This window comes from Eumetopias jubatus, unplaced genomic scaffold (assembly GCF_037043125.1).
Source record: "Eumetopias jubatus isolate StellerSeaLion01/CBP00866 unplaced genomic scaffold, mEumJub1_p1.0 scaffold_3, whole genome shotgun sequence".
In the NCBI taxonomy this organism is placed as follows: domain Eukaryota; kingdom Metazoa; phylum Chordata; class Mammalia; order Carnivora; family Otariidae; genus Eumetopias; species Eumetopias jubatus.
Genome location: NW_028274809.1, coordinates 125,801,270 through 125,873,358, shown reverse-complemented (window position 1 = coordinate 125,873,358; position 72,089 = coordinate 125,801,270). Strand labels below are relative to the sequence as shown.

Here is a 72,089-nt window from a genome sequence, read left to right as displayed (position 1 = left end):
CCTTGTTTAAATCTCCTATTGCTGTTGGTTTCATGTCTTAGGTGAGAACAGCCTCCACAAATCCTAAATTGTATGTAGCGGCTCCTAGATTTTCTCCCGTAATATAGATAATTCATTTATCTACTCATTGATTTATCTTTATATCTAATTCTTGATGCTGAATTTATCTGAATTTCCAGATAATTCTTCAGTTATCTGGAATTTATGTATATAAATGCTGAGAGAAAATGTACATTTCTATTTTCTTCCAGATGGATAGCCAATAAAGCCTGCACCTTCCTTCTCACACTGAATTGAAATGTCAACTTCACGATAGATTAAAATAGCGTGTATTTTGGAATCTAGATTTTCCTTTCAATGCCTCTACCATATTTATTTATTTCAAAAACCAATGCCCTATTTATTTGACTACAGTGGCTACATACTGTGTTGTAAGATTTGTACTCACTAGTTCTTTTTTAAATACATTTTATTTTGGGCTTTTAGTTTTTTCCAAATAAGTTTTAAGAACATTTTGTATTATTTTGAAGTGTTAAAATTCTAATTGGAATTATAGTATATATCATAATTGATGTATGTATAAATATTATAGATACATGTATATAGTGAATTTAGGGAGCGCTAACATTTTAATTACCTTCAGTCTATAACCTAAGAACTCAGTATATATCTAAGAACTTAGTATGATTTTCCATTTGTTTGAGACTGGTTGTTAGGATTTTATACTTTTCTTCACACAGTATTGCTTTGCATTTTATTGCAATCACAAATTAAATTTTCGCATTTAGGTAATTTCTGCTATTCATTATTATATGTATTTTTCTATCTCTCTATCTTACCAATTCAAGTGCTTCTTTCTTAAGTCTCTTGGGTTTTCCAAGAATGTAATATTATCAACAAAAAGAGAAAGTTTTATCTTTTCTTTTCTAATGTTGATGCCAATTATTTTACTGTCTTTTCTTACTACATTTGCTAGAACCTCTAAGACAATGTTGAATAATAATGAAAAGAGCAAGCAATTTTACCTAGTCCCTGATCATGATTAAAGTGATTTTAGTGTTTTACCAGTTAGGAGAATGTTTACTGATGTTTTGTAGTCTTTATCATACTTAAAAAGTTTCCTCATGTACATATATTCTTAAACTTATTATTAAGAATAGCTGCTGAATGTTTATCAAAATGGCTTTTCAGCATCTATCAGCATGTTCATTTATTTTTCAGCTTTAATATGTTGATGTAATGAATTATATTGCTTGATTTCCTGATACCTATGCAACCTTGCATTCTTGTAATACACTCTACTTGGCCATAGTTTCTTAGTCTGTTAACACATTGCTGGATTATTGTAGCTACTATCACATTTAAAATGTTTTGAATTTAATATGACCTCAATCTTTTTTGCAGTATCTTTATCAGGTTATAGTAACAGGATCACTTTCATAAAGACAATGACAATTTGTTTTCTGCTATAGTCTTAAATTACATCAGAACTGTTTGCCCTTTATACTTAATAGTGTTCAGCTATGAAATCATCAAATCCTGTTAACTTTTTCAGTAATACATTTTTAATCACTTTTATCATCTCTGCTATGGTGCTCAATCTATTCAAGTTTTCTACTTCTTCATTCAATTTTAACAATTTATATTTTCCTAGGAGATCATCAGTGGTTTTTAGGTTTCTGAATTACCTTCTTGAGATTAAGGTTTTCTGTGTGGTCAAGTACATGATCAACTATTTTTGTAAATATTGCTTGGATGTTAAGAAACTGCATGCTCTTTAGGAGTCAGTGAATAAATATATTTGCATTTAAAGGACAGAGAAATTTTGAATGCACCTCGTAGTAGACCCTAGCAACAGGCTTAGAATAAATAGGTCCACTTTCCACCTCTCTCCCTTTGCCCATCTCCAGACTTTTCTGTTCACCACACCTGTCCCCAGTGGCTAGGAAACTCCTATCTACACTTAGGTCTCAGCCTCATGTCACTTCCCCCAGGAAGTCCTCCTTCATACCCTAAACTAAGTTGGAGAAACAGTTTCACAATACACAGAATTTTTTCTCCTTTGCATTTGCCTCATTTGTAATTACAGAAGTGAGTTGTATAAATAATAGAGTAACGTCTTTCTCTCCTACTATCTACTAACCTCCATGAGGATGAAATAACATCTGCTTTATCTAATCCTCAAAGCATAGTTGAACATGGTAGAGCGCCTGGCACATAGTAGGCAGGCACTATTTCTTAGATGAATGAATGAATGAATGAATGAATGAATGATCTGTTCCTCAGAGAAGATATGAATTCAGGAAGTGTCATGGACACTTCCAGCAGGTGGTTGGAAACCCAGGCTGCCGTGTCAAAGGATGATGAAACAGAATGCAAGAAAAACAGCAGAGTTGAAAGACTGAGGGAAAGAGATGTCCTGGCTCCCAAGAGCGCATGAGTCTCTGTGTAAAGTTACAGTCAGACACCCAACTGCAATCCCAGTCCACAGCTTTGTCAGATGCCCAGTGTCCTGGAATTCCTCTTTCTCCTGAGGCTAAAAGCCAAAACAGATTTTCTTTGTTTTTACTGAACGTCTGTTTTCTGTTCAGGATACAACGTTTCATGCAGTCATACTGTCCCTCAGGCTTCTCCTGCTCTGAGGGTTTCTCAGACGGCTCTTGTTTTGTATGACCTCATGGTGCTTTCTGTGCTTTATTTTATTTCTTCCATTTTATGCTTACTTTGTATTCGGTTTGGTTTACTTTGTTGTCTCCTTTTCCTTTTGCTATGTTTTTGCTGGTTTGCATAAGTTTCTTCTCATTGTCTTTTTCATTTTGTTAATACTGTTGTCCTACTGTAACTTCCTATTTCATAAGTGTTTGCTTCCCCTCTCTAGGGGCTCATAGCAAAACATACATTTCTGTCATTTTCTTTATAAAAAAACACAAGCTATAATTTGTCCCTTCACCAAGATAGTCTATTAAATAGGATCAGTCTTCTCCAATGTTTTCACTACTGTTCTCAATTCTACCCTCATGCAGACCAAGATAAAATCTTCCTAATGCTTTGCCTCATTACTTTTCTCTTCCTTCATGCTTAACTGCTAGATTTCCTTTAAATAGTTCAGCACTTTTAGTTCCAGATTATTCTTAGAATTACCCTTACAAAGTTCCTTTCTATTTTAAGACTTATTATCTGGGGTTGCTAGTATACAACCCTGGTCTCTTGCTGTCCATTTGGATCGTGTTATGTGTGCATTGCTGATGGCGGCTTCTCTTCCTCCCCACGCTCTCGTACCTTCGGTGATGGTACGGGTAGTGGGTGGAGGTTTACCTGCTATATCCTCCCCTAGTAGTTTCTTCTAGAGTCCCTGGTGCACAAGTGATACTTTCTCTGGATCACAGGACACCCACCTTTACCTTCATCCTGAGAGGTGACTGACACGCTCAGTGAGGAAGGTGGCAGTTCTCTCTCACTGGGCAGAGACGGCCCGCCATCTTCTAGTTAAGGTGTTGCAGATGAAACATTGAATGGCATTGATTCTTTAAGCAACCAGTTATTTCTGTCTGGAAGTTTGTAATGGTTTCTCTCCATTCTTGGAGTTTAAGAATTTTCCAGACTTCTTTTTTCTCATCCCTTCTGCTTAGAACTCTGTGAATAGTTTCAGTCTGCACATTCAGGTCTTTCTTAATCTTGAGGACATTTTCTTCTTTCATTAGTTTAATTATTGCCTCTTCTCCATCTGTTTATTTTCTCCTTTCTAAATCTTCTTTTACTCACATGTTAGTTCTTCCAGATACATCTGCCAAAAATCTATTTTTTTTCTTCTTGTGATTATCTCATCCTTGTTCTTTTGCTCTGTGTTTTAAATATTACTTCCAGTTGAATTTCCAGGTCACTAAGAGTCTCAACAGTGACCACTACTCTCCTCAATTCATTTGCTAGCATTTTTAGTTTAGTTTAGTTTTGCATAGTCATGCAAAAACCCTTTACAAAGTATAATTGCCTATTCTGACATATTTCTGTATTTTGGTTCAAGGTTTAATCTTTCATTTTGGGGCTTGTCTTGTGTGTTCTGCTTGTTTTTCCTCTCTGAGGCTCCTGGGTCCTCTCTGAACCCTGGAGCGTAGGTCCAACTAATTAGTGTTTTCAAATGATGCCACAGAACGGTGGTTCTCCAAGTGTGGTCCACAGAGCTCTGCAGGTCCTCAAGACTCGTTCAGGGCATCTACGTGATCAAACACTTTTGTAATAATCCTACCACGTTATTTTCCTTTTTCCCTGTGTTGACATTTGCTCCGATGACACAAAAGCAATAATCAAACCCGTGTCACTAAAATGCATCAGCTGTCATTGTATCTTTCACCACCATGTACAAGAAAATGAAGAATTAAAGACTTGAGTCATTTCTAAAGGTCTCACTGCAACAAAAGGCAAAGCTGGGCCCACATCCAGCTCTCCGGCTCCGCATCACAGACACCAGACTGCTCTGCAATCTCCCTCTCTCCTTGGAATCAGCTCTGATTGTGAGGAGAGGAAAAGTAAGATGAGAATAAAAATAGACACACAGTACTTTTTACAAGAGTAGTGACTAAGGAAAGAAAACAACCCATTCTCCTCAGGTTGTCTTTATCTGTAATGCTGTCCAACACCTGATGTGCTGATTTGGCAACCAGGGAAAGCCTCACAGCTCATAAGCAAGGCGTGCCCTGGCCAGACGCCAGGGACGGCGGAGGCGGAGGCGATGGCGGGGCGGGGCGGGGCGGGGCGGGGGGGGGCGTGTTCTGATTCAAAGCTCACTCAACCTCAACCTCAAACTGACCGCTTCCTCTGCGTCAGGGCTGTATTTTTCATCAGGATAAGAGGGAAATTTGGACTCTTGGTTAAAGCAGCTTATCCTCCTTGTTTCTGCTATAGTATCATTTCCTTCTTCTGGGAGCAGGGCTGGATACCTAACTTAAAGGACCCGATGCAAACTGAAAATGAAAGCCCCTGTCGAAAGAGTAGGGAAAAGTGCTATTAAAGGTGCTAAAATATAAATATTTTTCCTTTAAAAACTTTTTGTTACTTACAAAAGAGCAAGAGGAGTAATAGCTATACACGAGTAACAACATAAACTTACAAATTCGCAAAATAGTATTATTTTGGTCTCATCCTTTTATTATAATGTGGTAATGATTGTACTTTATTAGTGTGATATCTTGATTGACCCTGTGATTTTTCTGGCTTTTCTGCAAATTTATTAGATCATCAAAATCCATACTTCTAGCAACTTTATTTTTAATAGCTATTGATTTAAAGGAATGTTGGTCGCTCTTGCAAGATTACAAAAAATTTTTTATCATTTTTAATTTTGAGAAGGATCTTTCTGCATATGCATCTGTTACTGGAGCTATCGAGAGGATAGGCTGTGACAACATTGTTGGGATTATTTGGGGATATTATATTGAGATAAATTCCTAATAAGTAATATCGAAATGTAAATTTTGTTACATCTGGAACTAATGATTGTCACAGAATAATTTTTTTCTAAAAGATTTAGCTCTCTGCACATACGGTTTCATGTAAGTCTGATGTTAACTGTCACATGCAAATGTATACAATGTTACTTCAATTTTCCTCTGACATTTCCTTGAACTTGCAGAGCTGGGCTTGCCACCACAGCACTTGGGCCCAGGTACTGTCCTGGCCACCCCCTCGGAAAGGCCGAACTGCCCTGAGGCAGGCACGGGAGGTCTGGGCCAACTGCTGGGTGCCCGTGGGCTGTGCTGGACCACAACCCTCCTGTGCTGAGCTGCTGCATGGCGCAGCTCCACTCACCAATGTGCGGACTGCACTGACCCATCAGCATCATTACAAAATGCAGATTCAGAGATAAACGTAGATTAAGAATCTCAAGACGATCACAGAAGAATATTAAACCAAGCACAGGGTCCTTCTCGACCTGGGTCCTGTGTAACTACAGCTCTTCCTGGGAGCCCAGGCACTTAGCGAACTTAATTTCTGGTTTTCCACCCACTAGTGGTTTGGACTGGGGTGTTTAATGCACTTTTTATTGCCAATCTGGTAAGTAATTTGTCTTATAAATCTGCCGTTTACAATCTCTCCTTCTAGAGGCTTTCTGTAGCTCCCCCAGCCAGCAATTGTCTCCCTTCTCCTTGTAAATCAGTTGGTTACCTTTTCGAGGAAACCAATGTGAACCTAACTTCAAATAGTCACTAATGATTTAAATTAGTTGCTGGGTCTTTCTGAGCCTCTAATTTTCCCAGGACTGATTAGCTCGGGCACAGAGAAGCTCTGCATTCATCCAGCCACTTAAAACATGATGGACATAAATTCAGAGCGCAAGTTCTGGAGCAGCCCTGCCTGCTCCGATCCCACTCTTAACCTCCACCTTCCTGCTCTGAACCATTAGCATGTTACTCACCTCTGTAAGCCTCCATTTTCTCATCTGTAAAATGGGGATACTAGCACACCTTTAAAGATGGGGCTTGACAAATGTTTATTATTAATATTCACTTCTCAGTCAATGGGATTCAGTCTCTTAGGTTATAGCAACGATGTCCCTAGGAAAACAAAAATGCTAGCTTTGACTAACAATTATTTAGTGTAAAATGTAGTTGGTCATTACTTACAGTTTTCTCAAGGAGTCTATAAAAGAGCAGGAAAAATGTTCAATTCAGTAAGGCCATTCTGAAAACACAGTTGGGTGAAGGCTGTTGCAGGATCAGCTGGGGCTGTGGGGGTTATGTGTGAGTGTGTGCGAGTGTGTGTGTGTGTGTGTGAGTGTGTGCAAGTGTGTGTGTGTGTGTGTGTGCAAGTTTGTGTGTGAAGACAAGCCTCTGGGTCTACATGTGATCAGCCTTGAACTTCCTTGAAAGTAAGCCTTGAATGTCCATGTTTACAACCAAACGACACAAGTGGCTTTCATTTGATCCCTGGGATTGCTTCCCCTTGTTTCCATGGCCACCATCCGCAGAGCTCCAATGGGATGTGATGGTTAAGTAAGACGGAACAGAGCACCTCCTCCTACTTACATAAGACAAAGAACAGGCATTTTTGTGAGGTTAAGTTTTTTGTTTTTGTTTTTGTTTTTTTTTAACTGGGATGAGGCTTCCAAACCTACCATGTGGTTGGTCATGAATTTGAAGCATAAGCCAACCCCAGGGTTTGGTAAAATGGTATTGCAAATTTAAAAAGAAATTCACATTTAGATTTCTTCAGCTTTACTAGTATGGACTTAAAGGATAGAGTTAATCAACCGTATATACCAATAGCTATGCATCATGTAAAAAATTTATTTCTTCCCTATAGACTTCACAAATAAAAGTGTGACCTATGACAAGGACACTAAATCATCAAAAATGATGATTTTAGAACATTTCATGAAATTCTCCCATGGGACTTGTGTTACAGAATATCTGCAAGGTGTCTGTGCTGCTAAATGAATGGCCTCTGGAAATGGCCACCAAACTTGTGTCCTTCCCACCCCCCATCTCCACTTGCCTGGGCACCTGCTGCCCCCTAGGCAGGACTAGAGATGGCTGCCCATGGTTGTTTCAGTCTATGCTTAATTAGGTTTTCATTGTCTTTACTACCAGCTGCCTTAGTCAAGTTCCAATGAGAACCAAAACAAGGAAAAGACCTACTTTGAGATTTTACAACAGAGAGAATGTTATGCAGAGAGTTGGTTACAGGCATGATGAAAGAGCTGGGAAGCCAACATGGATGGAAAGGAACTCAGGGAGTAACAACAGCAGGAAGCCGCTACCTCACCTGAGCTACACGATAAAGGAAGAAGCGGCCCCGGGCGCCAGGGCTGGGGTCACCTTAGAGAGTTGACAAGCCTGTCCAATGGGTGCTGGAGCCATTAAAGAGACACAGAGCCGTGTCCCAGACTAATTAAGCTAGAATCCCTGCAACTGAAACCAGGCATCAGTGGTTTTTAAAACTCCCTAGGTGATTCCAGTGTGCAACCAGGCTTGAGAACCACTGCTTAAAGCACCCCATCACAACCTGCATCCCTAGTATTGCATCTACTCCAGACAAGGCACACATGGCAAGAGGAGCTACTGACATAGCATGGCTCAAAGTCCAGAATCAGAGACCAAAGTGACCAGTTAGATAAGCAACCAACCGGCTCTAATGTACCTTTGAAGACCTATCAAAGAACTGGATTTGATTTATAGAATTTTGCTTCATAGGTAACTTTTTAGTAGTTGCTCTACAAAATACACTATTTTAAAGAGCCATATTTTGCTTAATGTCTATTGAAAAAAATCGATTAAATATAGTACTGTATGCCAATTACAGTAAAGCATTGACTGGCGCAATTGATGCACGAGGCATTTCAAATATACATAAACTGAGGAGAGTAGAATAATCCTGCATAATAGCTCTATTAACTTGTATATATTGTGTGCTAATTATTCGTTGAATGAACATCAAAGGAAAATTAATGTCCAGTGAGATGTTATCAAAATTTTTATTGTATTTTAATTCTTTTAAAATGGGTAAAATCCATGATGATATATATAATGAATCTGTTAACTAGAAACAAACATCTTAATATCATCTTCTCTTAAATGACTGAGAAGACAGTTCAAGATTTTGTACAGTCCCGGGGTAATCACTATGAGCACCAATTATCATGATAAATATTGTTGACTAGCAGTCTGACTGGCAAAACTCCAGGTAATAAAGGTCAACTGAGCCTCAGTAACTGGAAAAAACAGTTCACTCCTTTTAAAGAACCACCTGTAATAAGTTTCTACCCCTACCCCTTTTCATTAAGCACTTACTCATATAAGAAATGTTTATTAAGCAATTAATATTCATTCCAGAGAATAACAAGACAAATAAGATAAGGTAACTGCCCCAGAGCACTTTATAATCTAATGGCAGAGATTAGACAACCACGAAAGTCCCGGTAGGAGGCAGTCAGTGCTGATCCTGATGTTCAGTCAGGTTGAGGATGACGTCTAGAGGACATGCCCAGGAAGACTGATTGATTGATTGATTGATTGATTTTTAAAGATTTTATTTATTTATTTGACAGAGAGAGAGAGCACAAGCAGGGGGAGCAGCAGGCAGAGAGAGAGAGAGGGAGAAGCAAGCTCCCCGCTGAGCAGGAACCCGATGCCTGGCTCGATCCCAGGACCCTGAGATCATGAGCTGAGCCAAAGGCAGACGCTTAACTGATTGAGCCATCCAGGCGCCCCCAGAGGGAGATTTAGCGCAAATGTCAGCTGATGGTGGGGAGCAAGGACACGCATGGTAAGCAGTTGAAGAGAGAAGTGAACCGAGTCAAAATGGCATTTGATGTGCAGAAGGGACACAGAAAACCATTTAGGGAGTATGGGAAACGTCTAAGGAAGGAGTTCAAAGGAGACACCCTCAGCAAGCATCCAAATGCGGGGTGGATGCTACAAACATCAGAATGAAAACAATCCATAGAATTTCCTGCTGAATGTCTCCCAGGGATAACTGGGGAGAGAAAATCTAGTTTGAAGGGAAAGAAAATGAATATTCATTCCTCTTCAGACATATCTAGTTGAAGGCTCCAGAGACATCCAAGAAGAGACATCCACCGTGACTGCACTGAAAACACCCATGGTTTGCCAAATTGTATTCTTTATGAGATTGTCCCTGTGCAACTGTAGTCAGAAGAGAAAACACTCATCATTTGTTTTCCAAAATATTGTGGAAAAAATATATATAAATTCCTGTGTTAGCACAATATTCTTAAAGGCGTTCAAAAGTAGCCGTGCCAGTCAACTTCCCACGTATCACACCTGTCGAGCCTCCACTTTCTTCCATTAAGGCATGGTGGTGATGACCATGTCATCCAGGCTTTTGGGCTGACGTTGGAAAAGACTAGATCCAACACTTCCCAGGCCCATCATATGACCAGTGATAATCCTTGGTGCCTTTGCATATTTGTACCTTACCGGCCAAGGCAGGAGAGACCATTGAGAGGATAGAGACTGTATTTTGCAATCGCATCACAATTGGTTTGACAATAACCACCCCCACCCCCGGTTTGCTTTATAAACATGGCAGCCTTTCCTTGACCCTTCCCTTTTTTTTTTCTCTCTCTATCTCTTTAGAGGTGATGGGAGGGAAATCACCACTCCATCTTAGCAAGTGAAAGTCTATAAAGAGACTGAAAAATTAGCAACTCTTCATGGATCTGTCACAGAAGGGAAGATACACGGCAAACTCCTGCCCCACAAATCGGAGAGACAGTCAAATACAGGGAGACTGTGGTGGACCCAAGCAGAGTCTTACAAGTAGAAACCACCTCAGGAACCAGGTCTGGAGTAGGAAAACCTGAACTGTAATTCGGGAATTGCCAGAGACTCAGCATGGCCAACTCCAAGAGTTACAAGCTCTAAGATGATCCAGTCACTGCAGAGGAGGGGCCGGGGGCAAAATTTGTGGGATTTATTGCAGGAGCTCTACCAGGTTCTCACAGTATGTTGGAGATTGTATTTTGCAATTGTGTAATATCACAGAAAAATCTCCTGTGTTTCTGATGGAGGCCCCAGAGGAGAAGGGGCCATCTTAGAATATGCCAGAGCGCTCTGTTTGGTTTAAATAAATTCAACATGGGGCTGGAACTCACAACCCAGAGATCAGGAGACACATGCTCTACCAGCTGAGCCAGCTGGCACCTCAGAGCACTTTGTTCTTAACAAGGCCTGCCCTCAGGAGAAACCAGCTAACCAGGGCTTAGCCTACTGGGGTCTTGTCAGAGTCTTACTGACCTGGGAGAAGGGAAATACCCAACCCTAGCCCACTCTAGTCTTCCATGTGGAAAAATTCTGTCATTGTTGTAAATACTTCTTTCATGGGCTCTCCCCAATCCTGCAAGCCCTCCTGGCATTTTCTGGCTTCCCTTTTCTCCTTCCTGCCTGCCTAGATGAGAGCTGGTGGAATCTTGCAGCTCTGCTATTGTCAGGCTGATGGATGAGTAACTCCCATTTTGTTTGTTTTGGTGCGTTATTAGGTCCATGACAGGCTCAAATAGAATAAGGACATTTTAGAAGGGTACCAGTTTGGAATAAAATCATGTTCATTTTTCATCTGTCATCTTTCACTAATGGAATATTTTCACCTGACCCGTCAATCTTTTTCTAATTATATCTGTTTTGTTACTCTGTGGCTTACCACTCCTGCCCCTGAGGATTGAAATGTTTTATTTTGAAGCCTTTGGGCTACTTACTGGAGACTCACAATACCCATAGTTTAAGGTGAAAAAAACAGTTATAAAACCTTCACGTCTTAACTGCAACAGCATGGCCTTGAAACACTGTTGAAAACTCGAAACACTTGCAGTCTGATATCCTGGAACTAAATTAGCCAAAGCTTTGATTCACATGATCAAAATTGGCCAAAAAGTCTTAGGCAACATTTATGCTTAAGTCCATAATTAGGGCACCTGGGTGGCTCAGTTGGTTAAGCGCCTGCCTTCAGCTCAGGTCATGATCCCAGAGTCCTGCTTCTCCCTCTGACCCTCTCCCCTCTCATGCTGTTTCTCTCTCTCTCTCTCTCAAATAAATAAATAAATAAATAAAATCTTTAAAAAAAGGCCATAATTAGACCGTAACTGCTACAATATTGAAAGAAAACCAAATTTTATAAACTAATCGATTAAAATTTTAAACAGAAGAAAAAATAACCATTCAGCCCAATTCTAGCAATTTATTAAGGAGCAATGTTTCAGTTGCAAAGGATTTATAAAAAATAAAAAAGCTCATTAAAAGTTCATTCGTTTTTACCATAAAATAAGCATATGGAAAGATTACAACCAAAATTAGAAACTCTACTCAGGATTTTTGAATCACACAAAAATTTAGTTAATGGGTTTTCAATTATTTACTGATTCAATAACAAAAATACAAATTTCAGTGTTTTGTCTGTGTCATTAGATTGTTTCAAAAGAGCAGATGGTGCAACATACTGCTATAGAAACATCTTCTGCCAAAGGATCTTCAGGATTCTATCAATTCAACATTCACAAAATTCGGATCCAAGAAAATAATCTGGTATTATTAAATAACTGTGGGGATTGATTTTTTTAGTTTGGTTTTACCAAGGGCATTCTATGATGATGTATATTCAAAGTCACAAATGAAATAACTGAAGCACTTCTGGATGAATCGTATTGACTGCTACAGTCCCTGGTTTTATGTTACTGAGCTCTGAATATCTGATTAACAATAAATCATATACATATTGAGAAAAAGTGGAAGTAGTCCAGAAAAAAACATGTCTAGGGGAGGTGCTTTATTTTTCTGATACTTAGTATGTTCAGCACAGTAATGTCTGATAGACATTACTCCCATTTCAAAGATAAGGAAGCTGAGACTCAGTGACATTTAGAAGATGGATCCACTGATTCTTGTCCCTCTGCCTTTCTGACTAAACGAATAGGCAGGGTGAAATTGTTTTTTTCTCTAATCTACTGGGTTAAAACAAAGGCTTGATTATCAGTCACTAAGCCTTTTCTTGTGTGTAACAATTATGTCGCAAAACAGATTTCACCTTATTTTAGGTGCCCTATCACAGACATTATGGTACTTCCACCCTTTACTCAAGGTTTCTTGTGGTTTTTCTTGACCCCTTTCTCCTTGATATCAAACAATGGGTATTTACCACAAAGGTATGAAACAAAGATGTCCCAGGAAATGTACTGGAACAAACAAAACTCTAACAATATTTAATGGTTATAAAAATGAAAAAGCATAATAGATCTGAGAAAAAAGCTACGTGTTCTCGGAAACTGTAAGCATTTCAATAAGGGAATTCCTTCTAGAAGATGAGTTCCCTGGTTTTTATTTGCAGATAAAGAACTTAACCCAATATATAACAATTCTTGCAAATAGTAAGAATACTGACTGGTTGAGGGACAGTGTGAATAAGGAAGAAAAAAGTTACAGTCCTCTCACTGTGTGATTGGTCTAGGGGTGATGATTTAGGACAGCAGTGTTATTGCCTTGTTACCCAGAAAGACAGGTTATCAGAGGTGATCACATGGAAGCTCGCATTCCTTCCTCTGAATACACAGAATTGAGCCATTGTAGCATCTAACCCATGGCAGTTTCTGATTCTTGACAGTTGGTCTTTGTTAAATGAATCTCTGGACAAAGGTGATGTCTGGGAGTTAATTCTGTTAATTCATGTATTCCATCTTTCATCCATAATTTATTCAACTAGTCAACATTTATTGAAGAATATTTTGTATAAGACATGGGGCTAAATACTGAAAATCGAAACAAAACACAAAGACATGGCCTCTGCTTTCCTTCTAGAACCAAGGCTCTCTGTCAGGGTTGGTCCATATCATCTAACATTCTCCTTCCCAGATAGAAATTTTGAGCAGCATTGTTCAATATTAAATATTAAATGGAGATGGTATAGGACAATATAACTTCTCCATTCATTCAGAAAAAGGCAATATGAGAGGAAAAAATGGAATAGATTATGTAAAAACAAAAGCAGTTTAATTCCACCACTTGAATTACTACAATATTCAAAACTAGTTACAGAATTCTCCCTTCCACATAGATTTATTTTTTTCATTTAAATTCAAGTTAATTAACATACAGTTTATTATTAATTTTGGGGTAGAATTTGTGATTCATCAGTTGCATATAACACCCAGTGCTCATTACTTCAAGTGCCCTCCTTAATGCCCATCACCCAGTTACCCCACCCCCTAACCTGCCTCCCCTCCAGCAACCCTCAGTTTGTTTTCTAGAGTTAAGAGTCTCTTATGGTTTGCTTCTTTCTCTGTTTTTATCTTATTTGGTTTTTCCTTCCCTTTTCCTATGTTCTTTGTTTTCTTTCTTCAATTCCACATATGTGTGAAATCATCTGGCTGATTTATTTCACTTTAGCATAATACACTCTAGTTCCACCCATGTCATTGCAAATGGCAAGATTTCATTCTTTCTGATGGCTGAGTAGTATTCCATTGTATATATATACACACACCACCTTTTCTTTATCCATTCGTCTGTCGATGGACATCTGGGCTCTTTCCATAGTTTGGCAATTGTGGACATTGCTGCTATAAACCCTGGAGTGCGGGTGCCCCTTTGAATCATTACTTTTGTGTCCTTTGGATAAACACCTAGTAGTGCAATTGCTGGGTCATAGTGTAGTTCTATTTTAAGCTTCTTGAGGAACCTCCATACTGTTTTCCAGAGTGGCTGCGCCACCTTGCATTCCCACCAAGTATAAGAGGGTTCCCCTTTCTCCTCATCTTCACCAACATCTGTTGTTTCCTGAGTTGTTAATTTTAGCCATTCTGACCAGTGTGATGTAGTATCTCATTGTGGTTTTGATTTGTGTTTCCCTGATGATGAGTGATGTTGAGAATTTTTCCATGTGTCTGTTAGCCATCTGTATGTCTTCTTTGGAGAAATGTCTTTTCATGTCTTCTGCCCATTTCTTGACTGCATTTTTTGTTTTTTGGGTGTTGAGTTTGAGAAGTTCTTTATAGATTTTGGATACTAGCCCTTTATCTGATGTCATTTGCAAATATCTTCTCCCATTCCATAGGCTGCTTTTTAATTTTATTTAAATAAAGTTGTTTCCTTTGCTATGCAAAAGCTTTTTACCCTGATGAAGTCCCAATAGTTCATTTTTGCTTTTGTTTCCCTTGCCTCTGGAGACATGTCTAGCAAGAAGTTGCTACAGCCAAGGTCCAAGAGGTTGCTGCCTATGTTCTTCTCTAGGATATTCACCCATTTTGAATTTATTTTTGTTTTCCTACATAGATGTTTTAAATATTTGTTTTAATCAATAGTTTAGCTTGATTGTAAATTTACTTGTCAATTATTTCCATGGGCTATAGAGCTTGGAAGATTGTTATAAAAAAGTTTATTCCTCTAACTTATTAAATATTTTGGGTATCTTATTATGCTATTAATTGACTTAGCAGAGCTAGGCTTTCTTTATAGACCTGCACTGTCCAATGGAGCAGCCATTAAGCCACATGTGGCCATTGAGCACTGACAGTCTGGCTAATCCAAATTGAGCACAAGATGTACAGACATGTAAAACACACACCAGACTTCTAAGACTTAGTATTTAAAAAAAAGTATGTAAAAATCTCAATCATTTTTGTATTGATTACACATTGAAGTTATGATATTTTGATTATGTTGGAAAAATAATATATAGCATTAAGCTTTATTTCTTCTGCACTTTTTAATTTTTTTAATGGGACTACAAAAAAAATTTTTTTAAATACGCAGCTTGCACTCTTTCTGTTGGGCAGCATTGTTATAAATAGTATAAAGGAAAAGCTTCCAAGGCATTAATAGATTCTAATTACTGTCTGTGGAAGACCAAAAATAAAATGAAAAATGTCCTTAATGAATCTGAAAAACCATCCTTGAAAACCCAGGCAAAAAGAACGAGGCATAAGCACAAGGGATACACCTGGGTCCAAGGCAGGGATTGTGAAAGCAGGGCAAATACAAGTGTGGCAGAAATTTGCCAAGAGGACTCGGACACCACAGGACACTCAAAGGGTTTATAATCAAATTAATCAGTTTACCACCTAATGCCCTGCAGAGTTCCAGGGGAATGGGCCCTATATTTCAAAAAAAATATGTAAAGTGGTGAAATACCCAGGATACGTGAGTGAAATACTCTAAGGACTGACGTGAAAGGAGGGCGGTGCTTTGACAGGAAGTCCCACCTCCTGGCCCCGCTCCTGGCCCCGCCTCCCTCTTCCACCCGGTCCCACCGCCCTCCTAAGATCTGTTCAGACCCAAGGGATGCCCTACCTCCTTTGAGGACGGGAGCCACCTACCTCCTCCTAAGGTCGAGGGGGGCTCAACATTAGCGTGTTGCTCTCACTATAGCTGAGTTGGATGGTTTTGAGATGTCATTTCTGTTCTAGGCTTTGGCGTCTGTATTGTCTCTTTCAGCTCTTCCTCTGTTTTGCTTTCTCAGTATCTGAAAGTCTCAGCTCAACCACAGGGATGAGCCTGGGGCATCCTCCATCCCCTCCCATCTTCCAGCCTCGCTGTCAGACCCATTTCTTCACCACTCATATTCTATGTAGCTAAGTCAACTCAAAAAAAATTTTTAAAGAAAAGTATCTAGCAGCCAGTTATATGATCATAAAAAAAGCAAAGTTGCAGGCCGATTTATTACAATACTTCATCAAGGGACAGAATTACTTCTGTCTACATTCAAGGAAATGAAAATTAATATTGTAACAAGAAAATTTTTAAACATTATTTAACAGTAATTAACAATAGGAAACTAGTCCAACCAATAGGAATGGTTAAATAAGTTGTGATAAGCTCATATAGTGGAATCACTCTACAACTATTAGAAATCATGCTTTTGAAGACTAATGACAAAAGAAACACACACAATAAAAATTAATAAAGACATAATTATTTACAATATGATCTGACTCCATGTAAAATAAAACACATAGGCTATGTTAATAGTGGCCACTGTGGTGGTGAGATTACAGGTCATTTTTTTCTCTTTACGTATAGTTTCTATGCTTTTTAATTTTTTACAATGAACATATATTACTCTTAGAACCAGAAAAAAAATATATACATAGAAGAACTATTATTCTCTAGTTTCTATTTTTAAAAATAAGTCCAATTTTTAAAAGAATACCCACAAAAGCTTATCTTTCATGGAAAAAAATCATACCACCCCTGAAGATGATACATAATACAGTTCAGCATTTTATTATACACTATAACCCTGTGTCAGCAAGATCAGTTATGCTTGATATCATAGTGGTTTACCTTGCCTGATATGATATTGACTTACCCATAAAACAAACATTAGGATCATCCACAATGCCAGTGCAACAGAAAGACCCTTGTCTGAAAATCAGCAAAACTTGTTTGAGGGGCATTAAAGGATAAGACCTCATTAGCCCTTTCTAGAAATCAGTAGATGTTTCAGTGTGAAAGTTCAAAGCAAAACCAGCTCAAAGCTAGTTCCACAGAAGTTGCAGCAAAAATATAAAATAAACCTCAGGAATCACAGAAACAAATCTTCCAGTGTTATCAGACCAAATGCTTTGGAGCCTATTAAGAATTTTTTTAAAAATTCAATTCAAAGAAATCATGGCACATTCTAAAGAACAGCAGGTGAAGTCACTCTTCACAGGATGAGTTATTATTTCATTCTTATTCGCTCAGGAAAGGTCACATCATTCATTGCAAGGAGCGCTCTAAAATCAAAGGGTTTATAATCAAATTAATCATCATGTTGCTCATAATAAGTACTTTTTTCTCCTTTCCTCCTCCTAGAGCCACACAGTATAATGCATTTCACGATTGGTTTATGCTTCCTGAAGAGCCCAACATCTCATGATTCATGTTTATTTTTCTGCAAACATTCAAAGTCCTATGTGCAGGCACTTGACAAGGCCCCAGTAATGCAAAGCCCTCAGGGACCCCAGGGCCTGGAGAGAGCCCCAAAAGTCACATAAAATAAAGTTCTATCATTTGCTCTGCCAAGTATATCATTAACCAGATATGTAAACTAATATTACCAGCATTTGCTAGAAACACTGCTTTTAAAAGAAACGTGGCAGCCTAGGGCTCTTTGTCATCTCTCTTATATGCTGCCATTTCTTTTTCAAGGGAAACTTGGTTCAACAGAGACCATTAAGCACATCATGGCAGTTGGTTACTTGGGTATGGTTACTTGGGATTTAACTTTTTATTCCAACATTTGCAATTATTCAAGATAAACACTACACTTAGGAATGGGCACTGATAAGGCCATTCAATTTCTGTCAAAGAAATTATGGAATGGTTCCCATACATTTGTTACAGAGTGTGTTGCAGAAATGATGGCCCCTGACAGTCTCTGATCACCCTCCAAAAAAGAACAAATCCAGGCACTATTCACATTATTCAATATCTTACAATCACCTATGCTCATTTCCAAATGTCTGTCATATGCCACAAAAATTTTTTCTAGAAGTTGGATAAATGAAATCTATAGTTTTACAACACTGAGAAGTGCAAATGGTTAACAGCTGATGTGTGCACATAATTATTTCAAAATAAATGAACAGGAAAATGTTCGGGACTATTTATAACTTCTTCTACCTTTCTTAGAGTAGTAGAAAATCAGAGAAAGAGAAATAATAAAAGCAAAAAGTAGGAAAGCGATGAAAGCCAGTAAAGACTTCCGGGTATGAAAAAAGCTGCATTCGGTACACAGGGTGAATTCCTCTGGACACAATCTTCCCAGAGTCTCGGGACCGGGGAAGCCATTATTGTCAATAATTTTCCTGTAATGTTTCATGGACGGTTTGGGCTCAAACTGATTTGCAGCATAATGATAGAGGCCAAACTTCGGAGCTGTGCGATCATTAAATGAATAAGCAAAGTATCCGCAAACATTGATACCATCCAGTATGTAAGCTAGAAAAACAAAAGGACAGAATGGCTATTAAAATTTTTTGTACACAACAATTCACTTTTACACAGCATTAGGGAGTGCATCAGGGAAAATTTCAATACCATTTAATAAAACTAAATTAGGTTTAACCATAAACGGCTTCCTTCATGAGAGGACAAATATTGAGCTACATTTAACATAGTAGGTTTTACATAATTAAACCTCCTATGATGTACTTGGGTTAAATCTTTATGCACATGAAGGAAGCAAGAGTGCTGTGAACCCATCTGAGATGGGGGACAAGAGAGTCCATGCTTTTATAGACCCTGAGCAGGTGCTAGGGAATTTTCCACTCTTTTGCTAGAGTCTCCCACTTTTAGCTAAACTCCATTATCCCTGGGGTAAAATACTAGGTCTCTCTTGGACTTGTTCAGCGTGGCAAGGAATCGAGGAACTTTCCTCCGAGAGTGACAGCGGATGTATATGTTTGAGTGCCTCTCAGGTATCATGCCTTAGGGGGCCAGAGGCTTCAAGAGACTGCTTGTTTCCAGGGCTCCTTACCTTTCAGAGCTTCATTGACATAATTCTGCATGTAATATACCCTCAACCTGTCTTGGGCTGCGAGCGGATCATCGTCTATGCCGTTGGATATTATATACATGGGCAGGTCTCCGTACTTCAACTTCAGCCAGTTGAGAACTTTGCGCAAGCCCCATGGCACCACTGCCACCTGTCCCGGAGAGTTGAGCCAGGTGATGTCGGTCATTTCCTGCACTTCCAGGTAATCATTGTATTTCATTGGATCTTCTTTTTCCCAGTCGACAAGGATGGTGGTGTAATGGCTTAAAGCCAGAAAGTCAAAGGAGCCCCGGATTAGCTTTTTTTCTTCCTCCGTGAAATACGGTAGAAGGAAATTGTTTCTTTGGTTGAGCCAGTCCCTCATCACACGTGGATAATCCCCAGAGCCGAAAATGGGCTCCGCCAGCCAGCCAATGTCAAATTCCAAAACTCTCTCAGCCACTTCTTTGTCCTTTGGGGAGAAAGGGCAGGCGGGTTCTATCCAATCGGCCTGCAGGGCTATGGATATTTTGCCTTTCTGAGAGCCCCTGAACTTCTCATCGTACACGCGCCAAGCCAACGCGTGGGCCTTCAGCAGATTGTGCCCGGCGCTGTAGGTCATGTTCCGCGTGTACGGTTCGCCCATCGTGATCCAGAACTTGACGTCTTGGCCGAGATCCTGAAAGCAGAGCCGGGCGTACTCGGCAAAAGCCAGGGCGGTGCGGGGGTTCTCCCAGGCGCCGTGCTTGGCCAGGGGCGGCGGCAGGCCGTGGTGCGGGGTGGCGGGGCGCCAGAGCACCACCACGGGGGTGATGTTGGCGCGCACCAGCTCGCTGACCACGCAGCGGTAGTAGCGCAGGACCGTGTGATTTACCTGGGACTGGTTGCCCAGCGGCAGGATCTGGGCCCAGTCCAGCGAGAAGTGAAAATGTGAAACGTGCATCTCCTGGAGTAAGGCTATCTGGGGCCGGATGGCGGCAAAGTCCACGCAATAGGACTTCCTCTTCTTGGTCACCACCCCGTCCACCTTAATCAGCCTCTTACTGTGGTGGACATCCCACAGGTAAACGTTCGGGTCAGTGAACTGAGACAGGGTGGTGTCCACCTGCCAGGAGAGGAGGAGGCGTTAGTCTCACCTGACCGCCCTGGAAAAGGAATTCCGTGCAATCCCTTCCGCTAAACTAGCAAGCAAGAGGAGCAAAAAGAGAGCCTTTCTAGCAGGAAATTTAAACCATTTTTCGTCAATCGTTAAGCTCATGAAGAAAAAAATTCCGCTTTTTAATGCATATTTGCTTTACCCATAGTCCTAACTCGAACTGTTGCTTTAATGTTAAAAAAAAAAAAAAATCTCCTGGGTGATGGGTAAGAAGGGCACCGGTGGTGATGAGCACTGGGTGTTATATGCAACTAATAAATCGTTGAACACTACATCAAAAACTAATGATGTACTATATGCTGGCTAATTGAACATAATAATAATTAAAAAAAGAAAAGAAAAAAGATAAAACAAACAAAAATCTGATTTTTTTATCATTTCAGATGACAAACATTAATGATTCTCACACATCTCTGGTCTGTGTTAAGCAAGCAAAGTACTTTTAAACATTTGTATTTTAATATAAGAAATCACTAATAAGGAGGGCACGTACTGCATGGAACACTGGGCGTTATACGCAAACAATGAATCATGCATCACTACATCAAAAACTAATGATGTACTGTATGGGGACTAACATAAAATAATAAAAAAAAAGAAATCACTAATAGTATGAGACTCCGAAATTTAAAAAAAAAAACATAGACAAAAAGATAAAGCATAAAACCTGAGAGTCAGAAAATGCAATGATATTTAAAATTAAATCATGCTTCTTAAAAATCACATTCTAACTTGAAGTTTGCTGTGAGTAGAGAATATGCTAGATGCGTGTAACTGTTGCCTTTTATTGGCATTAATGTCAAAGACAGAACTTAAATTCAGTCTGACGGTAAAAGTGTTAGAGAATGTGGAAATGAGGAACAATATTGTCATTTACACAGACTGGGCTATTTGAACATAGTTATAAAATGTTCCTGAGTTATTTTTCTGTGATGAGCACGACACCAATGGTTTTCAATCATCTGATGTATTAGCCTCCAATATGAAAATGAGTATTTAGGAAAAGCAGTAAAATTGAAACCACAATATGCTCCCTCCATGTGTTAACCATGGAGGAAAAGGCACACTGAAAGTTCATCGTAAGGACCCACTGAGTAAACCAGTTTTCTCATCAGAAACAATCCTGTTAGAACAGGTCCCTGGGTTTGACCCTCGGAATACAAGCAGGGGTCAAACTCTGGTTTGGAGTCTTGAGCGGAGGTTTCTTTGCACTTTGCCGGCCTGAGGGGCTGCTCCTCTGGAGGCGTCAGTGTGTTTATAAAGGAAAGTAATAAAAAAACCAGCATGTCAGAGGGAAATTGCTTTCTCTGGAGACTTGTCCCTTGTAGATCACCCACAGATGCATTTCCCCTAGTACTGTGGGAATGCTGTGAGAAGTATTTTTCCACCATGATGCACCCACAAATCTTGTTTCCTCAGCTTTGCAAGAGAAAATATTTGCATGCTCTTTTGAAGTGAAAGTGTTCATAGCATGAAGGAATTCTTTGGATTATTTTCATAGAGCTCTGAGTTGACTAAATTTGTAACTTTTCTACCACAGTTTTTTCCAAAACAGCAACTTTTATTCAGTCCGTCTGCAAACAAATACAAGAGACTAAGGTACAATTTCTGGGGGGAATATCTATTTCTTGAAAATACAGGACACTTAGAAATGAGTACTTGGCCATAATTCTATCTAATCTCCATTAATTGGTTGACTTTTCTTAATAAAAAAATGAAAAATCAAGTGGAGTATTTCAGAAGCAATGGGTATAAAGTATGTATTTAGTATATTATGGAAAAAACCTTCTCCTGATAGTGGCCAAGGTTAAAGAAGCTCTGTGTCCCCAGCCTGTAGAAGGTTCTGACCTATGTTTACTATGAGCATTAGTGGTTATGGGAAAACCACCTGTCGTCTGGGAAATTAGGTCCAGTGACAGTGACAGTGACAGTCCATGTGAACAAGCTGGAGATCAGACTTCAGACAGGGGATGTCCTTACTGGGATATTCTTTTTAAAGTTTTTTTAAGATTAGTATTAGGAATTTATTTGTATTAGGAGTTTGAAATGCTAGCCAGGAGGGAAGAAATGAATTTCAATGGTTTAAAAATTACTTTTCAGGGCTTTAACATAATGTATTAAAAGTATAGAGAACAGCTTGTAAATTAAAACATACGCACACCCTCCTCAGAACCACCCTACAACATACTTGTTTTTACTTTGCCAGGGAGGAAGTTAGCTTCGGAAGGGCACTGCCAAAATAATGCAAGGCTCAAGGGGAAAAGCAGAAAGAAGAAAACAGCAGTTGCAGACTTTTTCCACTAGAGAGCTTCTGGAGAAGTTCACCCACTATGGGTTTGAGAGGGAATTCGTTTGTGTGTCGCTGGTTGTGTGTAGGAGAGACTGGGGGGCGGCCGGCTCCGCTGGGTGAAGGAGTGGGGACTCCCCCCACCCAACTGATGAGGTAATAGGGCAGTGCAGCCTCAGAGGAAGGATCCAGAGCTGATGCATGGCTAGAATCAGATCAAATTCTAACACAACTGCCCCTAAGGAGAAGAAAAAGCAATCCTCTCCCTGTCTCCCTTCCTCGTCATTGCCAGACTTGTTACGTCTGACCAGAGTTTCTCTTCACTCTCTCTCTCTCTCTCAGAAATAGGTTGCACTCTTAAAACTTCCTCACTACTTACCAGTTCTCAAACACAGTCCAAGGACGGGGACCACAGCAGGAGTGAAGGGGCTCCCCACAATGTCCCACAACTCCCCGAGTTCACACTGTTTACACAGAGATGCTCGCAGAAACTTCTCTTCACGTAAAACTGAACTGGGAATTTACCTGCCCCCCAGGCTCGGGCTGCTGTGAGACATCAGGGCAGAGATGAGTCCTCAGGGACAAGGGGCACAGAGCCCGGCTGGGAGTGGCACCCGGCAGAAGGTCAGGAGGGAGAACAAAGACCAGGGACCAACCCGCCCCAGCAGGGGAGGAAGGAGGGATGGGGAGCCCATCTCCCTCCCTTCGTCCCTTTCCCCCTCACCAGCACCCTATTTGAACCCCACTGTGAATCCCACTCGCAAGAGAGAAATTAGAGAAGGGAGATTCTGGGAACAGAGGCTGAGGGAGAAGAGAGAGGAAGAGGGAGGAAAACCCCAAGCCCAACAGGGCAGAGCTAGACATCTTCCTCCTGTGCTCGGACATCTTTGCTAACGGTGTCCCGAAGTTGCCTTTTAAATGTAAGAAGAGATTTAAGTATGAGACTGCCCTTTAAACCAAGTGAGGTCTGCAAAAGACCTAAGAATAATATAAGCCAGCAGAAAACGTATTAAGGATAGTGTTGATTTATTTCCTTATAAATAAAGGATTTCCATTTGATACTTACAAGAAAACAGCAACCCATTTCAACTAAAAGAAATTTCCTCAGATCTAAGCATTCTTCTAAATACTTTCTTTTGAACTGAAGGGTAACAGAATATGCCACCCCAAAATGTGACTGTAGGAGTTCAAGTCCTGTCACCCCAAAGTATGCTCTGCTGGTATAAAACTGATTATTTTGACCTGCAGGCACTCAAAAAATAGCAAGTGCAGGGAAAGGCTTTCTCTGAACTCCCCTTACCTGCCTAAAGACAGATCCTCCAAAAGGAACTCAGTTGTCACCAGTCCCCTCCTGGGGGGTTTCATTCCCCAGGAAAGATGGAGTCTTGTCACAGGAGACCAGAGTCCAACACAATACCCAGACAGACTTTGTCACAAACTATTGTGGTTCCTATTTACTCTTCTAAGGTCCCATTCATCTTTCTGAAAAATTATTTATTCTTTCCTAAGAGACCTATATCCCACCCCTGCTTCTGGCTTTTTCTATTAAGATGGTATGTATTTAAGCCTGAATTCTAAGTCATCTCAAGGAGTTACTCATTTTTCTCTGAGTATCTCCCATGTATATGTAAGCTGCACATGTTAATAAACTTCTATTTGTTTTTCTCTTGTTAATCTGTCTTTAATTATAGGGGATCTCAGCTCAGAAGGGTAGAGGGAAAGTTATTTTTCCTTTACTACGGGACCAATGAATTGGCTAGAAGCACCCAGCATGCTCAATGCCATTGCTTGTCTATGAATACCAACATTTGTCTCTGTGTTGATCTCTATTTTCACAGTTCAGCAGCACCCTACCACCACCCTGCTCACTTAGCACCCTACTCTGTGCACTCCATTATATGATTTGGGTATCCTGCATTTTCTCTCAACAGACCTCTTTGAAAGCGGGGGTCAACCTTACTCATCTCAGTGTGCACTCCCCTCAACCAAGCATACCTGGTGATTAACCTAGGGCTTTGTATGCTAAGCATCCAAGTGCCTACTAAAATATTCCGTCAAACTCTAGAAAACAAATTCCCTTAAGATTGGGAAGTTAAAAATAATATTGAGGATTACCTAAATAGTAAGTGTTCAATAAATATTCGTTGACCATTCTGAAGAACTCCCTTACCATTTCAGTGACTAGTTCTAGAAATGAAATTTTGAGCTGTGAATCATTGGAGCAAGGGTTTTCATTGCCGAGGTACTTCTGCAACAGGGTGCAGCTATGCCTCGGGAGGGCTCTGCCTGATGTTCTTGCCTCAGGCTCAGCAGCTCCGCTGAGATCTCAGAAAATTTGCAGTTCTGTGTTACTTCTTGTTTATGGAAGAACGCAACTGCTTTAAAAGGCATTGAAAACTACTATATTAAAAGGGAGTATTTTATCTTTTTACTATCTTTTCAGATCTTAAATATTCATATATTTTTAATTTGTTACTCCTTTGGGGCTGATTTAAAGTGTAGGATGAAGTTAGGAAGATTTTTGGAGAGAAGGAAGCCATGTTCCAAACTGTGCCCTTAACGTGCTCATTCAGGAACCACGTTTGGCCTGAAGAATGGACAATGTGCCATGACAACCTAATAAGGAAGCACTACTTACTAGTGATAGGGCTTGGTGACACTGCTGATTGGTTTTGTCAGCTGACTTACTTGAATGTAGTTGTCAACAATTCCCCAAGCAAAGTCACAAGGAAATGTTCCTTCTAGGGGTTGATTTTCAGGTAAAGGAGGGAAGCCATTTTTCTCTATCAGCTTTTGGTAGAACAAGGCTGAAGATTTTGGCAACAGTTTCTTCTCCTGGCTTAGAAAGTCAACATAGAAAAGTCCACGTCTGATGCTGTAGCCTCTGTGCCACTCAAAGCCATCCATAAGGGACCACGCCGTGTACCCAATGACGTCCACCCCATCCATCCTAATGGCTGCAAAGAGAAGAAAGGACAAGAACAACATGACTGACCCTTAGCTGGGCACTGGCCTCATGACTCAAGAACATTTGAGGGGCTTACTACTTATGGAAATAAGTTATGTATAATGCACATTGTTTGGTAAACCAATGACCTTTCTTACTAATAAAAGGCTATCACACCAGGAAAATTCTAGAAATAAATGTCTTCACAAATAGGATGATCTCCAATATGTTTTTACTTGGACTATTTTCATTTCCAATAGGTGGTCATTGGGCCTGAGAAGATGTCTTCCTCCATTTTCTATCTTAGCATTGTGGCCGTGGCAATAAATGGATTAAAATCTTTAAAAGCATGAACTACACAATATTTTCTTCAGAAAGTGTTGGTATTCTTTTTTCTTTAAAAATTGTTTTATTCAGTGCAAATAATAAGAACCAAAAAACATGTACAGAGATCTAGATACCCTGGAATTTGCTTAATCCTTAATATAATCTAAAAATCTAGAGTAGCAACTCTAAGGGATTTTATTTATTTATTTGACAGAGAGACAGAGAGAGAGGGAACACAGGCAGGGGGAGTGGGAGAGGGAGAAGCAGGCTTCCTGCTGAGCAGGGAGCCGGATGTGGGGCTCGATCCCAGAAACCTGGGATCATGACCTGAGCCGAAGGCAGACGCTTAACAACTGAGCCACCTAGGCGCCCCACAAAACGAGTTTTAAAAATTAATTTAAGTTCCTCAAGACCCAGTGAGAAAGGTGTTACATAATGCATTCCTGCTATTGCCAAAATGATTTTCTGCATTACAATAAAAACTATAAATTCATAGTTTATTACAGATCATCTGAAAGATTGTTTTTCCTGTGGATTTTGGCAGGAAATTAGAATTTTATCCCCAATCCTACCTTTTAAGGTTTCCATTATGAATTTTTTGAGGTAATACATATATTTGGCGTCATCTCTCTTGGTGGTCCCTGAGACAAACCAGCCATTTTCCACAATAAATATTTGAGGGTGGTTATATTCAAGGTCAATCCAAGAAAGGAGTTGCCTCAGGCTGGGAGATTCCAATTGGCGGAACTTCATGTGAGGGTCCAATAGTTGAAAACTCAAGGTTGGTCCAAAAGAAAGAGCAAAAAAGTCAGCTGTTCCCTTGATGAACTTTTTCTCAGATTCAGTAAAATCAGGCAGAAGAGATGAAAGATTATTCTTCATGCTCTCAGGATAGTCACCATCAATGAATATGGGTTTGGCAAACCAGCCTAGTACAAACTCAAGAGATTTTTGACATTCTTTGATGCTATGGTCGGTCATTCTTCGAGGATTGATCCAGTGGGAGCTTAAGGCAATGGATACTTGGCCTCCCTGAGCTGGACGGAAAGAAGTATTGTAGAGATGCCAGATTTTGGCATGAGCCTATAAAGAGAAAAGCCATGGTGAATTTATCTTTGTGAGAAGAAATACAATACATTTTTGAATCCCCAACTCTATTGGTATCTGTTTCTCATCAAGCCTAACCTAATGAATAACCCCACAATGTAAAAGTCACCTGGAAACAATAAATTATTTTCAGAGGTGGGTCAGCCCACAGAGAGCTGCTACCATGACTGGAATTGTTTCCATTGTTTTTCAGTAGCCAGTGGAAAATGTGAATTTTTTGTCTTGAATGCTAAGTGATCATTCGTACTTTGAAAAATTAATGAAATAAGAATTTGTTATAATATCTTACTACTTAATTGACTTTGGATTATGTAATTTTTCATTAATAGGCTTCATGAGAAGAACCAATCCTGCATTATGATCACACCAGGAATTTCTAAATAGGATTATATATATTTTTTTATCCTAAGAGACTGGGAGTTTTCCAGTTGACTCAAGTTGTTGGAGTCAATTTAATATTTTGTGTTCATGCCTCACAGCTAAAATTCTAACACATGTTCCCACAATCTTTATTCTTCCCTAAGAAGAATCAGCACAGTAAATTAAGGACCAACTCCAATATCTAACCTTGGCTCACCCTTTGGAACTCTGGGACAGCGCTGGTTTCCCACAAGACCCAGGGTGCAAGGCACAAGCCAAGAGCAAGAATCACCCAAATACAGCTTCAAGGAGATCAGATGTCCATTGTTAGTCAGCGCTCAGCTGGGAGTTTTCTACAGCAATGAAATGGGCTTTGTTTCCTTAAGATTAACTTCACACTCCCATAAAATCTTACTGACTTCTGATAGCTTACTTTCACTTGTTTTCCTTTTACTTACAAAGACTAGTGAGGTTTACAGGGTTTTTCCTCCCTTACTTGAATTAAGTTTCCCTTCACTTTTGAATTCCTTGATTTACTCCCCTTATTTTTCTACAAATACAAGTGCTGTTTATCAGCCTTTTACTCCCCTAATATATCTTCCCTGAAAAACCCCATTCCAATTCTCGGTTTGACTCATGTTCTCCAAAATGATCATGCCAATTTCATCCCACTCCCTGGGCCTGAAGAAGCTCGTTCACTCAGTATGCCAAATAGCCTCTTCATCTTTCCTAAATATTCTTCTTGTGGTTCATTTTGGTGCAGGTGTCCAAGAATGATCTCATCACTGTTCTTATGAGTTCAGCCAAATAGTTCAATGGAATAAAACAGTTTATGTCTAACTTTCATTTTTAGTTTCTTGGTAAATATCTACTGTTTCATTCCACTGAATATATTTTTTCATGACCTGAAGCAGCTGCCCATATGCTAAAAAGGAAATGGAGAATAAAAAGGGAAGCAGAAGAATAGTGGCATTTGCCCATGTGGTTCAAGAAACTGGGGCTCAGTCATGCTGGGCTGCTGGCTTTGTGACATCTCCCACCTTTATCTTCTTCACCTCTACCACCTGACCTCTCTCTCCCCCATTGTCAGGCAGACCAGGGCACTTCCCTAACTTGGCCCAATAAAGGCCCACAGACATGTCCTAAATCTAACAGACACACTTCTATAGAACAAGTGCTGTGATAGACAGTGTAAGGGGTCAGGCAGGAGAAAAAACAACCCCAGAACTTCCTAATCTGGGTCAGTTTTGCAGGTAGCTGAAGGAGGAGTCATACAACAGAAAGGCCTATGCTAACGGGCCATTCCTGTAACCTTGGATTCTGTGACAGAGTGCAGAGGAGGTTTGGTGAGGCAATGAATGCCCCGGGCCACATGGTAGTATACACATGGTCTTCAAAGTCAGACAAAATTCCTGCTCCATTACTTTTTTGTGTGTGTCTTTAACCACATTACCTAAACTGGGCAGGTGAGACTAATTTCCTTGTGTCTCTCACAGGGATGTTATGAGGATTAAATAGTTTACATGGAACACCTAACACAGTGTTTGCATATGGTAAGGTCTCCATGAATGCTTATTCCTTCTCTACCTGAAGGATGAGCAGGCCTAAAAAAGAAAGCATAACCCATAAAGTATAGAATACCACCTGCTAAGGAATTCAGTTGAAGAACAGTCAAGTGATGTAGTGATACCACCTGGCGCTTGGATTAGAAGAGACTTAGGTTTGGATCCCAACTCCCCCATCCATTACCAGGGTGAGCCTGTTACTTCTGTACAAATAGGAATAGAAGGTGTTCTGCAGGGACACAATGAGGATGAAAGGATAGGAGGCAAGGAAAAGTGTCTAGTAAGTAGCTGATTATTTTAGAGAAGTATAAATTTGCAGCATTGGGAAATTGATGATTAATTTTATGTGTCCACTTGCCTGGCCTAAGCCCCCCCACCCCCACCCCAGGTAGCTGGTAAAACATTTATCAAGGGTCTAGCTAAGCTGCGCCACGGTATTGCTGCCTCAGCATCCATTTTGTTTGGCCAAGTGGCTTGCAGGGACCTGCAGCTGACACCAGCCTCTCCAGCAAGGGCACGCTCCAGTCAGCAGCCTGCAGGGTCACAAGCAAATTTAAGTTCCTGACATGACCTCCGGATCGGCCCTTGTGATCAACAAGCTCCCCTCCCTTCCAGCACCTGGATGCCTTATGGGCCCTTTAGATAGACTACCCACCCCCCACCAGGGCTTACCAAGATCCGTTTTTTTGGTTTGAATTGACCAGCCTGGCCCTAGCCCAGGAACCTGAATAAAGGCCTGTATTTAGGCCCTGCCTCTCTCTTTGCACTCTGCCTTGATCTCCCCAAGTGGCCCCTTAAGGCCGTGTACTTCCTCCAGGACCTGTGAGTCCCAGACTTCCCTATTTCAAGTTCTCTTGTGGTCAGTTGTGGCACTGAGGCTCACCATCCTGCACTGTGCTCCGCTTAACAAATGTTAATTTAACAAACCATAACAACAGTATTTCCGGGTGTGTCTACGAGTGTACTCCTGGAAGAGACTAGCATTTGAATTGGTGGGCTGAGTGAAGATCAGCCTCACCACTGTGGGTTGGCATCATCCAATGCATTGAGGGGCTGAAGAGAAAAGGGAAGGACAGGTAAACTCTTTCTCTGGAGAATGCAAACTAATATAGAGAGCGTCTTGGATATCGCTTGTCTTAACTGGTCACCCAACCTCCAAACCCCTACCTGCTCTGTCCTTTGACTGCTCTCCACAGCAGCCCAACATGGTGGTCATCCCAGGTGTGGCATCTTCTCCAGAAAGTCCCCCACCCCCACCCAATCTGCCACACCAGGCTGCACGTCCTTCTCGCGGCGCCCTCCGAGTCTTAGGCATACCTCTCTTGCAGGTGATGATGCCTTCCTGCCCAGACTAAGCTGCCTGGGTGCTCCCTCATCCCCTCCCTGGCCCTTGGAGGCCCCAGTGTCTGTCGAACTGAACTGAAGCCTGCTTCATTCACCTTCATTCCATGTTCACATGGTAGATTTGAGTGATCAACTACTATAAGGCAAGGTGTAGGAAGGTCACCACCTTAGGTGTGGCAACAGCTAAGGATGATTAAGAGGGATGTGGTTATGTTTGTTTCTGCATTGCTTTCTAATTATTCTGGGTATGTTCGTCTTACAAATTTGTCATTTCAAGATTGAGATTTAATAAAGCTATTGACAAGGACTCAGGGAAGTAATTAAGGTTATGCATAAGAATGTTCACCTACACACTATTTCTAATAGCGAAATATTGAAAACAATTGAAATGTCCAATATTCAAATATATTCACACCCATATATGCATGTTTTAACACATTATGGTATGACTAAAGATATACTACTATTCAGACATCATAAATAAGACAGAAGAACGTCCATTAACATGGCAAAACTGTTTCTAAAATACTAACTGAACAGAACAGTTTACAAAGCAGTAAGGAGAGTTTAACAGTATTTTTTATTAAAGAAAAACATGTACGTAAAAACCTGGAACGATTTATAAGTTGTTAAAAAAAGGTTTTGTAGCAGGGTTGCAGGTGGTATAATTCTCTTCAACTTGTTTATCTATATTTTTTCATTTTCTACCATATGCATGTATCTTTAGAGGTAAGAAAAAAACCTTAAAATTTAAGAAAGGAAAATAGCTCATAGGAGCCAAATAGCTGGCTCTACTGAACTGTCCGTGATGGTTATTTGAAAGCCATGATCTAAATAACCCCTGCCTAATTGTTCTCTGTTGTGCCCTATGGTCTCTGCCTCAGCTCCCGAGTGCCAGACACATTGAACTCTCTGCGAAGGTCTGAAGTCCTCTAGGTTTTCATGCCTTCAAACGGGCAGCTCTCCCAAGTTTTCCAATCCCCGGTCCCTCCAGCTCACCCCACTTCAAAACCCAGCTCAGGCATCACCCCTCCGGGAAGTCTTCCCTGACATCTTCCATCTCTCTGCCCCTAAGTGTCCATTCCAGGTGTCTCCATGGCTGGCCTCGATCAAAACCTTCACCATATTGTGTTGCATTCATTTAAGTGTCTAGATTATAGGGGTTTCCAAGACATTGAGTGGATCCTTCATCTCTCTCTTCTCAGATTCTAGCAAAATGTCTGGGGCAGAATAAGTACAATGAACAGATATGGAGGAATGAAGGCTGGCAGAAAGAACCAGATCAAAGAGTTTGGGACAGAAGCAAACATTTTTCTGATTCAGAGTGAGAAAACTCTCTCATAAGATACCCTGGTTGTATTTTATTTCTGAGACCTTGAAAGACAGAGAGCTTTCAGGCACACACCATTAAGAAAATAAATTAGAAGGAATTTGGCATAGTAGGCTTCTGAGAATAATACTGCATTTTCTCAAAATGCACTAATGATCCAATTTGGGGCATAAGATACTGGCGTTTGATATCTTCTTCACTTCCTTTCCAACCTCACTGTTGATTTTGAAGGCTACATTCTGAAAAAATCTATGTTCTGTGGAATATATATGCAAAAATCCTTGAAATAACTGGAGATCAAACACAATATTTTTTAAATGCACCAAAAGAGAGATGGGGTAGCAATACTATAATATAAGACAAAATATACTTTTAAGTAAAAAATTGTTGCAAGAGACAAAAGGAACATTACTTATGGATAAGAAGGTCAATCCATCAAGAATATATAACAATATAAACACATGCACACCAAAAAGAGAACAAAATTAATGAAGCAAAAATTGATAGAATTGAGGGGAGAAATACATAACTTGATAATAATTGTTGCAGACTTTAATACTCCACTTTCAATAATGGACAGAAAATCTAGACAGCAGGTAACTGTGTGAGTGGCTCAGTCGTTAAGTGTCTGCTTTCAGCATAGGTCATGATCCTGGGGTCCCGGAATGGAGTCCCACATCGGGCTCTCTGAGCAGCAGGGAGTCTGCTTCTCCCTCTCCCTCTGCCTGCCGCTCCACCGCTTGTGCTCTCTCTATCAGATAAATAAATAAAATCTTAAAAAAAAAGAAAACCTAGACAGCAGATCAACAAGAAAACAGACTCAGAAAACAGCCTTGGACATCACTATAAATCACTCAGAGCTAACAGACATCTAGAACAACCTGCCCAACAAGAACAGATACACAATTTTCTCAAGTGCCCATGAAACATTCCCCAGAACTGACCATATGTGAGGACCCAAAACAATTCTTAATAAATTTTAAAAGACTGAGATCATACAAAGTATCTTCTCTGACCACTGTGAAGTGAAATGAGAAATCAATAGCATTCACAAACATGTGGAAATTTAAGAACACATTCTTAGAAGTCAATGGGTCAAAGAAGAAATCACAAGGAATATTAGAAAATATTTGAAGATGAATAAAAATCAAACCACAAGATGCCAAGACTCATGGGATGCAGCAAAAGCAGTGCTCAGAGAAATTTTATACCTGTAAGCGACCACATTAAAAAAAGAGAGACATCAAATCAAGAACTTAACTTTCCACCTTAAGGAAACAGAAAAAGAGAGCAAACTAAACCTACAGTTGGTAGAATAAAGGAAATAATAAAGATTAGAGTGTATATAAACAAGATAAAGTATCCAGACAATTATCTGACAAATTATCTAGACTATGAAAAAGAGAGAAGACTTAAATTACTAAAACCAGAAACAAAAGTGGGGACATTACTACTGATCTTTTCTGTATATCTACTTCCATAATAAAAGGATTATAAGGGAATAAGATAAACAATTGTATGCCAACTAATAAGATAACCTAGATGAAATGAACAAATTCCTAGAAATACACAAATTGCCAAAAGTGACTCAAGAAGAAATAGAAAAAGGAGAGAGATACCACTTTTTTTTATTTTTAGTTCTGCCTGTTGTTGTATGATTTCCTTACTGGTTAAGCTAAGACTCTGGGACAAGGTTGGATGGGAGAGATACCATGTTTATGGATTGGAAGAGTCAACACTGGAAGTTATCCATCCTCCCAAAATTGATCTCTAAATTCCACACCATCCCATACAAAATCCCCAACACATTTTTTGTAGACATTGATGAGTTGTTTCTAAAATGTATATGATTATTCAAAGGACATAGATCAGTTCAAATAAATTGCTAAAGGAAGAACAAAATAGAAGCACTCACACGACTGGATTTCAAGACTTACTCTAAAGCTATAATATTCAGTATGGTGTGGTACTGGCATAAGAACAGACAAATAGATCAAAGAAGAATAGAGAATTCAAAATAAACCTAATGAAAACTGATTTCTAACAAATGCATCAATGCACTTATAGGGCAAAGGAAAACCTTTTCAACAATCTCTCTTGCAGACATGAACAGACATTTTTCCAAAGAAGACATTCAAATGGCCAACAGACACATGAAAAACTGCTCAACATCGCTCGGCGTCAGGGAAATCCAAATCAAAACCTCAATGAGATACCACCTCACACTAGCCAGAATGGCTAAAATTAACAAGTCAGGAAAGGACAGATGTTGGCGGGGATGTGGAGAAAGGGGAACCTTCCTACACTGTTGGTGGGAATGCAAGCTGGTGCAGCCACTCCGGAAAACAGTATGGAGGTTCCTCAAAAAGTTGAAAATCAAGCTACCCTATGACCCAGCAATTGCACTACTGGGTATTTACCCGAAAGATACAAATGTAGTGATCTGAAGGGGTATGTGCACCCTAATGTTTATAGCAGCAATGTCCACAATAGCCAAACTATAGAAAGAGCCAAGATGTTTATCAACAGATGAATGGATAAAGAAGATGTGTACACACACACACACACACACACACACGCACGCACAATGGGATATTATGCAGCCATCAAAAAAAAACACAAAATCTTGTCATTTACGACAACGCAGATAGAACTAGAGGGTATTATGCTAAGCGAAGTAAGTCAATCAGAGAAAGACATGTATATGATCTCACTGATAGGAGGAATTCTTAATCTCAGGAAACAAACTGAGGGTTGCTGGAGTGGTGGGGGGTGGGAGGGATGGGGTGGCTGGGTGATGGACATTGGGGAGGGTATGTGCTCTGGTGAGTGCTGTGAATTGTATAAGACTGTTGAATCACTGTTATCTGAAACAAATAATACATTATATGGTAAAAAAAAAAAAGATAGTAGGAAGGGAAAAACGAAGGGGGGAATCAGAGGGGGAGACGAACCATGAGAGACTATGGACTCTGAGAAACAAACTGAGGGTTCTAGAGGGGAGGGGTTAGCCTGGTGATGGGTATTAAAGAGGGCATGTATTGAATGGAGCACTGCGTGCTATATGCAAACAATGAATCGTGGAACACTACAACAAAAACTAATGATGTAATGTATGGTGATTAATATAACATAATAAAATAAAATTTAAAAAAACAAACTCTCTTGCAAGAATTGGAAAAATATATGAAAAAACAATGAACTCAACCTTACACCTTGCATAAAAATTCATTTGAGACAGATCATAGATCCAAATGTGAAAGCTAAAACTATGAAACATAGAACAAAACAAATTTTGATCTTAGAACATAGAAAGCACTAATAATCATAAAAGAAAAAACTGATGAATTGGACTTCATCAAAGTTAAAATCTGCTCATCACAAGTTAACAAAAAAAGGGGTGCCTGACTGGCTCAGTCAGAAGAGCATGTGACTCTTGATCCTGGGGTTATGAGTTCGAGCACCACATTGGGTGTAGAGGTTACTTACATAAATAAATAAGAAAATTTGCAGTTATTTAGCTTTTAAATAAAGAGATCAATACTGATTTATTCACTCGCTCATTTATTCATTCAACAAATGTCTTAGGTACCTTTCTAAGTTTCTAGAAATCAATAGGATTCAAAATAAGATTCTGATCTCATGAAGCTTACATTCTAGGGAGAAAGAGAGAGCCTCGAAATACAGCTGAGGAAGAGACTAGGAGGTGGCAGGGATCAGAATGGAGGGGTACAATACAAAAGGCTTCTTTGAGCAGGGATGTTTGAGGAGAGATCTATCAATAACAGCATCAATGAAGAATGCTAAATAAGACCTGGAGAGAAAAAGCATTCTGGGTAGAGGATTGGGCAAGTGTAAAGAGAGATCTGTGGGTCTGGCGAGAATGTGGCAGGTTGGAGGAAAGCCATATAGAAAGTAAAGGGGGCATCTCCTAAAAAGAAGATCAGACACAGGTATTTAGCCCCCACTCCCACCTCCAAACCAAAAGGGGCCCTTGCCAATGACTGACAGGTGTGGGAGTTCAAAAGTCCCACTGAAGGCAATTTACAGTCCAGACGTCCCGCAGGGGTCAAGCTGAAATGGCAACATCACTTGCCTTTACCCCTTCCCTAGTTCTGCTCTCATACCCTCACTGCATCAAGTACTTCTTCCCCCAGGGTCTGCTTCTCAGGGAGCCGGACCTGCGTCAGGCTGGCCCAGCCTTGTAGGGCCAAATAAGGAGTTTGGATTCTGTTCTAAATAAGGTGAAATTCACTAGATAGTTAAGAACATGGGCTAAGTCAGACTGTTGTAATTCTGTGCCCTTATCAGCTGTGTGACCTTGGACACATCATCTAACTCTCTGTGCTTCTGTTTCCTCATCTGTAAAATAAGGACAAGAATAGTTATGTTCCTATTCTTACGGGGATGAAATAAGTCAATATATGAAAAGCACTTATAATTGTGACTGGCCGGGTAAGTTTATTCTTCAAGTGTGGTAGTAATGTAATTTATGATTTTTTAAAAGATCACTGGCTGCTATGTGGCAAACCATCTCCAGGAGGGCAAGCTAGAGGCAAGGAAACCAGTTCGGCAGCTATTGCCGTGGTGCAGGCAAAAGATTGGTTTGGACCAAAGGAGATAATGAGAAGTGGCCAGATTTAGGCTATCATCGAACTTGGTGATGAATTATACATGACTTGCAAGGCAGGGAAAGAATCAAGGACAATAGAGAAAGCAACAAGCAAGGGCTTGCGGAAGGAAAGTGATCAAGTTCTGTTTGGGTCATGGTTCTGATCCCTCAGTGAAGATGCCTGGTTGTGGCTGGGTGGATGAGCCAAAAGTTTGAGAAGACAAGGATGGATGGTATTAACAAACATTCAAATACATTTCAGAGGTAACACTGAAAGGGTCACTTTTGGGTATCATTCCTTAGATTTTTTTAAAAAGATGAAATGGAATAATTCTTAAAGGATTAATTTAATCCTACAAATAATCTTAATTAAATTGACTGAGACCAATGGTTAAAGAATTGAAATGCAGCCCATAAGCAAAAAAATATTTCAAACAGCTAGTTTGTGGCTACTCTCTACCCAAGAAGAGACCTCGAGGTGTTGTCTAGTTCTAAATTAAAGGTACATTCTTTTAAGAAAGGTCAAAGGACTAAACAAATTTTAAATCATGATTACATGTCCAAGGACTCTCTTCAAAGTCACTGCCATACTTTGCTATTACCCAAGTATGCCAATGTTCCTGTTTGGAGACCAAACCCTCTTATTTCTATCAGCACGGCTCTGTAGATTATAAACTGCAGTTCCTTCAGATAGAATTTCAAGCAGCCTTCACAAAACAACCATCTAAAAGAGGACAAAAATAATTTCCAAAACATAGTCATCTATAATTTTATGCACAAAAATACCGTAACCAATAGTCTCTGTGTGCAGTTTCCCAAACGTTGCCCAGGACCTGCCTCAGTCATCCGGGCCCCAACCTATGCCTGAGGCCTCACACATCCACCTTCCCTGACCCCCCAGTCAGACAGATGTGTGGAAAGGGCAGCAGCTGACCTTGCGTGCCTTCACTCTGGACTTCTTAGCAAATTAAATATGTAGACTTTCAACTTTGAGCACCAAGCCTTCCAGCCTCTCACAAGTTAAGAGGAAGATCAAGTACAGTTTCATATCCATATGTGTTTCATATCTCATCACTTCCCAACCCAGCTCCTTTACCACAGACAAGTTAATTTCTTGATACTCCTCACACAGGGCTGTACCTTGGATGACAACCCATCAATCCTGAAATGACATTCTACTTTTCCTTCATTATCTAGAGCCTTCCCTGCCTTCTGTTTTAAATTTGTTTCTTCTGAGAAGAGTCCATAATTAACCTGCTTACTCTTGGTGCTATTTTCCCCAGTCATTCACTGTAAATGTCCACTCTGTCCAAATTCAGCTCCATTCTCATCTCCTCTGTGAAGACTTGTTTGGCTTCCTGGATGCATTTAGACATTCCTTTCCCACCACACCCTGAACACATATAGTTGCAGTAGATACCATGCTTCTTCATAGTTCTTCATAAATTAGCAGCTCTTCACCAAGACCGTATACTCTTCATCAACAGGAGTTGAATCGAAATAACCTGAACACCTCACAATATGAGATTATTTATTTATTCTTTTAGTCAAATATTTATTGAGTAGCTACTATGGGTCAGACATAGTTCTTGGATTAGGTGAAACAATCTAAAGGGACAACAATAAGGATCAGTTGAAATAGTCCAGGACTAAGGGATTAAAGGGAACAAATTATTTGTTAGCTACAAAGGATCATCAATCATTTTAAATAAATTATAGTGAGCTAAAGATAATACATGTGCAGTATTACCTAATTTATGGACTCATATGTGCATATATAGAATAAATAGACATAAGACAGGAGTCATTTTCCACTTCGAGTTGAATGACCCAAGGCAGACCAGTGAGAGATCCTCCCTCAGATATTTTCTGTTATAGTAGATGCAAGGTTCTCACCTGCCTTTGGAGTAAATCTGGACTTGCTTGGGCATGGGAAGACAGCTTCTGTGGTGTGATGTAAAGAAGCCAAGCAGACCCAAGCATGTGAGCATGAAAGAGAGAGAGAGAGAGGGACAGAGATTGCCCCGCCCCATGGTAATAATTACCTGCAAGTCCAATCCCTAAAGTGTCTGGAGCTGTTCTCCAATTCTGTGAATTATCCCAGTGTCCTTTGAATAAAGTCTCTCTTTTTTCCTTAACCTAGTTATAGTTGGGGTTGGTCATTTGCCAATATAGAAGTCCTAAATACACATATAGCCAAATTTGAGATTCTATAAGACCTCACTGAGGTAAAGGTATGCTTTTACAGCTAGGCAAGAAAAACGCCAAGGTACATTTTTTAAATCATGGCGTGATTCTGGAGTTTTGTATAATCATTTTGTCTGGATTTTTCCAAAGTAGGTTACATAAAAGGCCTTATTCATTTGTTTTTAAGCATAAACTTCCTTCAAATGAAGTAAAAAAATTCATAACTCAGTTGGAGTAAATACATCAATAAATCAGAGATTAAGTTTCTTGCCTCATTTATCTGTCCAAAACTAATCAACATCAGTTGATTCATTCTATTCAATACTAAATCATGCAGCTATAAAAATCCTTCCAAGTCACTGATGCTAGGTTGTTAACAAAATATCCAGCTTGTGACCAGAATCCACCTAGTCCATTTATCACCATGTTCTTAGAGACACAGAGGACTTCCAATCCCTGGATTTTATATCTCTGTTTTTCTAACAGCAACAAAAGGAGAATGGTGAAGGAAGAAGTAGGGAGACATCAGGCTAGACGAGAAAAAGAGATGAGAAGATAAAGAATTCAGATAAGGGATGTTTATTACACGGTCAGCAAAAGCATCCTGTGGTTCATCCATCAGTTGGAATCTTTTCAGTAAACATCTATTACTAAAATCACCAACGTAATTCTATAATACCCTCATGAGCTAGCTGCTCTCCGATTTCAACAAAATTGAGAAAAGTCTTTTTCTCATAAGAGTCAGCTTCACTCTTCTGAATGTTTCACCTCTGCCTCCTCACCTAATTCTCCTGCTTGGGATTATCAACAACAGATGCCAACTGACCGACTCTTTCCGAGACTTTTAGATCATTTATAAGTTTACAGGCTCAAAAAAAAAAAAAAAAAAGAAAAAATATCAGTTCACAGGCTCATTCCCGGCTGTTTGCTTTCGAAATAACTCAATTCCCCTTGCACTAAAGAACACTTTCCACCTAAAGAAAAAGTGACTTGTAAGCATGTGAGGGTTTCTGCATTGTCAGACAGGGTAAGATTATGGAAACCTAAAATATGTTCTATGGAGGGGAGCCTGGGTGGCTCAGCCGGGTAAGCGGTGGATGCTTGATTTCAGCTCAGGTCACGATCTCAGGGTTGTGAATTTGAGCCCCACATCAGGCACCACGCCAGACGTGGAGCCTGCTTAAGATTCTCTCTCTCCCTCTCTCTAAAATATATATATATATGTATGTATGTATATTTTTAATGGAGTAGCTGGTAGTAGAAAGTAACTGCCCACACTTTTCCTCTCTCTCCCATTTGCCTTATGTGGTAGCAGTTTCTACATGGCCTTATGTCACATTAACATCTATCAATCCATGTCCATTAACATCTAACAATCCCCTAATCCACAGTAAATAACAAATCAAGCAAAGTCATACTCCCCTCTGCACCCCCAGAAAATCAGAATCAGAGAATGGGATTAACCCAAGCAGGCCAGCTCAGGAAGACACCCAATCTTTCTGTCCCATTTCTGTGTCTAGGGAAAAAAAAACAAACACTTTTTTTACAGTCTCCCTTTGTGATCCTAAATAATCCTCAAAGATTATTCTTTATCCGTACCCCCCACCCCCCAAATAAAAGCGGCTCTCCTTGGGCTTTGGTCGGGTTCATTTACAAATGTTCTCCTAGGGATGTTAATTAACACATAGAAGCCACTTGGCCCTTCAGTGTTGAGCAATTGCTAAATCTGTGCCTTCTTTCTGCGGATGGCCTAAGAAATCAAAGATGGCATTTGCAATAGCCACTATTATGCCAGAGAGATTTTGTTTGCTTGCTGGTTTTGTTTTGTCTTTTAATTGCTCGTATAGGCCTTTCCATTCTGAGGCTAAAAACCAAACCCCCAAAATTCTTCTCCACACGTTTCATTTGCAGTACCCATAAATTTAGTGAGCTCCTCTCTCCACTAGGGCCCCAGGAAGGACTTATTGTGCCAGGAAGTAGGTCTCTCTACTTCCTCAGAGCCCGGGTCTCTGGGAGAAGCAGTTTGGATGGGGTGCTCAGGCTGTGCCTCATTCCAGAAAGTGGCTTCTGAGCAGAGGCTTCAAACAGGGGAGGAAACTGATTCTGTGGATTTGGGGGTCAGGTCAGGTGGGGAGGACATTCCAGGCAGAGAGGAGAGTCAGAAGAGAAGTTCCCAAGTCACAACAGCAAGACCTTCTGCGGGACTGGAAGACAGTGAGTGAGGGGGCAGGGTTCAGCATTGAGGCCAAATGTGTCACGCACCTGCCAGGATGTTTCCAGAATGGGGAACTGAGGCAGTAATACCCGCTTGATCTAACCCCCCCTCTATGACAAAAGGGAAAATTTAAAGGGGATTAAACATGAAAGGAAAAGAAAAGCTTTTTAATCAAATTGTAAATGACATGGTTTTTACTCCCCCTCTCCCTTGTTTCTGATGGATTAGCAATAAATACAAGGAAGCAGCCACACGCAGTTCCTGCTATTACTCCTCCTGAGAGATTGTTTGCTTCCTTCCGTTTTTCAGAAATTAGAATTGCAAGGGAAAATAAAATAAGAGCCCTGAATCGGAACGCACTTTTTCACAAGTATTATTTGTGTTATCATGCGATCATTATTTCACCGAGCAAATATTTACGCCACGGGCAAGTTACGCGGGGCGTATAGTGTGGGATCAAAGCCCGGGTAACAGAACGAGTGTGACACAAGATTGAAAATGAAAGGGCCGTGAGAAGGATTTTTTTAAAGAAAATACAATGGGGCTTCAGAGAAAAGCAAGACTCCTTCTTGTGGAGATGTCTTCACGTAGGAGGTACTTTCCAAACCGTAAACTGAGAGCTGTGCAGGTCCTGGGGAGATGGGAAAAGGCATTTGAGACAGATCACTGCGAGCGGAAAGCCTGTGAGGCTGCGGCAAGCTCGCATTTTTCAAAGACCGAACCTCCCCCGTGATCCAATACAACCCAACCGTGACCTTGCCACGCCTACCCCCGAGGGCTCTCTGTCCCCTCCCCTTGACCTTGGGGGTTGTGACTGTTCTGACAGAAGTGAAGCTGCAGGGACACCACTTCCTTCTAGTAGGTTCTCTTGGGGTGCTTGCTTTTGGGGGGGAAGCTAGCTTCCATGTAAAACATCTGACTTGAGACCACCGTGTTGCTGAGGCTCGCGGGCTGTCTGCACCAACTGCCGCAAATCATGCAAGAGCCCAGCCCCGTGGAAGCTACTGTGACTGCAGGGAGAACTTCCCTAATCCTGACCCGCCCTGTGGCAGCCGCGAAGTCTTGGGGTATGACGTAGCAGTAATAAGTGGAACGGATATATACGGTTTAGTGGTTTTTTTCAATATGGGTAATGGTGAATCTGTAGATGTTAATAAAGGTAGAAGCCATTGGTGACAATTTAGGGCTCCCATTCTCCTCCATTTCGGCGTGCTAATATGCCGACAAGGAGGGAACTTACTCTTGGTTGTAGACATTCACCAGCACACCCCCAGATGAAACTGCCGTGTCGCAGGCAGCATGGAATCACAGGATGCGCCCTGGGAACGTTCAGAAAAGCAGACCCCAGTTCCGTGCCCTGGCAGCCATAGGAAAGTCAGCTAGACTCTCTGAGCCCCTCTATTAATTTACCTGCCCCCCCCCCAAAATACACAAACGCACTTTAGAACCTATAAGCGTTATTCAGTGGTACAGGTTTAAAAAATTATTTTAATTACATAAATTCATTCATGTAGTTTAAAATCAAATAGTACCAAAGGCCTGCCATGAAATACAGTGTTTTCTCCACCCCCCTCTCAAACTCCCTCTCCTGCTCCCTGCAGATAATCGCATTTAACTTTTAGCTGGGTTTTTCTAGTAATTACCATCATAGTCATGCTTATTCCAAAATTTAATAATGCATCATGATAATGAAGAGATGGCTCTTTCATACTCCCCTATTTTCCTCCCTTATCCTCCCAAATGTCTGTTCTTGTTTAAATCATTAATCGGTATTTACATCAAGGTTCTTATATTAATATTGTTCATTGCAAAGCCAAATAGGACACTAATAACATCCCCTCCCCACCCCACCTTTCTCGGACAGCTTTTTATTTTCCCTTGAATCCCCACCCCACCTTTCTCGGACAACTTTTTATTTTCCCTTGAATAAATAACCACTTCATTATTAAACTTGCAAAACACTCCATGTGTTTTAATGCTTTCATGATTCTCCATCCTATCCACTGCCATACTACCTGTTCTGTTTACTTCTTCACCTGCTCTGCTAGACCTTTCCACCTTCCTGATTCCATCTGGACTACATGCTGTCTAGAGCTGCTCTCCTCCTAGGATTTTTCTGTTTTTCATGGATTAAAGCCATATTCTTCGGGATCCAATTTCTTCCTATTATTTGCTCTGTAATTTTGCTGGTGCATACCTTCCACTGGCGTCTTAGGACAGATTACATTGAAGGTAAGCTTTCTAAATCCCTACATAACTGTGCATTCATTGTTCCAGGAACTCAATAGGATCTTTAAAGCTGAAGGCTCATGTTCAGTTCTGGGACATATTCTTCTATTATTTCTTAAAAAATTTCCTGCCCTCCACTTCCATTATTTTCTTTTTGGAACTCCTCTTAGTCTGATGTTGGACTTTTGTACTTGATCTTTTCAATATTTTACTCTTGTCTTTAAAATTTTCATTTCTTTGGCATTTTGCACTACTTTGGGGTCATTTCTTTGACTTTATTTTTCAAACTTTTTACCAAACAAGAATCACATTGTTGATGTCCAAGAATTTTTTAATATTCTCTGTTCTTTTTTGAGTTTGTGTGTATTTAATTTCTGGCACAATCTGTTTTTCCTGGTTCTCTTTTCTGTTTATTTTATTCTTTCTGTTTCATGTTGAGTGCTTTCTTCAAATATTTTTTGATGTTTGGCTGTCCATATTTAAGAGAAAAGTACTTAAAAACTGGTAAAAAATTATATGTATGGGATCATCTTATAAAGGACAAGCCATACCTTCTGCTGACTGGCTGGGAAGCCAGTCATTTTGCTGGGGGATCCACCCCAAAAGTCAGTGGGTGAGATCGGTACTTTGGGAGCCATTCAGAGACTTTCAAATAGGAAAAAAAAAAAAAATCTTCCCTTTTCCCACCAGGGAGACAGATGTTACCTGCTGACAGAGTGAAGAGGCTGCTGAGAAGTGACAGGAAGTTTGTAGACAGAATTCCACTTGAGCCCCTGTGTTCATCCCTGTGTCTCAACCCCTGCCCTTTGCTTTATGTAGTGCCCCCAAGTTCCACCTCCTTCTCTTTCAAATTCTCCCAAAAGTAAACCTGCCATCTCCGGCCTGGGAGTGGGGGCAGGTTGTGAACATTCTCTATGATTAAGTAGATTGTCTAATGATTTGACAAAAACCTATTTATGTCATTGAACAAAATCAGTTTAAATGAATACCTACTATGTATTTAATATTGCAGGATGTAATGCTTGCAACTACCCAATCCATACATTAGAGAGCTTTATGCTCAAAAATCCACTTCTCTGGAGCACCTGGGTGGCTCAGTCCGTTAAGCATCTGCCTTCAGCTCAGGTCATGATCCTGGGATCAGGCCCTGCGTAGGCTCCCTGCTCAGCCGGATGCCTGCTTCTCCCTCCCCTCTGCCCTTCCCCCCCCCCACTTGTGTTCTCATGCTCTCTCGTGCTCTCTCTCTCGTGCTTGCTCTCTCTCAAATAAATAAATGAGATCTTAAAAAAAAAATCTTTTCTCCAGCCTCTGTAATCACTCCATGTGGGGAAATCCCATTGTCTAGAAACAGCACTGCAATGGGAGGTGAAACCTGGAGAAAGCCTCAGTGCTGGTCGAGAACCTCGGGCAGGAAATGATGGACCAGGTGTGCTGGAAAGCTTTGGAGTCGGGCCTCTTGCAGATGAGCCAGATGCTGTAGGTCAGAGGTTATGGACTCAAAATCCATAGAGAAGATTTGTTTGGTCTTTGTCATACTTAAAAAAATTTTTTTGAGATAGCTTTAAAAATCAGGAATTTCACACAAAATTCTGAATTTCTAGCTGCTTTTGAAATCACAAAGATTCTGGCAGGACCATATCTCATCCCTCCTGACAGGGATTTGGCTGTGGCAAATGCTCATCAAAGGCCCCAAGCTTTCCTACCACTGGCCCACTTCATGCAATTAAAAAAACCTTTTCATCCCTATTATATATTACACTTTGCAGCTACCCAGCAGATCATGAATTTATCAAGATATCAACCCATGTATCATTCTGAGCTTCCTCAGCAGAACTGTATCTATACAGGGGTGCCTCGGTGGCTCAGTAGGTTAAGCATCTGCCTTTGGCTCAGGTCATGATCCCAGGTCCTGGGATCAAGTCCCGCATCATTGGGGTCCCTGCTCAGCGGGAAGTCTGCTTCTCCCTCTGCCCTTCCCCCCTGCTCATTTTTTCTCTCTCTCAAATAAATAAAATCTTAAAAAAAAGAACTGTATCTATATGAAATAAAATCTAAGATTACAAACTGCATATATTCGTTGTATTGTAGGTACAGGCACTCCATAAAATTGGATTGATTGAATTTACTTATGTAAAAGAAACATATTTCTAAAATCAGTTTATTACTCCAACATAACAAAGTTGATATGAAAATCAACATTGCATTCTGAGGTCATAGACTCTGATCATTTCAAGTCTCTGACTTCCTAAATCCCCTACACCTGTTGGGTCTCCTTGATTTTTTCCTGTCACCAGCAGTTTTGGGTCTGTTACCTCTTGCCCTCTATTATATCTATCTTCAGACTATGACGTTTTCTTGAACTTGAATTACTAATTATTGCAAGAGGAAAGCACATCAGGAGTCTGCATGCCATTCCAAATTCATCATCTCCAAGAGGGACCGAGCCAAAGAATTTGCAATTACGATCCTGAAACAGTCATCAGTTACTTTGAAGGATCATGGAAAATATAATGCTTGAAAACTGAAATTTTTTTAATTTTAAAAAGGAAGAAAATGTGGATTTTGGAAATAACTGACCCAGGACCAAAGTTATGTAAGGCTTAATACAATTACATCAGCACTGAGGAAGAGAAGATATGGGGGAAGCAATATGGGTTCATAACATATAGCTGCCCAACTAGCCTCAAATAATTTTTATGGTGTTGTATAGCTTACCTAGGAATACAATAGATGTATCTCTCTGTGTAATAATTTTGACAATTACTATAACTTCTCGTGATATTCTTGGGGTCAAAAAGAAGAAAAGTAGGAATTCGTTCTATCCTCTAACTATCTATCTTATCATAGTACTGTCTGCTTGAATAATTGAGGCTGGAAAGCTATATTTTAAGAGTATTCATTGATTAAACAAAAATTTACTGGTTGCTTACTGTCAAACACTGACAGATGTTTGCAACATTGATTAATAGGAGATGTCCCGCTGAGAGAAGGTGACTAACAACATCCCAAAGAGATGACTCACAGCCCTATTTCTTTTCAACATTTTTATCATCAAAAGGATGAAAATTCACAAAGCATTAATCTGAAAATTTGGAAATGCTGCAAAAAAAGCTCGCTGCAAAAAGAGTCCTACAGACTGAAATGCTATAAATATGTGCTATAACTAACAAAATTAAGTTTTAAAGTGATGATAAAAATTTCTTTTTTCTTTTTATTTTTATGCAACTTCTAACAACAATCACAGTTCTCTGCCCTACTCCCCTTCCCCAATCTCCCCAGTTCCTCTTTGCAGAGGTAAACACCATTGACTCTTCTGATTTTTGAAACTTACACATTTTTACACTTCCATACTTACAACAGTATTCACTGACTTCCTGTTATGGGAAGTGAGGACTTAGCTCTCTTCCCTAGCCAATTCAGCTCTACAGCAGGTTTGGGTTTGAATAACTACTCTTCCATACTGACATTATTCTGCCAACATGACTATTACTCACAGCTGGGCTGTACAACGTGGTAATTAAGACTCTGTTTTCTTTCTTATTTTTGTTTTCCTTCAAGTTAATAATTGCATTGCTTTTTCATTTCCTTGGTTTTCTTTGTGCCTGTGGCTAATTCTTCCCACACTTTCCAATAGCCTGTCAACAGAAATTTCTACAAGTTCATATCAGCCTCCAAAAATTTTCTTGGAAACACACTTCTAGAATCTTCTCCCCTTCTGGAGTGGTTGCTCTTAGTTCTGCTACACAGTCGACTTCCTCTGTAGACAATTCTTCATCACGTTCCTCGGTTAGACCTACAATTTTATCTTCCTCCTTCTTCCTTCTTGTCTCCGCCATGTTCCTCATAAAGGGTTCATGGAGGATTTATTTTTTGGGAGACTTTGAATATCCTGAAATCTCATTACTTTACCTTCATAAATGACTGGTAGTTTAAATAAATCTCAAAATCTGGTTGGAAATATATATTAAAAAAAATTCTGGTTGGAAATAATTTTCATTCCTTTCCTCTGAATGGCATTCCTCACTGGTGTTTGTGGTAACCATGAAAATGCACTGCTAGGTTCTCCTGCTATGAGAAGCATAACCGACGGGCACCAGTTGTTGCCCTTTTGGACCCACCACTTCACTGGCCCTGAGGTCCTGAAGTCGTGCTTGTCACGGGCTACTTTCCCTTATGAATGAACAAGGCAGGGGTACTAATGCAGACCCATACCTGCAGGATGGTGACCACTTCAATAGGCAATGTTGGCTCAAGGGCTCCTCACTGGCCTGGCTGGATCTTTCTTTGACCTGTACAGCCATCTGAGACTCTTCCCAGCGAAACCTATTTCTTGCCCACTCTCTTTCACAGGTGTTGGGCATGTGTCATGGTCTAAAGGCTCTGCCTTCTGTGGCTCCTTCCTCTTTATCCTTCACAGTTGTTTCCTTGAACAAATGTTTTGCACATCTAATCCTGTCTTGACATTTGCATCTCAGAAGACCTAAACAAACACAAGTGAGGTTTCACTTCCTGGAGGGCAAAGAAGATGCCATTCTGAGTGATATTTAGGGGGTAGATAATTTCCCGGCACAAGATGGTATCCCGATTGCCAAATATTTCACCAGTGGAACCTGGGGAAATGTCCTGGCGGAGGGGAATGCCATTGTAGGTGCAATGATCCAGGCGTTCCAATGGCTACAAGGAGAGGGGAATCGATCGGTTCCTGCTGTACTGTACTGAGACGCCACAGAGAGATCATGAGAAGCCAAAGGCCTTTACCAAGCAGTCAAAGACTCAATATGGAGCCAGAGGGTCTCACTGGTAGCTCACAGAGAGGCCCTTATCTCCCACAGTGGAAGTATACGCACAACTTAGCCTCACACCTAGGACCTGGTAGAGATGCAGAGCTCCCGGGATGTTGAAATGCTCAACCAGGGTAGGTCTGTTATACCAGAGTCAGAGCCCTGGCTGTGAAAACCTAAGACTCTGAAACATGGGAAGTAGTTGCTGGGATCTTCAGACTCCTTGGAACGCATGGAGACTACAGAGGTGGCCTGCTCTGCCCTCGTTAGAGACAGTACGTCCCTATGCTGAAGAGGCCTCACCCTTCAAAGGCAGTAGTGCCTTCCTCAGGAGCTGACAGGCCACTAACGAGGGTTAAATCCTGTGGTTAAAACCTGGGGACAGCTGGGCTTGACAGAGGAGGAAAGACATTATATTCAAGATCTAGAATATACTGGCAAGAACACAAGAGGTACCACTGGGATTGAATTTTGAGGGCCCTTGACTAAGGGACTGGAATATAAGACTGCACAAGACAGAGTTCATTGACTAGGGGGCACTTTCTCTAAAAATGTGTGCTAATGCTCTGGCAAGGACCCCAGGAGGTAGAGCAAACCTGCTGCTAGAATGGCCCTGAGAAGCCTAGAAAAAGTGATGGCCAATGGCAGAAATGCTTGAGCTTCCTTGACGGCTGATAGAGGAAGGAATACAAGAAGCCGAGAGAAGTAGGCCTGCTGGAATAAATATATTATGTAAAGCCAAACAATCCACCAGAGTTCTGTGTCTCATATGAGCACCAGAGGGAGACACACCATTCACCAAGGCCATCAGGAATATGCTAATGAGGGGGCACCAGCATCACTAAGAAATTTAGTGGCACTTTTCTGCAGGCCAGGGCTGACAGTCGGAGAGGCCATCACAGAGCTGGGCTTGTTACCATCCATGGAGGCCATGAGTCTCGTTAACATCCGTCACCACACATAGTTACAGTTCTTTTTCTTCTGATGAGAACTTTTAAGATCTACGTTCTTAGCAATTTTCCAATATTTAATAGAGTGTTAGGAACTATAGTTGCCATACTGTATATTACATTCCATGACCTATTTGCTAACTGGAAGTTTGTATCTTTTGGCTGAAGGTTTTTTTGGTTTTGGGGGTTGTTCTTTTTTTTACCTTTTTCTCCATGCATATTCTCGGTTTCTCCAAGTTTCCTTCAGAGATAGTTGATTTTTTTGTTGTTGTTTCTTCATTTGTGTGGTTCTCAATCTTCATGTTGGAGGCTTTCCTCAGATGTCGGTTGATCTTTGATTGTCTACTCAAATTTAAGAAGGAGAAACAAAAAACCTGATTGGAAGGTCTGAGTGTGTGGGTGGGGTTTGTAGACTTTGGGTCTCACTGTAGTAGGGATCTGTCTCAACCAATTGTTGTGGAACTGGTAAGATCAGCATCTTAGGGCTTTCCACCTGAGCTCATCTAATTCCCCAGAGAAGACTCTTCCATCCCTACTTGGAGAGTAAGCCTTGCTGCCAGCATCCACAGAGCCCGGTAGAAGAAGAGGGTGAGCAGGGGGCAGGGGGCCCGGGGGTGTCTCAGCTTTCAGCTGCAGATGTTTACTTAATCCTTGTTTTCCACATAGGCTCATGCCCTCAAATGTGCCTGACATCCCTCAGCCCAGACACTTCCCATTCTATACTCTCCAGAAAATTAACCTCTTGTTTTCTCCTGAACGGAGAAGGGGCAGATGCGCAGCAGTGAGGAGAAGGGGGTGATCTAGAAATCTAGTTCTTTCTTAAACAGCTTTCAACCAATTCTTACATGAGCGCTTAACGCCCTTCTCTGGTTCCTGAGCATCTGGTCTTGCTACTCTCGGAGCCGTAGCAATCATAGGACTGGTTCTTGGTCTCTCCCACTGCCAACTGAACAGTCCGCCTTCTCCAGCCTGCTCAGTCAATAACACTTGTCCATCTGCTTTTTCAGCCCTCAAAGCTTTGCTGCTACTCTGCTCTCTCCACTGTATGGGTCTTTCTCCCCCTCCCTTCCCTCCTTCTCTCCTGCCCTCAGTTCTTCCTCAGCCTTCTTTCTTTAAGCTTCTTTACTACAGTTTGATGGGGTTTCAAGAGAGAAAAAAAAAAATTTAATGGGTAAACTCAATTTGCCATCTTTTCCCAGAAACGCTGTTTCTCCATCACAAAAGTAATGCATTTTGCTTATAGAAAAATTAGCAAATCCAGATAACCAGAAAGAAAAAAAATCATCTGCAATCCCGCCGTCCAGAAATAACCCACTGTTAACTTTGTTCCTTTCCCATTTCATGGACAGGGTGCATTCTTTCATTCCTGCAACAAACACCTGTATGCTCCCTCTCTCTGGGCCTTGGGAGGCTCTGGGTATAAAATAGAAAGCAAGCTAAACGTGGTTCCTGGCATCTCAAAGCTGAGGTCTGTTGAGGGAAGACAAACAAACAAATCATTTCAATAAAATGGGTCAAGTATTATTAGAGAAGGATTTTATGGGAGGAGAAAGGAGGAATACCAAATCTAGGTTCGGGCATGTCAGGAAGGGGCTAGAGAGCCCCGCACAGCCCAAGAACTGTAAAGTGCATACAACTTATCACGCTTATTTATCAGCAGAGCTAGGTAAGAAGCACAAGGTTAACTGGCATTCTTCTCTTAACAACATACCACGTGCAGCTTCTTCATCACCATACATCAATTTTCTAATAGCTAAATACTACTCCATGGTACACATGTATGGCTGTTCCTTTAACTGATCACCTTAATATATTTCGGTAATTTCCATTTTTCAAGGATTATCCACCATCTGTGGTAACCCTCTTCTTTGCACAGTGAAGATGAAATTTACTAAGATGAAGAGTTCAAAAATAAACAACAAAAGGAGAGTTCAGGAGAGATCTGGTTCACCAGCAACTCACATGGGGAAACATTAAAGCACCTGGGAAGTTTTAGCTGATGACAAATCCAGTCTGCAGGGAGGTCACAGCCAAAACGTCCCAGACGGCATTAACATAGGTCAGCGTTCAGAACCAGAAATGTACACTGAACATCTGCGGCAGCTAAAATTTGTTCGGTACATCAGATTTTAAGAGAGGCCTTGGCAAATTCTAGGTTTACTTTTCCAGCTTCTTTACCTCCTTTTCTCCTGATGCTTCAGCCATTCCGAGTCCTGACCCTGTGCGGCGAATGGCCACCTCGTCTCATCTGTCCTGACAGCACGCTGCTCTCCCAGATCGCCACTAGCCCCTCCTATGTCGGGTGCCTGCCCTCCAGCCCGAGCAATATGAGCCCACACCTACGTTTGTACCTGAAGTTGTCCCGGAACGCCACCGTGCCCATTCAGCCCCACGTCGCCTATGGCCACCCTCTCACTACACGGACAGAACTGAGTACTTGTGACACACACTGCATGACCCCCAAAGCCTAAAACCTAGCCCTCTGCAAGAAAGCTTGCCAGCCCCTGATCTCATCAGTATCGTTTTGCCTGACTCCCCCCCAAAACTCTTACCCATCCCTCCTTTCTTGGCACCCTCACCGTTCCTGGTACTATTTATATTAAGGCACTTATACATTATTTGACAACTATCTCTCCCCGACTCATCTATAAGTGACTTGAGGGCGGGGGTCTTACCTTATCCTTCTTTTGGTGGCAATGTGAGACCCACCACCCTTAAACTGCCAACCACCAGCCCCCGCCCCCCCCCCCAACACCAGCCTCTTATATAGCCGGGGCAAGCCTGCAGACTCAGAGAGAAGCCTTTTGTCCTCTGTGGGTGCAGGGAGGCTTTGAAATGTAACCCTGGCCAGGAAGGGGTGGAAAGGGCATAGGGATTGGCTCACAGCAAACACAGCCCCCATGAGGCAAACAGGAGGAAACGGAATCTCTCATGCAGCCTAAAAAGTATGCTTTGAAAATATCCGTGCTACAACTTTTGTTTGACTTCAGATAATTTCACGGAGGATGCACCTGAGCCCTGAGCGAAAGACCCTACCACCATTGCCCCACTTCTGCTGAGCCCCCGAAGAAAGGCCTGACATGGAGTAAAGAGATGCCAACACCAGGGAAGAACTAGGGTCACTGATAGAAGGGGCTCAAGGGAGAAGACCACGTGATAAGGAATCCAGAGAGAAGGGGACATTATGCGCGAAGGAGGCAGAGCATCCCCAAAAGGCCGGCAGGAGCCTGGAGGCCAAGTACATTCCCTACCACCCCCCACCTCCCCTGTGGCTTTGGAACCATCCCCTGGGCCCTTACAAAAAGAACCTGTAGATATAGCCAGGGGTCCCTATTCTCTTCAGGACCCCGAGCCTGTATGATACCTCAGGCCCCTTATCCTCAGTCATCTACGCCCGTCTCCAGCTCCTTGTGCAGGCTGCTGGGGCAGAGACAGGTCCAACTGCTCTGCTCCTCCAAGACCATGACCCAACCCCCACCCAGCCCCCACCAGGGATCAACTTTTCCAGGTCCCACTTCACCTTACCCTCCGGCGTCAGAAGATACAGAGGCCTCTCTAGGGTCGCATTTGCATTCTCAGAATTCAGCAACGTGCCTGCCTGCCACACTGCAGCCTCCCAAGAAATGGGCCTTGGCTAAATGTCCAGCTCCCTCTGGTTCTTCTCAGGGCCGACTTCAGCATGAAAAGAAAATACTTAGGAAGAACAGAGTGGCCTTTTCAGATATTTGAAAGGCTGTCTTGTCCGAAAGCAGTTAGTTTTATTCTTCGAGATTTGGAAAGGCCAAGAGCCAGCCACAGGTGACTCCTGTCCTAAAGCCCAGAAATGAGCGGCAGGCTTCCCGTTCAATATAAAAGATAAAACTGAGTGGGTTACCTGCGAGGATTTGAGCTCCTCTTGCTGCAAACAGTGGAGCAGAAGCTAGAGGACCCCCATAGGGTCACTGCAAGCGGTTTGTCCCCAGAAGAAATCTGATCTGGGATTATCCCCAGGCCCTTGTATTTCCAACATTCTACTTGTCAAATAAAGGTGCACTATAGACATGGGAAATAGTATTTGCTTAACCATTGTATTTAAACTTGACGTATGTCCCTGCTTTCAGTTTATTTTGAGTATTTCATCAAACCACAAAGATAATGGTTCGTGGATGATGTTCTGACATCCATACTTCAAACAAGAAAAAAATCTATTCAGAGACCATAGGTCACTAAATATTTATCTTTAGTTTAGTCAAAATATCAAATTAGCACAGTCATAAACTTTAGTATGCTTCTTTTAAACACCATGCTGGGTCCAACTAAAGGTATTGGGTAATGTGTTTTATGTAAAATAGGTTATTTCAAAAATGATTTGAATTGGTCAAATGCTATTGAAATAATCGCAAAGACTTCATTCCATAGGGTACTAACCAGCTGCAAGTGAAGAAGTTAAGTGGGCAACAATTTCTAAAGTGTTTGTCTAATTCCTTTCTTCTAAATAGCTTAAGAGGACCATTTCCCAAGTGCTTTCACTTTTTTTATTAATACGATTGACAATAAATTCATACCTCACCTTTGCAGAATTCTTTACATTTTTCAAAACATGTTGACATTCATGATTTTGTTTTCCTCCTCACAATATATCTGGGAGGTTGGCCGTGTGGCAGAGATCACTGGTTGTCCTGAATGATCTGTTCCCACCTGATTTCAACATAATTAGAATTATTTGCTGAGCTTCCGGTTGCGCGGCGGGACAAGAATTCCCAGGTTCCTTACACCACGTGACCGAGCTCTGCCAATGGGACAGGAGTGGAAGGGACCGTGCAGCCTCCAGGTCAGGCACTTACGAGGCTGCGTCCTTCCCCTTCCCTCTTTCTCTGTCACTGGACAAAAGGCCTATTATTTGCCCTGGAAATGCACAAAGGTCATCTAACTATCTGGGTAGGAATTTTTTCCCAGTTCTTCCTCACTGCTTTAAACTCCTCCCCAGACACAGTATGAGAAAGCCCACCAAGTATTCAGCTTAGAAGAAAAAAGGTGACACCTGGGTGGCTCAATCGGTTAAGCCTCCAACTCTTGACTGAGACTCGGGATTGTGAACTCAAGCCCCGCACTGGGCTCCATGCTAGCTGTGGAGTCTACTTAATAAATAAAGGGGGGAAAGGACATACTGAAATAAACAGAGATTATTTTATATCTGCATTTATTCCTTCATTAGAAATTATATCAATTATATTCCTCTGTGCCAAGGACCGAGAGAAGCATTAAACATTTAAAAATAAATATGATACTATAGTCTGTGACCTCAAGGAGTCACAAATGAGTGAATGATCCACGCTGCCTGTTGTTATCATATAATGGGAATATTTGTGTCGAGACTTTGAAGGCTAAGTAAGTTTATCCCAAGATAGAGAGGTGAAGAGATACAGTGATCCTGCAGATTAGCTTTGTACACAGAATACATCAAAGTAGAGTATATAAAAAGTAGATTATCTGTTTAAGTATCTCGTCTGTTTATCTTATAAACAGATATCTTACTTCTCTTATAAGTATACTTATCTGTTTAAGAATGGATTACAAGCATAACTAAGCAGTTTCCTGAGAAGATGTGGATCCTGGAGGACAGTAAGTGTATTTTACTCACTCATTCTTTATTTCTTGTCCTCCCAATAAGCATGTATTCTATTCTCCTCCTACACCTAAACTTTCCTTCATGCCTTAAAAAGATGTCATTCATCAAAAGAAAGGCACATTTTGTACAAATTAATTATAATAAAATTCTGGCTTAGAACAATCATATTATTTGAAAAATTAATATAACTCAGAAGAGTTCTATATGCCAAAGATATGACTAACGACATAGTCAGGTACACAGTTGTGCATTCATTCATTTTGTACTTAAGAAGTACACAATGACATTATTTGAATGCTGAGTAGTTTGTATTTTCCTTCTTTTCTATTGACATTGTTAAACATTGCTATGATTTTGAAATTATTAGTTGTTTTCCTACTCTTAAAATTTTTCTTGGACTTGACTGTAACCTTTAAAAAACACTATGTTCAATCAGATATTCAAAGAGGAGTGAGTCAAGCCCTTTGGAAGATATTTCAACTATTTCTGATTGAACACACTCAGAAATTCAGTACTATTCTACAAAATACATTAACTTTCAACCCAGCTGATTCCTCCATCTATGTACCAAATATATTTTAATGAGAAGAAAATTGGTAAAGCACTTCCCAAAAGCATGTGGCATATATAATTTGAGCAGGTATCTGGCAGATAAATTGCCTTCACTATTACTTGGGAAATGAAAAATCAGGTTGTCGAATGGCCGGGAGCCACGTACAGAGTACGTACTGAGCACCTACCAAGGACAAGATGCACTTTAGGATAGATGAACATGGCTTCCTTACTTAAGGAGTTGCCCAGCTAGTGGAACAGAGAAAGAAGGCAAGTGGTTATATGAAGGAGGCATGTGGTAGGAGGCATCAGAAGTGAGGCACAGTGGGATTCCAGAGGAGGAAGAGATGGCATTCAGGTGCAGAGCCAAAGGGAACACGTGAGCTGGTTCTTGAAGGAAAAGTGGGATTTTAATAAATAAGGGACTTCGTCTTGTTCACACATGATGATATTCTTGAGAATGTCCATCGTGGCACACTGCAGGGTGCAAGGGCAGAAGCAAGGACATCAGCGAGGAGGCTATTCCAACTACCCAGGCAGAATCTGATGGGGGCTTGGATCTGAGGGCTGTACATAAAGGAGGAAGTGGTTGGATTCTGGATATATTTGGACGATAGGTAGGGCTGTAGGATTTGTTGATGGACAGAAAGTAAAATGTGAGAGAAAGGGGGGAGTTAAGGTGCGGGGCTCAACCAACTGAAAGAGCAGAGTTGCCATAGTGGAGATGGGAAGAAGAGCAGTTTGCTTCTGGAGGTGTTCGATGTGGCGTGCCCATTGGGCATCTAAGTGGAGAAGATGGTTGTCCATCCAAGCCTGGAGCTCAGAGCATAAGCTCTGGCTGGAGACTCAAAACTTGGAGTCATCAGGATCTAGAGTATTCAAAGAGTTCACTTGGAGTTATTCTAGAGAAGAGGCCCATCCGTGGAGCCCTGGGCCCTCCAATATCTAGAGGCGAGGTGCGGTGGATACGGGAATCGCCAGTGAGCTGAGAGGGGAAGCAAGAGAACCAAGCTGAGGAAGTCTGTCAAGAAAAGAGAATAGTGTCTAGACATATGCCTCAGAGAGATCAGCTAAGCCATGAGCCTTGATTTTAATGCATAGCTTGCTCAATACCAATCGTGTCTGTACTACCCATTAGTGTCCAAAGTATTCTCTCCTTGTTCCATCTCCTGAAGTGAAAGACGGTGTCTTTTCCCACAGGTTCCCTGTACAAACATATGCTAGACTCCCACATGGGAGGCCCACGTGTATCTTCAACTGGGTCCTGGTCCTCTCAGAAATCCATGGGCAGAACAAAAACTCAGAGGCACTGCTGGGGCTGGAATCCCACCTATAGGCTCCAGTGCAAGAACCATCTTCCAAGAGCTGTAAAGGCAGAGCAATCTTCTCTTCAAGTCACAGAGAAAAGGTATATCCTCTTTCTAGGTTATGCTCAGATGAGCAAAGCAACCTGGGTTCCTAGAGCTCTGTAGGGAAACCCTTCCTTTACTTCTGTTTCTCCCTCTGTCTCAGTCTCTGTCCCTATCTCTTTTACACACACACACACACACACACACACACACACACGTGGACTGTTTTTTCAAGGTTTACCTCAGTACCAGGATCCCAAAAGAACATGGAGGCCTCCATTTTGAGCAGAGCCCCCTCCCCCCCCCCATTATTCACTCTACAGTTTGTTTGGCTTGCCTCCTGTCCTCCAGGCCATCAGACAAAGATTATTGAATGGGGGGGCAGGGAGGAGAGGAGCTTCATTCAAATTCCCAGTCTCCCTAAGGGGGTCTCCTTAGCCCACGTGTAAATTAGTAGCACAGAATAGGGCAGGGAAGAGGTGCTGGCCAGCTTTTCCTTCACCGGCATCAGATCCCCAAATGCAAAAAAAAAAAAAAAAAAAAAAAAAAAAAAAAAAAAAAAAATTATCCTAGGGGCTTAGTGGCCTTGACAGCAATATCTAAGCCCTGGCTGAAATGTTCTATTACCAGAATCTGCAGCATATGTTTTATCTTTTCAAATAAGGTCAAAACTTCCCTACCTCCCTCTTCCTAACACATCCACCAAGAAAGAACATTGAAAACAGAATGAAAATCTCTCACATGAAAAACTTAAGATACTGTCCTTGATGATGATGAGCTCCCTCTTCATAGCATACAAGAATGACTGAATTCCAAACCAAAGAAATTTGAGAGCAAAATTAATGTTTTACAGCAACTAGCATTTTGTTTGCAGCATCGGCAAAACCAAGTGTCCACCTGTGACTAATTTCTTATGAATACAAAGTCCACTGTGCTTCTGGGAAGGATGGTTAGTGTTTGTCAAGTTTTTTGTGTGACAATACAAAAATATAACTGAAAAGTTCGTCAGAGGGCCAAAAGTGGGAACAAGAATCAAAAGCATGTTGATTATTTCAAATACCCAAGTACCAGAAAGCTCCTACAGTCCCAATTCCTGATTTTATAAATGCAATTATCATGCAAGTGACTATAATAAAAACTGATGACTTTTGTATACATACAGAGTTTATTACATGCACTCTAAAAACAGAACGTGTATGATTTAAATCTAAAACAGTGATTTTGCAGGAATGGTCTATTAGGTCCTCCAGCTGGTCCACAAATCTCTTGTTTCTGGTATGACTAAAATTTGCTTATGCTTTCTTCAGAAGAGGGGCCAGTTCTTCCCATAACTTTTCAATCACCAACCATGAACAGGTGATGTTTAGGGTCTTTTAATTCCTTTAAAAAAAATGGACAGACTGAAAAAGTTTCCTACCATTACTCTAAAGTATCTTAATGAAAAAAATATACACCAATCTGAAATCACAATTTTTTGTTCCAACAAATCCAACGTTCTTCTGCGGTCTGTGGTAGCAAACAGGAGCTGACATACAACCTAATTTAGCCATTATGACAACTAGCAGCAGCTCAAGCAGTAAGTCACCTCAATAACCCAGTGCTATTCTGCCTCAGTTATCTATGGCTTCAATTCAAAGTGTGTAGAAGGGGTTTTCATCTTGAATTTGTTCAAAATATGTGGCTTAATTTTCAATTTCAAATAGGTCTTCAGTAAGCTTCCAAGTCACCAAAATCCAGCACCAGAAGTTAGACATTTGAACACTTTTATTAAAATATTTGCACATAAAAAAATTCTTGCTCTCATGATACAAAACTCCGTACAAAATGTACCAACAACTGACATCATTATGAAGGAACCCTCAAATCAATGGGACCTAATCTTGAGCACTAAGTGAAGGAGAAATAGGAAGAAGAATTATTTGAAAGACAACTTTATGATGGCATGTCAATAATACAGCTATCAAAATGTATCAAGTCTTTGCACAAGGGTGTCAAAATCAGTTGTGTCAGGCTCTAATCTCATCCCCAAGGAATCCTTGGACTGGAGAAAGGATGATGGAAATACAGTTGTAGGACGCAATCTATATTATCCTGTAGTTGATTCTGTTATTTTTAAGGCTAGCTCTGTTTAAGATTGTATAAGGGGTCCTCACACCCCTGATGGTTAGCATGGTTGATGGATGCAGTTCTACCTGCCGCCGAAAGAACTTCCAAAGAGTTGAAGCCCGGCTCACCAGGAGCTGTGATTTTGACACCTTTGCATTTGCTGCAGTGTGTACGTGGGCCACACACACAAGGCAGATCTCATTGGATTAACACTGAACTCACGACATCTCCACAAACTCTAGCAGAGAGTAAGTAATGCTATCTGCAAGGCTCCCTAACAAACCTGTTTCTTTCATCCACCCTCCTCACTCTCCCCGTAGGTACTATTAGGGAAGCGTCCCCTCCTTACCTCTAGGGATTCCTCTGCACCCAGAGAAAGGAGCTACCCTTTCTCTCTCCCCATTCCCAACTGTTTGGCTTCCTGGGGACGCCCCAGCGGCTCAGCTCACCCCCAAGGATGCGAATCCTAGGAGACCTCATGATTGACTTCAAAGGGAGCCTCCTCTAGGCTGGAGGCTCAGGCCCCCCACTCGCCCCTGGCGTCTCAGAGGCCCTCTCCCTGCGTGGCCCTCTGCCTGGCCCCTCGAACTCACCAGGAGGAGGTTGTGCGCCACCAGGTACCCGAGCCGCGGGCTGCCCCGGACGCCCGGGGCCAGGCGCCCGGTGGCGTAGCCGTGCCAGGCCACCACGTAGGGGTTGTCGATGGTGATCCAGTACTTGACCTGGCCGCCGAAGTGGCGGAAGCAGAGCTCGGCGTAATCCCTGAAGTGGTCGGCCAGGGCGCGGTTGGCCCAGCCGCCGTAGGCGTCCTGCAGGCGCTGGGGCAGGTCCCAGTGGTACAGGGTGACCACGGGCTGCACGCCCAGCTCCCGCAGCCGCTCCAGCAGGCGCCGGTAGTAGCGCAGCCCCTCGCGGTTGGGGGCGCCCGCGCTGCCATTGGGGAGCACCCGCGCCCACGAGATGGAGAAGCGGTAGTGGGTGACCCCGAGCTCGCGCAGCCCCTCCGTATCCCGGAAGACGTTGTTGTAGCCGTCGCTGGCCACGTCCCCGGTAGCGGGCGGGGACGGAGACCGGGCGCCCGACGGCAGGCCGGCTACCGGGGAGTCTCCCGGGGGCGCCGGGGGGTGGTGGGTGAAAGTGTCCCAGATGGATGCGCCCTTGCCGTGCTGCCGCCAGCCGCCCTCCGTCTGGTAGGCGGCGCTGCCCACGGCCCACAGGAAGCCGTCGGGGAAGGTGTCGTGGAGGAGGCCCGCAGCCTCGGGGGCAGGAGGCTGCGCGAAGCGGGCCCAGGTCTGCGCCCCGTCGCCGGGCTCGGCGTGCAGGCGGCGGCCGCCCAGGGCCAGCAGCAGCAGCAGCGGCAGCGGCGGCGGCGGCCGCAGGCGGCGCGGCGGGGCGCGGGCGGGCATGCTGCGAGGGAGCCGGGCGCTGGGGCGCCGCGCCGCACCCCTATATTGCCGGCGCCCCGCCGCGCCGCCCGCCCCTGCTGGCGCGCCCACCCCCGCTTCCCCGCCGGGCCCCGCTGGCAATAATTACCTGCGAGGCGGCGCTTCCCCCTCCCGCCGCCCGCCCTGGAGTGGGGGGCGGGGGCGCAAAGGGCGAGCGCGTGCCGGGGAGGAGGCGCGGCAGCGGGCAAGGTGCAACGGGCGCCACTCCGGGACGTCGGAGAAAAGGCACCTGTTCCTCGCTGCTCCCCGGAGCCGCAGAGGAGGTTCGGCAACGCGAGTTCTCTCCGCGCCGGCTTCTCGTTCCCCTCCGCGCGCACCGCTGGGAGAAGCCATCGAGCCGGCGCTCGTCGAGGAGGGAAGGCGACCCACCAACTTTCCCCGAGTTCGCGCGGGTTCTTTGCCTGCCCTCTCGGAGTCCGCCAAGCGGAGAAGCACCTTGTTTCTCCTTGCTGCCACTCGGAGGCCGAGAACAGTTGCAGACTGACATCGCTAGAACCGATTAGGAATTGGCCGAGATCGTATCGGGAGGGCGGCGGGGGGCGGGGGGGCGGGAGTCAGGTGGGAACTTGGAATGTGGTGAGAGAGCGACTCGTGGCCCACTTTCCTTTAGAGTCTTTAGGTAAGATGCTCTCGCGGAGAGCCGTCCCACTGCCGCACTGACGGATGGTCGGTCCCCCAGGCCCCAGTCTAGAAAGCCTGCAAGGAAGACAAAGCAGATGCTTGGGTTGCCTTGACACTTTGCTTGACTCTCCCTCAGACAGTGACTTAAACATTTCAAGCCAGTACTTGTCCTTAAGTTACATCCTGCAGAATTACTTGCCCACGGCCCAGAGGAAGGGGAAGGTGGCATGTTCATGTCATGACAGTTTTGATTGTTCTTATTAAAACAAAACAAAACAAACAAACAAAAAAACACTTTTTAAAGAAACAAAGTACCAAGGTTTCCACTTTGAATAACTGTCATGCACTTTTTTTTAATCCTTTTTATCCTTTTGCACGTGATTATGAATAATCACGTTGTAGCTTTCAGCTCTGAACTTAGCAAGTAACTTCTCTGTGCAAAGTTGTGCCCGCAGCTGTTCTGGAGGCCGAGGTCCCTGGGTCCCACAGATGCCACCTGAGCTGAGAAGGGAAAGGGGTGGAGGGGTCTAGCCCAAACAACCACTCCCGCCCACTACAACAAGAGATTCCTGAGGTTTTTCCAGGTGCCAGGGAGCTTTTTGACAGAAGTTGTGGAAGCACAATCTCCCTTTGAAGGTGTATATAGACGGTCTATGAATACCTGATGTACATCCGGTGGCGAGTGGACAGCCTGGGCCCCACCTTTGTGAAACAATCTCTCCTCCAAGCTTTAGGAATCTCATCTGTACAATGCAGGTGGCCATGGCCACGTCTGCCCTGTCACCTGAGAGGCCTACGAAATGCAAATGTAAAAATGTGCACACAGATGACTCAGTCATGGAAAGCACAAACCTAAGATCGTGCTCATATCTTTTCCTCCCTCTCCAGTCCCATGTGTCTCACTCTGGGCACATCTGCACCTGTGCTCAATGACTAAGATCCTCACTGAGGTACATCCGTTCTTGTCAAATGGTCATCCTTGTGCTGTTTCTTACAAATGTAAAAGCAGTAAAATTTTAAATGTTGCCGACGCAGGCAGTTTTATTAATTTCCTTTAAGTGTAAGCACAACAAATTTATTCCAGTGTCTTATTAAATAGTCCCAACTCCGGCTAGCATATATTATCATGATTAGTAGGATTAAGCCATCAGACTGGAACAAGACCTATCGTTATTCTCTTACATGTGGCATTTACATTTTTCAATAAATGTGAAATAACAAAGAGTGACACTTCAGCAATTGAAAACATTACGCCACACAACTGCACGGGCACACTCGCTTCCAGCTAAATGAAAAAGCTCCTATGTCTGCAGGATCACATTTCCATTCTAGAGCCCAAGACTAGAGCATTTGCTGCATTATAGCTTGTTACGTTTCAATTAGCAATGCTTCATGGGGCTCATGGAAAACAGCTTAGACTTAAGTGTTGGCTTATTGATGTATGGTCTGTTTGCTCAGGGCAGATTGTATCTATTGCAACTTTTATTTAACCAACGGTTAAAAAAACAGAAACAAAAATGAGAGAGGTTTTTGTTTTGTTTTTGTTTTAGAGCGGTGATTAAAAAGAAAGGACCTATTTGATTAAATGCTCACATTTGAAGTTCATCTCTCCTAAGGACATCAGAACTTCAGCATTTGCAGAGATATTCTCAGATGATAGTTTATTTAACCCAATGATGAAGACTCATGATAATTAAAGTTTATTTCCGGAACTTGCTGTTTTTTTGAGTTTCTGTTCGTGGTTATTAAATTCTGGATTCCTGAAGTGTGAATAACTGCAGGTGTTGCTCCTCATTTGTTCAGTTTTATTTTGGTTCTCATCTTTCACACTACGTTCAAATTCTAAAATGTGGGTTCCAGTCAATGCTTTGTTCTCCGGTAAATAAGAGATTAATTCCTTGCTGTGCTTTGAATATGAAGGTGGAGTTATTGATGCATCAAAGGAAGGGAAATTTTAAAATTTACTTACAGACTTCTGTCATGGTGATGATTTTCAACAACCTAAATAAAGGTGGTCCTCAAGCTGCCCATCATCCACATTCCTCCTCCAGTCGCTCCTCACCAGAACTTCTGTGGGCTCCAGGGATGACTAGCGCCCTCCCCGGCCAAGGGAGCAAAAGGAAGTCCACCAACCAACATGGGCCCAAACACAACACCAACCTCACAAGCTCTCAGCTTACCAGCCGTGACATTCAGCCTCTATGGGGAGGTACTGATAACATCACCGACAATCTCTCTGAGCAACAACCATGGGCAAAGCAACCATGAGGAGCTTAAGACTTCAAATCACAGGTGACACCCCCTGCCTTCAAAGACAACACTGGACTGGAGAAACAGGGTAAAGAATGTTGATAATAAATACATTGTTGAGCACTCACAAATGACACACATGATAGCTGTTACAGGAATTCGGGGGAAAAAAAAGTTATCCTATTTTGAGTTGGATGGAGAAGTTTCACAAAGAAATGGGACAATATCTGGGGTTTATTTATTAAATATTTTTTTAAAAGATTTTATTAATTTGAGAGAGAATGAGATAGAGAGAGCATGAGAGGGGGGAGGGTCAAAGGGAGAAGCAAACTCCCTGCTGAGCAGGGAGCCCGATGTGGGACTCGATCCCGGGACTCCAGGATCATGACCAGAGCTGAAGGCAGTCGCTTAACCAACTGAGCCACCCAGGCGCCCAATATCTGGGGTTTAAAGAGTAAAATTGGCAAGGAGATCTGGAGGCAAGGATGACAGAGAAGCAAAACCTGGAAGAAGAAACGTGTTCACAGTATATTTGTATGAAAAACACCTATTTATGCAGGGCAATAGTGGACTGAAAAGGCAGTTACAGGCTGGAGATTTGGACCAGAAATTTGGATACTGGGATTGTGGATAAAATGAGGGTATTCCAAAAGGGACAACTAAAAGCCAAGGGCCAAGTGTTAGTATAGGTCTCGGGGAGAGAGGGTGGAGTAAGGAAGGGGAAAAAAAAAAAAAGTAAACAAGACCCGTAAGGGAGTGCCTCAAGTCTCAGGATCATGTGTATTTCAAGCCAAGGAGAGGTGATCAAGCTTGTTGAGAAAAGACAACCGATCTAGAATTTAGATCATCTGCTGCTTTTGGAGGCAGATTTTATTTAAGTTGTATGGCGGGGGGCTCAAGCCAGGTTGCGGTGTGAGGCGTCAGTGAAGCAGTCTGTGGGGGCTGAGGAGATAGAGGCCAGCAGTACAGACTTGGCTGAGATGCTGGCCAGTGGAAGGAATGCGAGAAGATGGTCACTTGAGGGGTTTGCATGGTAGAGAGGACATTTTTCAGGGTGAGCAACTCTGCACCTGTTTGTGCACAGTGGAGGAGAGGTCAAGAAGGAGAAGGAGAATCGGGAGTCCAGGAGTTCGTCTTTTTGATGAAGCAGAATACTGTACAGTGGCAGCTGCAAACTAAAGTAGATGGCTGGAGGCTTTGGAGGTCCCAGCATATTAAACAGGGAGACCGTAAAAAGAGCACAAGAACAGGAGCGTGCAGTTGGAATGCTGGAAGGATGGAGAAGGCAGCATGAGGCAGTGCCACAGGGAGGCGGACCAAAAGCTACTAAGGAAGCGACAAAGGGAGTTCCACGAAGACTGAATACACAACCTTTTATTTTTCTTCAAATTTGGAGTTTTTTAATTATACAAAGATGAGAAGTCAAGTTCTGTAACCTAAAAATATTTACTTATTAAAACTACATTAATACTTTCAAAAACTATACAAAATGATGAGACAAACATGTACATTTATAGAACTGCATGTCAGTCATGCCAGATCCCTGGGGAGAGAATTCCCAGCACGACCTCATTTGTCTGTGAGGACACAGAGCAATCCTTGTTCAGGCATACACATTCAATTCCTTGTCCAGCATGGTCAGCGCTCTACTTCTTGATGGTTTCCCTCAGTTATGAATGTGCATGTCCAGTTGTCTGCTTCCTAGAGCAGACATTTACCTTCCTCATCCACCAACCATTGGAGGAGGACTAGGGCCACGTAGATGATTAATTCGACCCATTTTCTGGGAGGGTTGCCTGGTGGTCCTCAAAACACCACGAGGTGGGCTCCTGGGCAGCTGCAGCTCCGCTGAGCTCTGTGGAGCTGAAGTGGGTGATGGAGGCACCTGCGTGGGTTCTGGCGGCTTCGGCAGCCTGTGGAAAGTGAGCATTCCTGGAGGGCTCCAACTCTTCTGAGCAGAGCAGGGAGCCCGAGGGCTTGGAACCTGCACCCTCTCCCCCTCCCCACCCCGTCCTTCTAAGTGACACTGCTGCCTCCCTAGCCCGGAACTAATTATAGCCCAGCTAAACATGTCCTGACACAAGGTCATGTCTAGAAGCAGGCAGCGTGGCACTGGGGCCTGAGGGCATCGAGTTGCCGCAGTCGAGATGTCTCTACTCCCTTTCTCAAAACTACCCTCAATATGAGAATAAGAGACATATCTATATGCAATGAAATCGAGAGAGGTTAGTACACGGGAAGGAAATGAAGATGAAGGACTGGTACGTGAATTAGCTGAGAGAGAGAGATGTATGAGAAGCAAGATGATTTACCTGGCATCGCTCCAGAAAGGCTCAAAGTCTGAGACACTGTGGAAGAAATACGCAGCTGGGGGCCTGAAAACAGGAATGAGGAAGATCCCAATTTTCTGCTCTTCCACACAGTCTGGCATTCCTCATTCCTTAGCTCTACGGGGAACTTCGTCTGTCTGATGAAATGGATCCAAAGAGGCTACAGCCTGGGGGACAGCACATATGGAGAAGAGCATGGGTGTGGCATTAGGAGAGTAGATAAGATTCTGCAGAGCAAGAGTGGGACCCCCGGCCTTCCCCAGGCTAGCTCCAGGACTCCATCAGAGCACCTGGCAATAAAGCTCCATCTGCCACAAGCCCTGCCTATGCACATAAGGCTTCCAGACAGCTTTTTAGTGACTCATCCTTGGATATAAAAGAACAGCCAAGAAACACCAGATATAGGAAGGAAAGCTCCTTGGGCAGGCGTATAAAACTGTCATTACTTTTTTTCAAGTCAGAGAAGGTATTGCATCTATGGTACAAGAATAGGATAAGGATAAAAATAGGAAAAATAGCGATCCAAAACAGAACTTGTGGAAAGTAAGAATATCGTACCAAATAAAAATACGATTTTGAATTTGGTAAAAGTACCGGGAAATAAGAAAATACCTTAAAAACTATACAAAAAATAAAGCATTCGAAAATAGGAAATAGAGATTCAGGAAAATTTAGATCAAACATCGAACTTAAAGGAGTTCAAAACAGAACAAACAGGAAATTCAGAATTGAAGATCATGAGGTTCCAGGGAAATGGGTCTAAGCTGCCCAATCATAATAAAAGATCCAAAGTAAGACACATCTTCGTGGAATTTCAGAATACCAGAGATAAAGATAAATTCCTAAAGCTTCAGCATTTAAACAAAAACAAAACAAAAAAAGAAAAACCAAGAACCAAAGTGGCACTGGACTTCTCAAGAGTAACATGGAAAATCAGAGGACAATGATTTCAATTTTCTAAAGGAAAATTATTTTCATCCTAGAATCCTGTGCCCCACCAAACCAGTAATCAAGTGTGAGAGTAAAGTAGGCATTTTCAGGTATCAAGGATCTTTTAAAAGGTGCTTTCAAATGCATCTTTTTTCTGAAGCTATAAAAATATGTACTCCACTAATACAAGGAAGTAAACCGAAAAAGAAGAAAATATGAGTTCATGAAACAGAGGGTAGAAGGCAGATGAAACATGAAGGGAACTTACAGGATTATAGCAAAAGGAAACCTCAGGATGCAGCCAATTAGAGCATAAACAGTCTAGGCAGAAGCAGAACAGAGGGCTTCAAGAAGGTGTCTCCGGGAAATAAACAAACACGCAAAAGGAACAGATAGAAATCTGATAAACTTCGTTGAGAGAGATTTTACAGGGTTTTAGGAGTGAATGAGAAAACTTAGCCAGAAATTCAAAGTAACGGATTTCAGGTTTCGGGCTGTTGTGTAAACAGCTCAGAAGTCATCACTCCCATCCTCACATCAAGAAAAAAAAAACTTGAACAAACTGAAAATCAACAACTCTTCTTAGATGCATCAAAGACATGAGGTCACAGGGCAAACTGTTGCCCCCAGAACTGGAAAGACAGTTGGGGTAATGTAATCACAGCTTACCAGAAGCAGACACCCACAGCTGGGGCCACTAGAGTAAGAAAGCTTTAAGCTGTAATTGATAGATAGCTGGAGATACAGTGTGAACAAGCTTGAGAGTTAAAACCTCTGAGGGGGCCCCCACACTTCTGTGAAGTTTACCTCCATGGGCCCTAGCAGATTCTCACTGTGAAGATGGGAGAAAAAGCCTCTTGTGCTTCTGGCAGAAGGAGGGAAAGTAACCATTCTGATATCACTCATACCTCTCCGTTCTCCTTAACAGGGTCTGCTTTCAAGGGAAACTGCTTTACCAGAGCTAACCAACTGGGATGTTCCCAATGCCTAACCATCCTGGGGGACAGGAAATACCCAACTCCAGCTCCCACTAGCCTTCAACGTGGAGGAAGAAAGATCTCCAAGTCAGGTCCAGTAATAGACTGAGACCCAATCATGGGACTACAGAATGATTCCCCTGCCCCCACACCTTACTACTACATCAAAGGACTCCTGTATAGTAACAGGGGATCATAACCAACAGAACAGTGAGCTTCAGACTCGATTTAAGACGTTTATAGAAAAATCCAAAGATGATAAGAGAAGACAAAAAACAAGGACACTGGAAGAAATTTCAGCTTCTGATACCACAGTAAACACAGACTAACTTCTAGCCAGATAAACGTCAAACCTCACAATAAAACCTCTCAGTTCCTTTGACCATGTATATCATGTCCAGCCTTCAACAAAAAAACTACAGAATTGCATGCTAAAAGGCAAACACAAGCACAGTCTAAAAAGACAAAGCAAGCATCAGGACCAGACTCAAAGAGAGAAAAAAAATGAGGTAATCCCTTCCTCAGGGAAAAAAAAGTTATATGATAAAGGAAATGTTACATACAATATACTACTTGGCTCAGCTGTGAATGAATTTTACTCATGTACACTTTATATGAATATAATAGAGAAGTATGATTATAACTGTATTGGCCAATTTATAAATGTTCAAGAGCAGGTGGCGCAGGGCGCCTGGGTGGCTCAGTCAGTTAAGAGTTCGACTCTTGACTTCAGCTTGAGTCATAATGTCGGGGTTGTGAAATTGAGCCCTGCGTCGGGTTCATGTGCTGGGCATGAAGTCTGTTTAAGATTCTCCCTCCCTCTGCCCTTCCCCCACGTGAAAAAAAAATAATTAACTTTAAAAAAATAAAGTGGTACATACACATTATTTTTAAACATGGAGATGAAATACCAAGAAAAAGCACAGCTGAAAGAGTTGAAAGGGGTGAAATCAGGGGATTGGTGATTTTTCAATGAAACCTTTCAACATTATCTGTCATTTTAACTTGTTTGCAAATTAAAGGAGGTATCATGTCAAAAATTTTGGTCCAAAGTGAGGAAGGGCTGTATCTCCTTGAGAGAAGAAAGGAAGAAATGTGGGTGAAGCCACAGAGAGCTTTGGAGGCAGAGATGAAGGTGTAGACGTATATTTTGAGGTGAGAGGCTGATGGGGGGCAGTCAGGGGAATGACATGAAACTTAAAACTAATGGTTTCTATCTTTGAGTAGAACAGAAGCCTAGTTCAACTGCTGAGAGCCTGCAAGCTGGATAAGTATGAAAAAAGTAAAAGCCACAATAGTGAACTTCCTGAAGAGTCAACAAAAAATGATAGACATCACCGAACAGCAGGATTAAAGCTACACAGCAGGCATTTTTAAAGTAACTATCTATATAACCACATTTATCTCAAATACTTGATGCAGTATTTCAGGTTGTCTAACTGCCTGTGTTTAAACTCACAATTTTATGACCTGTTTCTCACTGAGATGACAACAGAGCTATACTTTTCATACAACACAAAACTGGGTTTGCTGTTTCTTTGCATATGGCCTGTCTCTGTTGTTGATCAGGACCAAGGGCAATGGTTCAGAGCTTGGATGGCCCAATTAGCATCCCTCTGGTGCACTCAAAAGATTGCCATTCTGCCCTGGCCATGGGCTTGAAGTTGATGTCCTGAGTCATCAGGGGCATTGGTTAAAGCAGAAAGTGAATTAATTAGTTGGAATTTATTACCAGCATAGAAAAATGCATCACTATCCTAGTGTAACCAATAAAACTTGGATGTAGTGTCTGTCCCCTTGAGCAAGTGACAGCTGAATTGCCTACCCATCCTCTGCCAACAGTACTGATGTTGTACCCACACTATTTTGGCCATCTCTTTCTAAACAGAGAACCTGAAAGTCTTATTTTTTCAGCAAGAACCTCTATGTACCCTGGGCATTTTGATCTTTATAATTTTTCTTTGGTATGAATTTTGTGATCCTAGTTTGGCTCCTCTCCTTCTTGTTGACCATCCTCATCTGCTAGTCCTTGGCCCTCCACCCATCTCTCTCCCAAAACCTTTCTTCTGAGAGCTCATCTATTCCTTGGTTTCACTTGTGAGGGTGAGTCACAAACTAGAATCTCTCTACCATGATCTGATCCCTGCCCTTCCGCTCCACACCTACAGAGCCTGCCCTGCACTTCAACTGGGAAATTTCAAGTTCCCATCTCAAAGTCACCGTGCTTAAATCAGCAAAGTGCACAAAGAACTCACAGGAGAACAAATCAGATAGAGTATAAACATGAAAAATATTCAGTGTCAGAGAAGAAATGTAAAGTGTGCAGAAGTAGTCCAGAAAATCATGAAAGGAAGAATAAGGAAGAATTTTTACTAATATAAACAAAACAATGTATTACTGGAATAGGTATAGTGAAAAAATAGTAAAACATACTGGAATGTACAAAACAGCTTTGGAAGGATGGATAGATGGAGAAATACAATAATTTAACAATGATTTAACTATAAGCTAAAATGGAGGGAGGGATTTTTTTTTAAACCGGTAAAAATGGCCATTTGTTTGAAAAAATAATAATAAAATTAGAGTCCAGATTCACACCATTATAACAAAATATTCCTAATGGATTAAATTTAGCAAAGTGAAAAATGTATAAAAATAGTAGAAAAATGTAAGAGAATATGTTTATAATCTTGTGAAGAAAGCCTTTTCCAGCATGAAGCAAAACCCAGAAAACATAAAGGAAAAGACTGACAATGTTAACTGAGCAATCAAAGACACTACTTAGAATTAGAGACAAATGACAGATCTGGAAGAAAATATTTGCAGAGTTAATAGCTGTCATTTATAGAGTCCCTGTAAATAAATAAATAAGGCAATGAACTCAGTGCAAAAATCATCAAAAATTACAACTAGGCAGGATGCCTGGGTGGCTCAGTCAGTTAAGCATTGGACTCTTGGTTTCGGCTCATGTCATGATCTCAGGGTTGTCGGGCTCTGCTCTCAGCAGGGAGTCTGCTTTTCTCTTCCCTCTCCCTCTGCCTATCTCCCCCTCCTCTCTAAAATAAGTAAATAAATAAATCTTTTAAAAAATATGAATAGGCATGTCACAAAGGAAAAAATTAAAATGTCAAATAAACATTAAGCAAATAAGCTTTGCTTATTTGGTAGTTTATCAACTACCAAACGAATGGAAAGCAAAAGAACATTGTTAAAAGAGAGAGATACCATTTTTCACCTAAAAACAGGAAAGAAATCACATTTAGTGTTCGAGTGCAGGAAAATGTGCATTCACATACTACTGATAAACATGTAAATCTTACAACTTTGGAGGAGGGTAATTTGTCATTATCTATGAAAACTACACATGCCCACACCTTATAATTCAGAAATGCCGCTTCAAGGACCCTATCCTACAGTAATAGCAGCAACAAATGCATAAAGATGTAAGTGAACAAACATCCTGTGGCACTGCTTGTGATAGAAGACAATAGGAAAGTCCCCAATGCCCTGCAATAGGGGAAATTTACATAAATTATGTTACAAATTTAGATTTCTTTTTCTAATCTCCTGGTTGAAGATTTGCCAGATGCATACTTCTGAGGCACGGAATTGGAGGGAATTTTTTTTTCCTTTTATTTTTTCCTTTATAAATACTTCCTGCCCATCCCTTACCTCTGAGGAGGAAAAAAGAAGAAAAAGAGAGGAGGAGGAGGGGGAGGAGGAGGGGGAGGAGGAGGGGGAGGAGGAGGGGGAGGGGGAGGGGGAGGAGGAGGGGGAGGATAAGAAGAAGGAGAAGAAGAAGAAAGAAGAAGAAAGCAAACAAAGGAAAAGGTGGGCTAAATAATCCTGTAAGGATTATCTCAGTCGTGTAGTACCAGCGGGCAGAGTGATGCTGTATGAATGGAGACAATCACTAATCTCCCTCCCTCTTCTTTTCAATTCTATTTATGTCCCAGAGAAAAGACAGGAAATATAAAGAGAAATGCCGAACATGGAGCTCATGTTCCTATGAAGGCAATATTGAAAAAATTTCGAAAAAAGAAAGAACAAAGGGTTGAAGAAGGGATGCGAGCAGCATAGGAAGAAGAAAGGAAGGAAGGAAGGAAGGAACGAACGAACGAACGAACGAACTTGGCCGCCACAGGAAAGGGAGTGGTTTCCTGTTCCTGGAACCTCAGCCTCCATTGTGCTTGGAAAAGTATCCTATTGCGGGAGTGACTAATGTCCTTTAAATCCCTTCTCTGCTTCAGCCAGCCAGAGCGGGTTCCCTTGTTTGCAGCTGACAGAGACCCAAGAACTAATCGTGGGGCTTTCTCGGCCTGGTGCCCCAACCTCACCCAAAACAGAATCTTAGACTTGGAAGGAAGCTTGGGGTCATATAACTTCATCTCCCACCAGGTACTGGTGGAGTCTTCTCTGACCCCTTCCCGCCCCCTGCCTGAACATTTCCTATGACAGGGAAATCAGCACCTGGTGAAGAATTGGCAGCCTTGCTGGACACTGACAACAAAACCAAATAGTACTCATTCCATAGAATCTGCCTCATGGTACCTCCAACCAGAGAGTCAGTTCTGTCCCTAGGAGTCACACCGAGCCTCTAGCTTAGAGCAGTGCCCCTTGTGGTTTGGAGGAAGCACGCGCCAACCTCTCACTCTCATCAGTGCTCCTGCAACACCTGATCCACAGTGAACTTCTCAAGGGCAGAGCTTGGTGCCCTCCTGCCCTGCAAAGTGCCCTGTACACACTGGTGGAACAAATAAATGAATGGCAGTTTACATCTCTCCTTGGGGGCTGGAGCTACTACAGTAGGATTGAGCTTGTGACCACTCGCTCCCATAAAACGTATTCCTCCCAATTATGGTCACCGAAGTGCCAACACTCAGCCCTGCCCTCCACAGCAGAGGAGGGAGAAGCCCGCGCAGGGCCCTTCAGGAAGCGTGACCTGTAGATGGTGTCGGAGGAGATGGGTAAGGGCTGAGAGCCAAAATTGCGGTAGAGGCTACCAGATATTTAGAGAATCGAGAGGCCTAAAAAGCAGAAGTAGGGAATGAAGTGAGAGCTGTTATCAGCTCATACTTTGCAGCGAGCTGAGGGAAGCTCTGTGGATGGAGAGCTGACCTGAGGCTATGTCACTGGGGGGGGGGGAGGGGCACTTCCACAGCCAAGGTCCCCTGGAAACAATTAGCCACTAGAACCCCAGAGGTGAGGACAGTCTGGCCTGAACTAGAATTATATGTACAGCAACCAGACCCAAACTGGAAATGTATTAAATATGCCAAAGGCTTTATTCACTCATTTAACAAATATTTACTAATCACCTGCTGTGATAGGCAGTTATATGGTGCCCACAAAGATGACCATGTTCTAATTCCTGGGACCTATGAATATGAAAAGGATTCACATGGCAACAGAGGCTTTTTGCAGATGTCCCTAAGGATCCTGAGAGAAAGAGAGATTATCTTGGATTATCTGGGTGCTATTCACTGAATTGTGTCCCCTCAAAATTCATACAGGGAAGCCCTAACCCTTAACGTGATAGTATTTGGGGATGAGGCCTTTGGGTGATA

General features: G+C 42.0%; 1 protein-coding gene across 1 annotated transcript; it reads right to left on the bottom strand.

The window, feature by feature from the left end:
- Positions 1-16,262: 16,262 nt before the first annotated feature.
- KL (klotho) lies at positions 16,263-59,375 on the bottom strand. Its single transcript, XM_028107419.2, has 5 exons — positions 58,563-59,375; positions 26,247-26,757; positions 25,089-25,357; positions 18,961-20,062; positions 16,263-18,422 (listed from the first exon to the last, which is right to left on the bottom strand). The coding sequence occupies exons 1-5, from the start codon at positions 59,373-59,375 to the stop codon at positions 18,085-18,087; spliced, it is 3,033 nt and encodes a 1,010-aa protein (XP_027963220.1). The 3' UTR covers positions 16,263-18,084.
- Positions 59,376-72,089: the final 12,714 nt, after the last annotated feature.

What these genes read in the sequence shown, in the direction of transcription:
- KL (XM_028107419.2), bottom strand. Translation starts at nt 59,375, where the DNA reads ATGCCCGCCCGCGCCCCGCCGCGCCGCCTGCGGCCGCCGCCGCCGCTG. An exon ending in TGGCGCACAACCTCCTCCTG is followed by an intron (nt 26,758 to 58,562) that starts GTGAGTTCGAGG and finishes TTCTCTTTATAG; the next exon opens with GCTCATGCCAAAATCTGGCA. An exon ending in CATAATGGAAACCTTAAAAG is followed by an intron (nt 25,358 to 26,246) that starts GTAGGATTGGGG and finishes TTCTCTTTGCAG; the next exon opens with CCATTAGGATGGATGGGGTG.